This window comes from Dendropsophus ebraccatus, chromosome 10, assembly GCF_027789765.1.
Source record: "Dendropsophus ebraccatus isolate aDenEbr1 chromosome 10, aDenEbr1.pat, whole genome shotgun sequence".
In the NCBI taxonomy this organism is placed as follows: domain Eukaryota; kingdom Metazoa; phylum Chordata; class Amphibia; order Anura; family Hylidae; genus Dendropsophus; species Dendropsophus ebraccatus.
In genome coordinates this window covers 86,467,993-86,540,081 of record NC_091463.1, presented here as the reverse complement: position 1 = coordinate 86,540,081, position 72,089 = coordinate 86,467,993, and the positions used below count along the sequence as shown (strand labels likewise).

The window sequence follows — 72,089 nt, the reverse complement described above, 5'->3', positions numbered from 1 at the left end:
ATATCCGTTCCAGTATTGGTAGAAGAAAAGCCTTCTACACGTGTTCCTCACATCTCATAGTCAATACGTTGCTTTACACCACATTTGTTCTTCAGTATATTATACCAAGTGATGTCTTAGGCTCAAAGAAAATGTTTTCTTTATTTAATACCGTTGTTGTCTCCTTGCTCAACCCGATTTTGTACAGCATCAGAAATGAAGACATCAGAATAGCTTTTAGAAGGAGAATGGGGAAATGTACAGCAAACAACTTCTGTTGTATAGCAGGCAGGGTCATCAAAGTGAGGATGGAAAGCTAACTTTAAGCCAACTAAAATGAGTTGAATTTTTTTTACATATCTAATATAGTTCAATTTATAAGAAATTATTTATTATTTATAAAAAAAGAATACATACTCCACTGTTCCACTATTCAGCATAAAAGATATTAATTATTCACTGCACATTATTATGGTGATAGAGATATCAAATATGTGAATCTTATATGTGAATCATATATGTGAAGTTTATTAGGACCAAATAAACTTTATTTATTGGTAAAAAAAAAATGCATTTGTTTTTTTTTTTATATTTTTTTTAATTATGAATATTTTTTTTCAGGTTTCTTTCAAAATGTACTGTAAGTCACATGAATTTTCTTGCATTGTGTGTTTGTGTGTGTGTGTGTGTGTGTGTGTGCACCCTTAAAAATTACTGTGTGCCCTGAAATTTTTCAGCAGCTTTTTTCTCTAGAGGCTTTTTTTTTACTGATACTTTTCCTCCTGAACTCATCTTTAGAGTGTAAGAAAAATATCTATTATTATGTACCCCATGTATAACATACAAAGGAGGTCCTGTACTGCTCTCCATAGCATACACCTATGAGCAGCAGCAACATCAAAGACACTTTATGGCATTACTGGGCAGTGGTGCTATCAATACAGCATTGGAGCAATACTGAATATTTAGAAGAGGCAGATTTTCCATTTGTGTGTCTCTGTCTCTCTCTACAGCTACTTGGGAAGAAGAAAGAGGAATCTGGTAAGTGGAGAAGGAAGCATTTCTCTGTAATATTATGTATTACAATATTTTTTTTTTATCTATGCTTATTGTATAGGTTTCTTGTCTCTGTTTCTGTCTGCACCAGCACATACACACACACCACCACAGTCCTTGGGTTATTTTTCCTCTTCTTTGTGGGTGGCGGTACAGACATCCCCGATGGGTCAGTTGCCAGTCCAGGTTGCCGTGAAAAGAGCCCAAGGAACCCACAGCAAAACCAGAGGTTACCATTTGGGGACACAAATCGGCCATTTATTAAACAGGTACCAACATCACACTAGCACTGGGTCACAACAACAACATCATTGGCCGAGTACCACATATCTTCTACCGACCCAGCGTCAGGTCTCATCCACAACCATTGCTCCAAAGGCAAAAGGGTCAGCCAGTAGACTATCTTCGGCAAGGTCCAGTGTACACCCCTAAGCTGATGAAGGCCATGCTTGGCTGAAACACGTCCTTGTACCATATGTTTGCTACACTACAATAAAGAAGCATAATCTACTTAGTGAGTGCCGGGCTCTTCCTAATATCTGAAGATTTTTCTCACCTCGAGCACCACCGCCACGGAAGTGCCGCCTTCTACATATTTCTACAACATCTAAATTTAGACCTATCAGCAGGTGATGCAGTTATTGTCCTAAAAACTACTTTTAAACTGGGAGTGTCCTTGCTCCCCAAAGTATTCCATAAATGTATTCAATCGATACATTTGGAGGGCACTGAACAGGGAGGGAGAGAGGTGCCTGTGCATCTAACAACCTTTTCCCTCCCTCCCTGCTCGGTGCTGTGGGACACATATACACTGAACTACTTCTACCATCATCTGCTCATAGTATGAGCAGATGATGAAGGAGTAGTACCAGGGCTAGCCCCATCACCAGCACCCCCTGCCGCTGTCACCGCTGATGCCGCCCCTGCCGCTGCACTGCAGTTCACATCCCCTGTCGGGGACTGCAGTGCTCACTGCTGCCCCCACGTCTTGCCGACTCATTCCCTGATGTCACCCACGGCGGCTCGGGTGACATCAGGGAACGTGGTGGTGAGCTCTGTAGTCCCCGGCAGGGGATGTAAACTGCAGTGCATCAGCGGCATCAGCGGCTGCAGGGGTGGCAGGTATGTGCTGGTAATGGATATAGCCCTGGTACTTCTCTCCCATCATGTTATGAGTAGATGATGGGAGGAGTTGTACAGTGTATATGTGTCCCAGACACCGAGCAGCTATGTGCATCTAACTACCTACCCCCCCCCCCCTCCCTGCTCGGTGCCCTCCAAATGTATTGATTGAATACATACTTTAAGTCAAATAGCTGTGATTTAACAAAAAGTGCTGAGTCAGAGTCATAAAACAAAAAGCCCCAAACCACAAAAAAATCTAAGCAGCGGAAGTCAGATCCATAGCATGAGAGACATAAGGATACCAACTAATTGTGCTTTACTCAATAGGGTAGATATACTGTGTTTGTCCATTACTATTATTATTTTAGGTCTTAATTTTAGGTCTTATTTTTAGGTCTGCAGGCACATGTGGTGGTCTGTTAGGCGATTTGGGCCACAGTTAACTTTCGACACCTTGCGTCATCCAGAAGTGTCTAATGTACAGTGTGCTGGTTTAGCTGGAGGCGTTGGTGTAGAGGTGCAAAGAGGGCCACAGTGGTTAGGAGGAGGAAAAAGCCACTTTTTAGGATTACCTTAATGTTGGTAAAGGGTTGGTGTGGTACTGGATTAAATGGGGGGGGGGGGGGGGGGTCATATCTGTGTACATGGGGTAAGGTATTTGCCTACATGGGGGGAGGTATCTGTCTACATGGGTTAGGTATCTGTCTACATGGGAGAGATTTCTGTTAACATGAGAGAGGTACCTGTTTACATGGGGGAGGTATCTGGCTACATGCGGGAGTTATCTACATTGGGGGAGGTATCTGTCTACACGCGATGAGGTATATGCCTACATGGGGTAGGTATCTGCCTACATGGTGGAAGGTATGTGCCTACTTGATGAGGTATCTGCCAACATGGGGGGGGGGGTCTGGCTACATGAGGGGAGGTATCAGGCTACATTGGGGGAAGTATATGGTAAAGATGTTGGAGTTGTGTGATGCAGGGGTACAGTACATATCCGGCAGCAAGAGATATATCCAGCTGCAAGAGAGAGGTCTGGCTGGAAGAGCTATATCTGGCTGCAGGGTGAATGCCCAGTTAGGGATCTATCTGGCTACAGGGGACAAACCTGGCAAGAAGAAACATATCTGACTGCAGGGAGGATGCCCACCAGAAAGGAATATATCTAGCTACAGGTGGCATATCTGTCCACAAGAAGCATATCTAACTCAAGGTGACATATCTGGCTAGAGACATATGCAGCTTCAGAGGGAATACCTGGCTAGGGGTATATCCGGTTTAAAGAAGAATACATTTCGAAGAAAAAGAGAAAAATTTGGTCAGCTCTCCTAAAACACCATTCACACTAGGCAGGAGCACGTTGCTATGGCTGAAATTCTGAAATTACAAACACACAAAAACACAGAAAAATGCAACAGCTCACTGCAATAGCAAGATACAGACCCACTACAGACATGAAAATAGTTAAAAGCAGCCCATCCCCCAACTGCCAAAAAACCTGCAAAAATAATTGCACCACCTGGGTGGGATAGGTGAAGTGTGTGACCAAGTAGAGGTTTGCAATTTCAGCCATAGCAACGTGCTCCTGCCTAGTGTGAATGGTGTTTTAGGAGAGCTGACCAAACTTTTCTTTTTTTCTGTGTTCCAGTAGGGGGAGTGGCTGCCTCTACTTGGTCGTTCACTCCACCTATCCCACCCAGGTGGTGCAATTATTTTTGCAGGTATAAGACGGATCTTGCTTGCCCAGAGCATAGGTGTATTACACGCCATGGAGAGGCCATAGTACAGTGTAGGGTCTGCACCGATATGAGGCCACCTTATCGTGGTGGGGTAGTTTACACTGTTTGCAAATAATAACCAAGAGCCTTATTATTTTTGTGGGAATTTTTTTGCAGTTGGGAGGGCTCCTTTAACTATTTTCATGTCTGTAGTGGGTCTGTATCTTGCTATTGCTGCCTGAGGAGGAAATTGAAACTGTACCCCCCCCCCCAACCTGCATATACTATTAATATATATTATTACCAGGCTTAGGTGGCGGCATAGAGAGGCCCCTAATAGTGCAAGTCTCAGAGATCCAATAACACTGTGAGCCACAGGGACCCCCTCTTGCCCAAATACTGAAAGAGAGATAGGGAGAGAGAGCTCCTTTTTGCCCCTGTCCCATATATAATCCCCCCCCCCATATATACTTGTTTCCAACCCCCTTCCCTTTCACTATTACCTCCTTTCTCCTGTAAACACATTTCTTCTGTATGCTGCCTGCAAGGACCTAATGACATCATCAGGAGGGTCATTTCAGGTCCTTGCAGGTAGATAAATAGGGTGTACAGCCCTATAGGCTCTGAGCAACCTCAAAAGCTCTGGCACATCACTCACAGTATTGCAAGCTGATAAATTTGCGCAAATTCGTGGCAATATTACAGCAGTTTTGCTCAAATAGGTGCAAAACGCAATAATATGAGTAATGTGAATGTGTTCAGGGGCCATGGGGTTAGGAATCCATGATAATCCATGCTGGCCCTGATAGTGTCAGTTGGAAGGCTGACCCATCTCCTGTCACTCCATTCCTGTCTGTGTCACTTCCCGCCTGCGTTACATGTGTTGTGGGGGAGGGAGTAGCCAGCGGGCCCTGCAAAGTTCAGCAAGCTATATGCACAGGACACAGAGACACAATAACTTACTAAAATGACAGGGCAGGATTGTGCCGCCCCTGAGGGACCCAAGAATTTGCAGTCTGAGAGGGAATCCTCATTACGCCTCATGGCAGAAGCGGCCCTGCTGCAGTGGGCATACATGGTTGTATGGGCCATACCCGGCTGCAGGGGGCATATCTGACTACAGGAAGCATTGCATCGAGCTACAGGGTGGGAATTATTACTGACCACAGGGGGCATTATTATTAGGGAAGGGGACATTAATACTGTCCAGGGCCATGTCAGCACCAGGCTTACCTGAGCAAGTGCCGGGGCCGGGGCCCACAGCACCTCTAGGGGCCCAGAGAGGGAGAGGGGCCTGATGCTCTAATGTTCAGCCTGCTCTCTGTAGTGTAGGGTGAGCAGGCTGAACATCAGAAGACAGAGAAAGAACAGTAATGTGTGTGAGTGTGTCAATCAGTGTGTGTGTGTGTGTGTGTGTGTGTGTGTGTCTGTCAGTCAGTCAGTCAGTCAATCAATGTCTGTATCAGTAATGTGTGTTTGTGTATGTTAGTGGTGTCTTAACCCATAGCTGCACCATGCAGTTATAGTACGTCCTGGCAGGAGGTTAGTTTCCGCACCAGGACGTACTATAACTTCCCGGCTCCCGGTGCTCACTGTTTATATAAACAGTGACCGGGAGCTGAAACTAAACTGTCAGCTGATAGCTGACAGTTTAGTGAAGCCGTTCCTGGACCCCCAGCAGGGGTCCAGGAAAGGCAATCACCGGCATCAGGGGATCGGTAACGATCCTCTGATGCTGGTGCACAATCAGCAGTAACCCCCGGGTCCCGGTCTCTGCTGAGATCCGGGACCGGGGGAAGCTGGGGCAGAGATCCCTCCCTCTCCTCCTCCCCTGCCTCTGATGACCCCCCCCCCACACACACACACGATCGGAGCCCCCCCCCCCCGCACTTGATCGGCGCCCCCCCTCCCCCCGCGATTCCCGCGCCCCCCCCCCCCGCGATTCCCGCTGCCCCCCCGCGATCGGCACCCCCATCCGCGGTAGCCACGCCCCCACCCGCGATAGCTACGCCCCCTGGTCCCGGGACTCACCCTGAGCTCAGGGATCCAGGGACAGCCTCCTCCTGGGAAGCATGTGACCAGCGTTTGTCCAATGACGCTGGTCACATTGCTTCTCTGTACTGTGATTGACAGCTCTGTGATCAGAGCTGTCAATCACAGTGTCTGCGGAAAAGAAACGAGTCCAGCTCCCGGCAAGGTGGAATCAAGTGCGTTGTTTATTGTATCTCCGTCACCGTACACACGTGCGGCATGCCCCCAACTGAAGCCTACGCGTTTCGGCTGCTACACCGCAGCCTTAATCATGGCTATCCTCCACTAAGTTAGATCACAATAAATAGTTACCAGCCGGCGGGGGGGCAGGGCAGTGGACCGCCCACCTCTCTGACTGCATCTGCATCACCGCACAGCTGCTAACTAAATAAGTGTGACCAGCTCACACCAGGTCACACTTATTTAGTTAGCAGCTGTGCGGTGATGCAGATGCAGTCAGAGAGGTGGGCGGTCCACTGCCCTGCCCCCCGCCGGCTGGTAACTATTTATTGTGATCTAACTTAGTGGAGGATAGCCATGATTAAGGCTGCGGTGTAGCAGCCGAAACGCGTAGGCTTCAGTTGGGGGCATGCCACACGTGTGTACGGTGACAGAGATACAATAAACAATGCACTTGATTCCACCTTGCCGGGAGCTGGACTCGTTTCTTTTCCGCATCTACTCAGGACACCTGTTGGAGTGTGAGCCCGTGCTGTGAAGCTCGGTGGATGGTGTAAGCTGGCTTTTTTCCGTTCATGACAATCACAGTGTCTGACAGTGAGGACCAGAGGCTGGATGCAGGGTCTGATCCCCCACTAGCTGAATGCTATGTGAGGAGATCAGAGCCTGCATCCACATAGTGTATACACAAAACACACACACATAATAAATACCCCCTCCCCTGTGATCTCCCAGTGATAAGGGAGATCTTAGTCAGCGTCAGTTAGAAAGCGCCAGTCAGTGTCCGTTAGTAATCGTTAGTCAGTGTCCATTAGTAACCGTCAGTCAGTGTCTGTTAGTAAGTGTCAGTCAGTGTGCATTAGTAAGCATCAGTCAGTGTCTGTTAGTAAGCGTCAGCCAGCAATCGTTAGTCAGTGTCCGTTAGTAAGCGTCAGTCAGTGTCCGTTAGTAATCGTTAGTCAGTGTCCGTTAGTAAGCGTCAGTCAGTGTCCTTTAGTAAGCGTCAGTCAGTGTCCGTTAGTGTCAGTCAGCGTGCATTAGTAAGCACCAGTCAGTGTCTGTTAGTAAGCGTCAGTCAGTGTCCGTTAGTAATCGTTAGTCAGTGTCCGTTAGTAAGCGTCAATCAGTGTCCATTAGTAAGCATCAGTCAGCGTCCGTTAGTGTCAGTCAGCGTGCATTAGTAAGCACCAGTCAGTGTCTGTTAGTAAGCGTCAGCCAACGTCCGTTAGTAATCGTTAGTCAGTGTCCGTTAGTAAGCGTCAGTGTCCGTTAGTAATCGTTAGTCAGTGTCCGTTAGTAAGTGTCAGTCAGTGTCCGTTAGTAATCATTAGTCAGTGTCCGTTAGTAAGCGTCAGTCAGCATCCGTTAGTAAGTGTCAGTCAGCGTGCATTAGTAAGCGCCAGTCAGTGTCTGTTAGTAAGCATCAGTCAGCGTCCGTTAGTAACCGCCAGTGTCTGTTAGTAAGCATCAATGTCCATTAGTGTCAGTGTCTGTTAGTGTAATTCAGCGTCCGTTAATAAACATCAGCCTTCGTTAGTGTCAGTAAACGTCGTTGCATTTACTGCTACAGTAGGAGTGCACACACAGACAGAGGTGCTCCTTCTCTTCTGAGCCGTGTTGTGCGTCCGTACAATTTTTTACGTTCACAAATTGGGTATTTTCTTACTCAGGAGAAATTGCTTTACAAATTTTGGGGGGCTTTTGCTTCTCCAAGCTTTTTGGAATTTGGAAAATTTGGGGTTTCACTAACGTGTAAGTGTGAAAAATGTGATTTTTAATGTTCATGGGCCCCTTTTGCAAAAAACTGTGAAAAACTTGTGGGGTCAAAATGCCCACTGTACCCCTTGTTACGTTCCTTAAGGGGTGTAGTTTTCAAATTGGGGTCACTTGTGGGGGGTTCCCACTGTCTCAGCACTAGGGGGCTCTGTAACTGTAACATGGTCTCCTACATTTATTCCAGCCAAATCCACGCTCCAAAATCCAAAGGGTGCTCCCTCTCTTCTAAGCCATGTTGTGCGCTTGTGCAACACTTTATGTCCACAAATGGGGTATTAATAAAAACTGCAGATTCAGAGGAATAAATGTTTTACTACATTTTACTTTTTATAGCTGGTTTGGTATGAAAAAAATAGGATTGAATTGGGATCTCTGCAAAGAAAGTGGAAATTTTTACTTTCCACACTTTCTTTGAAGTTATTCCTGTGAAATGCGTAAAGGGTTAAAAAAACTGTATGAATGTCAATTTGAATACTTGAAAGGGTGAAGATTTCAAAATGGGGTGAATTATGGGCGTTTTCTAGTAAACAGGCCTCTAGAATATGCTTCAAAACTGATCTGGTCCCTAAAAAAATCTGAGTTTAATTTTTCACAAAAATTTTGAAAGTTGCTACTAAACAATTACGGTCTCTAAAATCCCCCAAAAAGTTAAAGCATGTTCACCAAATGCTGCCAATATAAAGTAGACTTGTTATAGATATGAATTAATCAATAATTTATGTGGTATAACTATCTTCCTTATTGGCAGAAATTTTCAAATTTAGAGAAATGCAATAATTTTTACATTTTTCACAACATTTTGGAGTTTTTCACAAAAAAACGCTAAAGGTATCGATCCAAATTTACCACTAACATAAAGTAGAATATGTCACGAAAAAACAATCTTGGAATCACAAGGATTGATAAAAGCATTCCAAAGTTACAGAGGCATAAAATGACACATGTCATATTTGAAAAATTTGGCTGTGTCATAAATGCCAAAACTGGCTGTGTCCCCTAAGGGTTAAATGATTGTCGGAATGTGGTATGGATGGATGAGGGGCCCACTGAGGCTCTATCGCCGCAAAAACCTGGAGCTGTCCTTGTTACTGACTACAGGGGGCATTATTACTGACTACACGGGGCATTATTATATGACATTACTTGAGCATTATTACTGGATCCTACATGTCAATCACGTTGTTATGGGGTGAGGGGGGGGGGATCTGATCTGGGAATCAACTGCTGACAGAGACTTTATACAAAGCCTATGGCTGCAGTGTAATTTTGTCCTAATTAAGGCAACATTTATAATCAATTGCATCCTTGGAGTACTTGGCTTGGGCATCTCATCACATGGGGGTACTTGTCTTGAAAAGTTTGAGAGACACTGCCCTAGAACATCATTTTGTTTTAAGGCCCAGACATTTCTTGGGCTGCAGTGCTTTAGCTGGGCATGGTATACAGCATTTATCTGGACAGTTTGTAGCATGCTTTATCTGGCTCCTGGAAGAGCAAATATTTGGGAGGTAAATGTATTTATCTAGTGGTGTTTTGTATCCCAAATTGCAGTTCTGGTAACATTGCACAGGCCTCTAACTGCCCCATATACTAGCTACATAGACTATAAGGAAGAGATGTAATGAGGCATCACCAGATGTTTATATAGAAGATAATGATATAATAATAACTATAAATATGACAGTCATTTCAGAGAAATGAAAACATGAAAACAAGTGTAATGAGTCCCAGTGGACCATAAAATATACTATAAAAAGCCTCGGTGCCTCCAATTGTTACCGTGATATGACATCCACGGACAGAAAATCAGCACAATTGTACGGTAAGTGACCTTTTTTTACTAATTGCAACTTTTATGATTCCGACTTAAAGCAATTTAAAAAAGTGTAAATGTATAAGAACAGATGTGAATATAAATGTATCCGACTAAAACTTACATTTTCCAGACATTACTCAGGGGGAGACTCAGATAAGTTTTAGACTTAATGGATGAAGACTGGATTTCAAGAATTCTTTAAAATATAGAAAGAAGCATTTAAAATTAAAAGAAAAAAAAAATAAACATTTCCCTAAAAGAAACCGTAAAAATATGTCTAAAGGGTTGCTTCCAACTGGTGTCAGAAAGTGCCACAGATTTGTAAATTACTTCTATTTAAAAATCCCCAGCCTCCCAGTACTTATGTTACTTATCTACTGTATATGCTTTATCTATACACTGTGGGCAGCACAATGGATCACTGGTTATCACTGCTGCCTTACAGAACTGGGATTGTGGGTTCATATACAACCAAGGAAAACATTTGTAAGTAGTTTGTATGTTTTCCCCATATTTGTGTGGCTTTCCTGCTTGTACTCCGATTCCCTCCCATATGCAAAACATACAAATAGGTGAACTTGGAATTTATTTAGTGAGACCTAATGGGAACAAAGACGGATATGAGTGAAATAAAGCACAGTTATTAAAAGTGTATGGCGACCTGGTGGAGATGTCCATAGTCTACAATGTGTTTGCTTTAAGTAATTTTATAGCACTTATTATTTTTATTTATTTTAGTTTTTATTCATACCAGTGAGAAACATGAAGCCAAATCAAACAGTGACATTTTTCATTATAAATGGGCTATCCGATGATCCTGAGCTCCAGGCTCCGATATTTGTTCTGATTTTACTCATTTATCTCATTGTCTTAGTCGGGAATATGGGTCTTCTTCTCCTGATCTGCCTGGACCCTCATCTTCACACCCCTATGTATTTCTTCCTTGCTAATTTATCTATAGTGGACATGATGTCTTGTACTATCAGCCTACATAAGACCCTTCTCATGTTCATCACTGGAGATAACACAGTGTCCTACCTGACCTGTATGGTGGAATTCTATCTGTTTGAGGTTGTACTAGCACTTGAAGTTTTAGTATTGACGACAATGAGCTATGATCGATATGTAGCTATTTGTAGGCCCCTGAATTATAAAATTATTATGAACAATAAGGTATGTCTTCTGTTGGCCTCATTTTGTGGGATATTTGGTTTTTTACAATACATTCCCCAAACCTCTGTTGCTTTCAGCATCTCTTGTTTTACCACAAATGTCATTGACCACTTCTGCTGTGACCTTGTCCCCCTCATGGAAATTATATGCCCTGACAGTTTAAAATTGTTACGATTGATAACCAATACTTATGGTACTGTGGTATATAACGCTACTCCATTTTTTCTCACTGTAATATCTTATATCTTTATAATTAGAGCCATAATAAAGATCCGTACCAGTATTGGTAGAAGAAAAGCCTTCTACACGTGTTCCTCACATCTCGTAGTCAACACGTTGCTTTACACCACTTTGACTCTTCAGTATACTATACCTAGTAGTGTGTTAGGCTCCAAAAAAATGTTTGCTTTATTTAACACGGTTGTTGTCTCCTTGCTCAACCCTTTTTTGTACAGCCTCAGGAATGAAGACATCAAAAGAGCTTTTAGAAGGAGAATTGGGAAATGTACATCCAACTCATTCTGTCACCTAACGGACAATGTCATCAGAGTGAGGAAGGAAAACTAACTTTTTATGTTAATTATTATGAGTTCTTGAAACTGTTGAACTTTGAAAACATATTCTTGTCCTCAAGAAAAAATTAATTTCTAATTAAAATTTTTTTTTACTGTATTTTCCTGTGTATAAGACTTCTTTTTAACCCAGGAAAATCTTCTCAAAAGTCAAGGGTTGTCTTATACGCAGGGTGTCGTCTTATAGGCCGGGTGCTGAAAAACTTTGGAATTGGACTAGAATATCTGGGATCACTGCAAATGGTGGGGGGGTGCTCAAAAACAGGTGCATCCTGGCCGTTTGAAGACCATATGAAGAGCAGAGCAAGCTGCAGCCACCCAAAGTATGGAAAAAGAGATATTATAGAGTGGCCAGAAAAATATACCTCTTTCACCTGTTTGGCCCGTCCTTGTATCCTACCTGTATTGCTGCACCTCCTTCTCTGCCTCTCAGATCTCACTGCTGTCTGATTTTTTAATTAGTTTGTATTTAGTGTGCATTGGAAGAGGGGTAGCCTTATACAACGAGCATATCCTAAACTCTATATTTTAACTGGAAGAGTTGACGGTCGTCTTATACAGCAGAAAATATGGTATTCTGCTTTTACAAAAGATCTTATAATCTCTTTATGATGGAAGATGGGTATCCTAGCCATTCTGCCATTAGGAGGGTACAGAGATGGCTCACAATGCGAATCCTCTCTGTAACGTGCCGATCGCAGCCAGGAACTGTGTTTAATAGCCAGTAAAAGCTTATTGTTCGTGCTTGTTCCAGCAGCACAAAATAATCAAGCGCCAATTGGATAGATCAATGCAATACTTATGTAGTGCATTGATTTCTATGAGCAATAAGTGTATTGCTCATAGAAGTCTCCTAAAGGGACTACAAACTGCTGTGTAAAAAAGAAAACTATAAAAAAAATCCCATCACACATTACACATTTCAATCACCCTTTTCTAATTTTTTTAAATTTAAAAAATTTAAATAAAAAAGAAACCTATTTGCTTTCGCTGTATGCATATCCCCCCAATTATTGTACACAGTAAACTGAGTAATTACCAAAAAGTCAAAGAGCAAAATTTCAGATTTTGGTCACATCAAATCCAGAAAAATTGGAATAAAAAGTTATCAAAAAGTTACCTTTGCCCAAGCAAGCTACCTATAGAATGCAGAGATCATGGCACAAAAATTACACCTCAAATAGCCCCATAAACCAAAAAATAAAAGTGTTATTAGAATAGTAATAGAACAATAGTGGATAGTGGACCCTGCACTGATCCCCACCCACTGTCCCTTCCTAGGCGGCTGTGGGCAACTCGTACACTAAATGCAGACAGGACAGACACAAAATATAGAAGGATCAGCAAGCCGAGGTCACAACTACAGGACAAAAGAGGTACCAAATCAGAGTCAAATAGGATAGTCAGTTAAGGGCAGGCAGAAAATCTGAAAAGTCAGGGTATAGCAAGCCAGGGTCAGATGATCCAGATAGAACACAGATGTAAAGCACGGAGCATACTAGAAACAAGTCAGCATAGTGTTTTGGAACTGAATGGGAGTCAGGGACCTGGTGCAGAATGTGATTGGACCGGTGCCCTGATCCGTAGCAAAAATGACTTGACTAAAAGGGTTAATCACTGCACATGTTATGGTGATAAGGATATCAAATATGTGAATGTTATTTATTAAGACTAAATAAACTTTAATGTAAAAAAAAATGTGCAGTTTTATACATATTTTATTTTCATTAGGTATTATTTCTTATTTTAGTTTCCTTCAAAAATGTAACAGTCACATGAATTTTCCTGCGTTGTGTGTGTAAATGAGTACTAACATTGTTCTTGGCCCTTATGTCCGACTTACTGTGTGCCCTGAAATTTTTCAGCAGTTTTTCTCTACAGGCTATTTTTCTAACTGATACTTTTTCTCCTGATTTCATCTTTAGGCTGGGTTCACACTATGTATATTTGAGGCTGTATTTGGTCCTCATGTCAGGTCCTCATAGCAACCAAAACCAGGAGTGGATTGAAAACACAGAAAGGATCTGTTCACACAATGTTGAAATTGAGTGGATGGCCGCCATATAACAGTAAATAACGGCCATTATTTCAATACCACAGCCGTTGTTTTAAAATAACAGCAAATATTTGCCATTAAATGACGGCCATCCACTCAATTACAACATTATGTGAACATAGCCTTTCTGTGTTTTCAATCCACTCCTGGTTTTGGTTGCTATACAGCCTCACAAATACAGCCTCAAATATACATAGTGTGAACCCAGCCTTAGAGTGCGAGAAGACTAGCTGTTATGGCGTCCCCTATATATAGCATACAGAGGAGGTCCTGTACTGCTCTTGGTAACATACATTCATAAGTAGCATCAGCATGGAGGACACTATACAACACTACTGAACAGTGTTGCTGTGAATACAGCACTGGAGCTATATAGAATATTTAGAAGAGGCAGATTTTCCCTTTGTGTGTCTCTGTCTCTCTCTACAGCTGCTTGGGAACAGGAATCTGGTAAATGGAGAAGGAGGCATTTTTCTGTATAATATGTACTACATTTTTCTTGCTTATTTTAAAGATTTCAAGGGGCGGCGGGGGTAATAATAGTTACTCTATAATTCTACAGGTTATTACTTCACAACCTTTTCAGCCTTGGGGCAGCCTTGATACCATGGAGGATCCCATCCATCAAAAGATAAGAACAGCTACCCACAAATACTGCATAATATCTATAAATACCTTAAAATTACTATTATCAACTGTAACTATTACTATTAACACCTGAATAAAGCTTTTAATAAAGAAAACAGGTATGAAATGCTTTAGATGCCTCCCCTTTCCCACTGGCTTCTTGCTGTCTATGTTGGGTTCTCTTTTGGCGGGCAGAATTATGCATTATGGGTGCTTCTTTCCCAGCCATCACATTCAGGACTTGCATATTATCTCCCCCCTCCCCCAAGCGGAAATCAAATTCAGGGATCAAATCTCATCCCCCAGCAGTATTGATGTTCAGTACCCCCAACTCCACCTTCAACCCCTCCCCTAGCAGTAATAGAATTGAAGGCTCACAACTAATTCTCTAAATAATATCTATCAGGAAACATGACCAAAACATTTAAATATAATAACGGGTTAAATAAGGTTTAGGAGGCAAGAGCTTAATTAGAAAGTGAGACGGACCAGTTAAATGATGTGGTATGTTTCTGCCATCAGTTTTCTGTTTCTATAATTAATATTACAACCAGTTACCCTATGAAAGTGTGTGGCCAGGGAAGTTTGTAGAAAGTTTATGAGGTCAAAATTGTGTGATGGTGGCTCTAGAGATGCCCATAAAGCTTTGACTAGTCAGCTAGACCATCCAACTTATGCAGGTTGGGCTGAAAGCACATGATGACCTCTTGACTCACCCCAAAAAGTTGACTTTGGTGACGAAAAGGATTGGCTGTGTTAGACTTTTACTGCCTAACTGGAAAAGATGCACTGATTTTAGAGTAGTCTGCTGTGGTCTACCCTACCCTTTCCCAAACACAAACAAAATGTTAGGCCACACTTAATGTTCATGTAAATAGGGAGCTTGGGAATGATACCTATTGGCCAAACAGATATCAATAGAGTATGACCACCTTATATTGCTACCAGGGAAAAACATGACAGTAAATCAAACAATGACATATCTCATCATAAAGAACATATCTGATGATCCTGAGCTCCAGGCTCCGATATTTCTTCATTTACCTCATTGTTCTTGTCAAGAATATGAGTCTTCTTTCCTGGTCTGTATTGACTCTTATCTACACACTTCCATATATTACTTCCTTGCTAATTTATCTTTTATGACATGTCATCTTCTACTGTTTCTTTGCATAAAATCCTTCTATTGTTCATCGCTAGAATAACAAGGCGACCTATCTGACCTGTTTGGTTTAATCCTATAATTTTGCATATGAAGTTTTCATATTGACAGTCAAGAGTGATGATCGATATGTAGCTTTTTGTTGGCCACTGAATTATAAAATTATTATAAACTATACATTCTCTTCTCTTGTCATCCTTTTGGGGAAAATTTGGATTTGTACAATATGTTCCCTTAATCTGGATTTTGTCCAACATCTCTTTTCTAGTGGTGAGCGAATACTGTTCGATCGAATAGATATTCAATCGAATAGTGAGATATTCGAATATTCGCTATTCGTACGAATATCCCGCGAATATTCGATAAATATTCGATAAGCGTTCAAATCCCTCAGCTTCCGGTTTTACCCTCCAAATGGTCAAATAGATGTTTTTCACTAATCGAATACTTGTTCCCATAGACTCTAATGGGATTGAATAATCGATCGAATATTCGAATATTCGCGGGATATTCGTACGAATATCGAATATTCAAATATCTCACTATTCACTCATCACTACTCTTTTCCTCAAATTACCACTTTGGCTGTGACCTTGCCCCCGTTGTAGAAATCACCTGCATTGACAATGCACTCACAATGTTGCTAACACTGGCAAATACCCAAAGGCTTATGGTCTATATCTTATGTCTATTTATTATTCAATTATTTTTTTCTCACTTTTAACATCATATATATTTAAAATTGGAAACATAATGCAGATACGTTCCAGTATTGGTAGAAGAAAAATCTTCTATATGTGTTCCTCACATCTCACAGTCATCATTTTGCATTACACCCCACTGCTTCAAAAATTATATAATTTAACATGGAGAATCCTCCAATTCTCGAACCATTTATACACAAAATCAAGTTTAACCACTTTGCGTCCCATGACGTACCTCATGCCGGGACCCTGCTCTAAATGGAGCTGCTCCAGGCTGCTATCTGCACCCGGGGAGTGCCTCTATTAGCCTACAAGGTCTGCGTTTGCTAATTAAGCACTTAAATGCAGCTGTCAAACCTCACAGCTGCATTTAAATGCACTGAAAGTCCCATGCCTGGTGTCTAGTTGGTCACCTCCTCCCCCCCCCACCGCGATGCGATCGCAGAGGGGAGATACGCTCTTCCGCCTGGGCCAGACCTCAACGTCACAATGACGCTGATTCCAGCTCTGCATTACATTGCTCTGGGCTGTAGCAGCCCAGAGCAATGTATCACTGATCTAATGTATCAGTTCTGTGTATATGGAATTTCCCCAGGGGAAAAAAGGGGGGGGGAATGTTTTTTTTTTATTAATAAAAAAATCCCCTCACCTAATAATAGTTCAAATCACCCCCTTTTCCCATTTTATAAATAAAATAAAAAAATAAACATATTTAGTATTGCTGTGTGCGTAATTGGCCAAATTACTAAATTATCACATTCCTGATTGTGCATGATAAATGACTTAAATGCCAAAAATGTCAAAGTGCAAAATTATGCATTTTAGGTATGGATGGTCCGAACCGAGTTCGGTTCGGGTTCGTACAAACCCGAACTCTCGGCAATGATTCCCACTGCCTGCCCTCTCCGTGGAGAGGGTGGATACGGCGGGAGGACCGCCTGGAAAACTGGGATACAGCCATAGCCATAGGCTGTATCCCAGTTTTCCAGGCAGTCCTCCCGCTGTATCCACCCGCTGCACAGAGCCGAGCGTTCGGTTTCATACGAGTCCGAACCTCGGCAGTTTCGGACCATCCCTAATTTTAGGCAATCTAAGCACAGATAGAAAGCACAGATCATGACGTAAAAAATGACACCTCACAGAGCTCCATAGATCAAAAAATAAAAGCATTATAAATATCAGATAAGAGCAATTTTAAGGAAAATTTAGTTTAAAAAAAATAATAATCATTTTTTTTTAAAGCTGTCAAACTAAATAAAAGTTTTCATTGTAATCATACACACGTGAGATACATAGAGAACATGTCAGTTTTGATATAGGATGAACGGCGTAAACCCAAAACTCCCTGATATGAAAACAAATTTCTTTTTTTTTCAATTTGACAATGCAAATGTTTTTTTTTTCTGCTTTCGCAGCATATTTTATGCAAATATTAAGGGTCCATTTACACATAAAGATTATCTGACAGATTATCTGCCAAAGATTTGAAGCCAAAGCCATGGATTTGAAAAGAGGAGAAATCTCAGGCTTTCCTTTCTAACCTGATCTCTGTTTATAGTCTGTTTCTGGCTTTAGCTTCAAATCTTTGGCAGATAATCTATCTTATAATCTTTCTGTGTAAATGGACCTTAAAGCGACTCTGTACCCACAATCTGTCCCCCCCAAACCACTTGTACCTTCGGATAGCTGCTTTTAATCCAAGATCTGTCCTGGGGTCCTTTCGGCAGGGGATGCAGTTATTATCATAAAAACAACTTTTAATTTTGCAGCGCTGTGTCTAACGACCGGGGCTTACATTTGTATATGCATTAGGCTGGCACATCCTCTCTGTCCTTCCTCCCCACCCTCATCATTAGGAATGATCCAGGAACATTTACTGCTGTTTGAGCTTTGCACAGGTGTATTAACGAGCCAGCCGATGTTCATTATACACACAGCTGAGGAATAGGAAGCAATCTGCCTGGAGCATTCCTAATGATAAGGAGGGTGGGGAGGAAGGACAGAGAGGGTGTGCCATCCTAATGCATATACAAGTGTAAGCCCCGGCCTTTAGACAAAGCGCTGCAAGGTTAAAAGTTGTTTTTAGGACCATAACTGCATCCCCTGCCAAACGGACCCCAGGACAGATCTTGGATTAAAAGCAGCTATCCGAAGGTACAAGTGGTTTGGGGGGTCAGATTGTGGGTACAGAGTCACTTTAAGTCTGTCTTTGCAATGTACAATTGGTCATGCAAAAAACGAGCTCATGTGGGTCTGTAGGGAAAAAAAATGCAAGCCCTATGACCTTTTAAACAAAAAGAGGAAAAAGCAAAAGTGCAAAAAATGAAAATTGGCTTTGTCCTTAATTGGTTATAGGTGTGAAAACAGCTTTTAGAAGAAAAAGTAAAGAAAATGTATGTTGCTTTACTAAAGTGTCATCAGAATATACATAAAAAAAAAAACATTTTTTTTTTTTTTTAAATTTAGCCCCTTTAACCCCTTGAAGCAAAATGAGGCCCCGGGACGTCATGAAAAGCAGTGAATTCCTGCCATGACATCCTGGCATGTCAAAATGCGCAGGAGCTCTATGAAGCAAGCTCAGGAGCTGAGCTCACTTCTTAGAGAGTAAAGATTGCTATCAGCAGATTCTCACAGTTAATGATGGGCAGCAGTGTTCCTGTTGTCTAGCCCACCATTAACCCCTTATACACCACAATTGCAACTTCAGGTGTCATTGACAGGAGCTTCTCTCCTGTCACTGTCCGATCAGGACCCCTGCAATGTTTTCCTGTCTGCCAGATTACACTGATCAATGCTACGCAAAGGCACAGCATTGCCCAGTGTTAACAATCTACTGATTGCTTGTAATAGTCCCCTAGGGGTACATAAAAAAGTAAGATTTTTTTTATGTAAAAATGATGATAAAAGTTTAAATCACTCCATTTCCTAATTTATGAATAAAACATTCAAAAATAAACTAATTATATAGTGTAGCACATAGTATGACAATACTTATTCTGTACATTGAACAGCGTAAAGAGAGAAGAGGGAGGAGAAGAGGATTTTTTTCTCACATTATCTATCAGGAAAAAAACACACAAACAAAAAAAAAAAAAATATTGTACTAATAAAAAAGTGTGGTGCAAAAAGTTGCACCCCAACTAGCCCTGTAAGTGGAAAAATAAAAGTGCTAAGAATGCAAAGGGGGGAAATTAGGCAAAATAGGCTGCAGGGGCAAGGGGTGTATTTTAGTTTTACCTCTTTGGGTAGACGTACTTTTTTATTATTTATTGGTTGATGGAGGTTTTTGGGACTTTTTTTTTTTTTACGTGAATGTTATGTTTGGTGAACTTCCAGAAATAAAGCAATTCTGTTCTACCTATCAATATTAATGGTCTTAATAATGTATAGTACTTGTTGCTATAGTAGATGGGATGCCAAGAATATGTATATTATTTATTGGACCTTAATCTAAACTAATTACATTTTTAAATTGTGTTCTTTTCAAAGTCTAACAGTTATTTCAGACGTATTTTCACAAGTAATTCTGTGTTGATAGAGTATTGTCATTAAGTAGAACTAGCTGTTATAATTTCTCCAATACATAACACACAGAGAAAAGAGGATGTCCTGCACTTTGCTGTATAGCAGACATTTATAAACTACAGAATGAGGTACATTATACAGCAGTACTGAGCAGTTGTTAATTCAGCACTGAAGCAATACAGTGCATAGTATGCAGTGTCTCACTGGTATTTCTGCAGGGCCTGCGGTTGGATTTTATGTTTGGGTGTGTTGACATGTTCTTTTGTTGCTTGAAATGAAGGAATATTTAAAATGAAGGAATACTTATAACGTGTCAGTATTACTGTGTGGTAAAACTGACAAGTTACAAGTATTCCTTAGGTGAACCTGGCAGAACCCCCTTTTTAATGTCTGACTGATCCAATGGAGGATCAGAAGATCGTCCAGTGGGTGTCGACTGCTGCAGGGTCACCCGGGACTCCAAGACAACTGTTGTGCCCGCCCCAGCAGCCAGAACTTCAGGCACAGACGTCTTGTTGGAGACGCAGCCTGTGCCTGATAGGAGCAGAGAACTGCTTGGGAAGAGACGCTGCTGTTGCAATAGGTACTTTTTTTGTTTTGTTTTGTGTCTGGTGTGCACATGGGGGAACCTCATTACTTCATGGGGGGCATTATTATAAAGGGAGAACACAGGGGAGGCATTACTATAAGGGCAGCAGCACACAGGGAGGACATTACTATAAGGGGAGCAGCACACAGGGGGACATTGCTATCAGGGGAGCAGCACACAGGAGGACATTACTATAAGGGGAGCACACAGGGGGGACATTACTATAAGGGCATCAGCACACGGGGGTATAACTATAAGGGGAGCACACAGAGGGAAATTACTATAAGGGCAGCACACAGGGGAGTCATTACTATAAAGGCAGCACACAGGGAGAAATGACTATAAGGACAACATACAGGGGGAAATGACTATAAGGGCAGCACACAGGGGCAATTTACTATAAGGGCAGCACATGGGGGGACATTACTATAACGGCAGCAAATAGAGGGGAAATTACTATAAATGGAGCACATGGGGGAAATTACTATAAGGAGAGCACACATGGGGAAATTACTATAAGAAGAGCACACAAAGCTGGGACATTACTAAAAGGGGAGCACACCCAGGGGGCATGATTATAAAGGGAGCAGGTTGGGGGGCATTACTATAAGGAGAGCACACATAGGCCAATTACTATAATGAGAGCACAAGGGGGGCATGACTTTGAGGGGAGAATACAAGGGAGCCATTACTTTGAGGGGAGCACACAGGGGGCCATTACTATGAGGGGAGTACACAAGGGGGCATTACTATAGAAGATTGAAAAAAGTAGTGGGAATCTACTATAGGAGACTAGACAAAAGGGGATATCTACTATGGGGACTGCATGGGGTTATTAAAATAAGGGATTGCACAAAGGGAGCCATTACCATAGGGGATATAGGGGATGGCACAGAAGGGATGTGCACCTACTATAGGAAGAATGCATTGAGGAGAGAAAACAGAAAAGTGGATGATTTGGATCAGAGATGATGCCCCCTGTGAGTCACTGGATGTAACTGCACTCTCTGTTATAGGGTCTGTACTGATAGTGGTCATGATGTGGTGATGTGTAATGGTATCATTTGTAATGCCTTTCTGTTTTGTTTATTAGCAGTTTGGAAGCCATTTGTAATCATTTTATGGTGGTAATAATGTTATAACAACTATGTATGTATTGAGGCTCTTTATACTGTATGGGGGCATTTTGGGGGCATTATACTGTGTGTGGAGACTTAGAGTGTGTCCTTATGTGGGCAGTAAAATTACCTAGTAGTACACTGCCTACACATTTATATGGGGGCACACCCTGTGTACATTCTGGCCTCATATCCTGTTGATTCTGAGATTCTGACTGCGCTGTGTCATACAGTGGTCTGTTTAGGAAAGGGCGGGGCGCCAAAAGCAAATTCCGCAAAGGGCACCATCTACTCTGCTTATCCTCCATGGCTCACATTTTCTTAAGCAGCCACGGCAAACAACACTTCATCTGCTGCAATCTCCACTCAGCCAATCAGTGAACGGTGTCACGGAAAACAGGTCAGGAAATTTTAAAACCCGTCCTAATTTTATCCAGAATTCCCTCAGAGATGCCCCCATAGAAGTCTAATGGAGTGTCAGGAATTCCGTATGCTTTCCTAATCTTCACCCAGAAAATGTCCAGAATTTCAGATGCTACAATGCATACCTGATGGTTAACTGAATTTAAATACTGACTATTATCAGGAAATTCTGATAATTTCCTGAAGCTTCCTGGATTTCCTGACAGTAAAAACTGACAGAAACATATGAAGGGGGCCTAAAAGTACCTTTCCTTGTTAATTCTATGCCGTGTGGGGTTGAATAAACAGCTGTTACTGCTTCCTCTACCCTCTAAACCTGATTATTCTATGTGGGGTCAAACAGACTGCTGGTGCTATTTCCCCTGGCATCTAAAATTGTCAATATTAGCCCCTAAGGAGTGTCCTTTAATAGTTGTGGGTACATTTCTTCTCTTGTGTTATATCTCTCTGTCTGGTAAATCACGGCAGCCCAAGAAATTTTTGGGCTTCAAAACAAAATTTAGCTCATGGAAAGATAGAAGAAAGAAGAAAGTGCACTCACTGGGTGAAGGTCTTTTATTGTACACTCTCAATCAGCCATACTGCGAGAATATCAAGGAGTACTGGAGCAATCCACAGAGCCTGTGTTGCTGATTGAGAGTGTACAATAAGTGGATTTTCTTCTTTCTTCTATCTTTCTGAAAGCTAAATTTTGTTTTCAGGCCCAAAAATTTCTTGGGCTGCTGTGATTTATCTGGCCATGGTTCACAGCATTCATCTGGACACTGTTTGGCATGGTATATCTGGCTCCTGGATGAACACATTTTTTAAAGGTAAATGACAATATTTATCTGATGGTGTTTTGGATCCCAAATTACAGTAGTGTTAACATTGCACAGGCCTCTATCTGCCCCATATACTGGCTACATAGACTACAATGAGGAGACATAATGAGGCATCACCAGATGTTTATAACCGGAGATATTAATTAAAGATAACTATAAGTGTTACAGTAAATGAAAACAGGTGCAGAAAATCCCAATGGACCATGGAAGAGCGAAGGGATTAATTATAGTAATAAAATATAATATATAAATCCCCACTGCTAGCATCATTTTACATAAACTGACAGAAATTCAGCCCAGTTGCATGGTAAGTGACTCATACACTAATTGTGACTTATACTGTTACGGCTTAAAAAAAAACATCAGCTGTAAATGTACAGATGTGAACATAAATATATCTAGGAATATATAGAATTTTGCAGATATTACTCAGGGAGAGACTCCGATTAGTTTCAGACCTAATGGGGAAATTAAAACTGGATTTCATGAGTATTTTAAAATATAGATAGAAAAACTTAACACCCTCCACCCCCCAAAAAAAAATCTCAATATGTTTCTATGTTTAAAAAAAAAAAACTTTAATTAATTAAGGTAATTTTGTGTTCCCGTCTAACCAACATTTATCTTGACAAGCCTTACAAGTTTAACTGTGTTATTTGAGATGGGAATTATACTTTAAGTGTAAAAATTATTAAAAAAAAAAAAAAAAAGGAAAGGCTTACATTATCGTAAATCTTTTTAGCCTGACAGAAAGAAGTAACGGGGCGAAGGAGATGACTAAAAATAATTAAATTTGATAAAGGGTTTAATAAGGTTCTGGATTTTTTTAATTTTATTTTCAAAACTGAAGTAGAACAGACTAGATGGTTTATGTGGTCTTTTTTTAACATCATTTTCTATGTATGAAAATTTGTGACACGGGGGAAGGAGTAAAGTCTATAGAAGGAGTCAAGATGATGTGACGGAGGCTCTAGAGATGCCTATACACCCTAGCCTAAAGTAAGCTAGACCAACTGTCCAACTGCGGCTTACTCCTTCTCTCCCCGTAAGATGAATGTTAGGCCACGCTGAATGTTCATGCAAGTGGAAAGGTCTGCAGTGGTAATTGTCGTCAAAACAGTTATCGATGGTGTATAGTGGAGATCTCATAGTCTACGATTTGTTTGTTTTAAGTATTTTCATAGCACTTTTTATTCATACCAGTGAGAAACATGACAGGAAACCAAACTGTGACTTATTTCATCATAAAGGGGCTTTCAGATGATCCTAACCTCCAGGCTCCGATATTTGTTCTGGTTTTACTCATTTATCTCATCTCTCTTTTTGGGAATATGACTCTTTTTATCCTGGTCTGCCTGGACTCTCATCTTCACACTCCCATGTATTTCTTCCTTGCTAATTTGTCTATAGTGGACATGACGTCTTGTACTGTCACCCTACATAAGACCCTCCTAATTTTCATCACTGGAGATAACACAGTTCCCTACCTGGCCTGTATGGTGGAATTCTATCTGTTTGCAGTTTTAATAGGACATGAAGTTTTCATATTGACGGCCATGAGCTACGATCGATATGTAGCTATTTGTAGGCCCCTGAATTATAAAGTTATTATGAACTTTAAGGTATGTGTTTTCTTGGCCTCGTTTTGTTGGATATTTGGTTTTACACATTTCACTGCCCAAACCTATGTTGCATTCAGAGTCTCTTGTTTTACCACAAATGTCATTGACCACTTTTGCTGTGACCTTGTCCCCCTCATGGAAATTATATGCACGAATGAAGTCCAACAGTTGCGATTAATAACCAATACAGAAGCGATTATGGTATTTAACATCACTCCATTTCTTCTCACTTTAACATCTTATATCTTTATAATTCGGTCCATAATGAAGATACGTACCAGTATTGGTAGAAAAAAAGCCTTCTACACGTGTTCCTCACATCTCATAGTCAATGGGTTGCTTTACACCACTTTGATTTTACAGTATAATATACCAGTTAATTTTTCAAAGAAATTATTTTCTTTGTTTAATGCGGCCATTCTCCCCTTGCTCAACCCATTTATATACAGCCTCAGAAATGAAGACATCAAAAAAGCTTTAAGAAGGAGAATTGGAAAATTTAAGCCAAAAACATTCTGTTGTATAGAAGGCAGGGTCATCGAAGTGAGGAAGCAAAGCTAACTTGATTTATATGAATTCCTATGAGTACTTGGAAATTTTAAACTTTGGAGACTCGAATACCTTCTTATTTTGCCTTTTTGCATGTGTTTACAGTTCAATTTATAATTTTTTTTTAAAGATTAATAAAAAAAAAAATTATGACAAAAAATGTATTTCTAATTAGAAAAACATATATTCTGCTGTTCCACTGATCATTATTATGAGCTTACTAATTCACTACACATATTGTTATGGTTATGGAGATATCAAATATGTGAAATTTGTTTAATGGGACTAAATAAACTTTATTTATTGTACAAAAATGTGCATTTGTGTGTTTTTTTCCATATTTTAGTTTTTTAAGTATTATTTCTTCTTACAGCCACATGAATTTTCATGTTTTGTGTGTGTATGGCTATGTTCACACAGCATTTTTTTCTTGTCCGTTTATAATTTTTAAAATGACGTCCACTATTTTGAGGATTGGCCCCCCCGTCAGTGCAATGATATTTGCTGGTACATTATTCTACTTTAGGTGGTCTAATTGGCCTTTGGGGTTGTCTTTAATTGAAAAGTCCATTGAATTTAATAGTAAAAATGAAAAAGGACAGGGATAAAAGAAAAACTGTGTAAACAACTAAAAAAATAATGTCCTCTGTTTGCAAAATACGTCTGAAAATAATTGATGTGATCATTATTTTGACATTCGCGCAGATTTAATTTGGATCTAAACCAAATTTGTCAGAAAAAAAAATTGTGGACAGACATGTGGCGATACCAAATAAATACATACATATATATATATATATATATATATATATATATATATATATATATATATTTATATTTATTTATTTTACAACTTTTTATATGGAAAATGGAAAAATGTGGGTGATTTAAATTTTTACTATGGTAATTTTCATGACTGATCATTAGATTGCTAATATTGTGCCATGCAATTCTGTAGCATTGCATAAATCGGTTCGATGCTGCTCTGCTACCAGAGTCTTTCTGAGTGAGGTTCTATTAGTATAGAAACTTCGGCAGCAAAAGTTACCAATCCGCCCCTGCAATCACATCGTTGATATATCTGACAGGTGTAGTCATTTTAATTCCGCATAGGTCAAAGCATTCCACACCAGTGAAATCATTGTCACAGGACCAAACTCCAAGAGCCCCTTAAAACCCAGCAGGCACCGGCGGCAGAGAAAGCGACAACCAAACAACACAAGTGTGAACAAGGTCTTACCAGTCACCACTGCATCGGAGGTAGAATTGGAGCAATAGGAGGTACATACCATGTGTGTACAGATGCTTTCTGCTAATTGGGGTCACATGGGTCTCACAAGGAGGAATGCTAGCCACTCAAGAAAATGGAGAAAAGTAAAACAGGGACATGGAGTGAAAGGAGATGCTGCATCTAACACCTATGGCTGACCCTAATGCCTTTCAGCTACATTTAAAAACAAACTCCAGGATGTTGGTATATAATTTGATCATACCATATTGCCTCATGTACTACATGCAGGTCCCCTGGCTCACATGAGTCCCTATACTAAATCAACACTGTGTCAGTCAAAGCGAGCGCAAGCTGGGAAGGGAGGCCACAGAATGGCCCTGCAACCCCACTGTCACAGGACCAAACCCCAAGGGCCCCCCTCCCAAACCCAGCAGGGGCCACCGGCAGAGAAAGCGGCCACCAAGCAACACAAGTGTGACCGACACAGTGTTGAGTTAGTGTAGGGACTCATGTGAACAAGGGGACCTGCACGTGGTACATGAGGTAATATAGTTTGATCAAATTGTATACCAACATCCTGGCATTGGTTTTTAAATGCAGCCGAAAGGCATTGATGTCAGCCATAGGTTTGAGGTGCAGCAGCTCCTTTTTCTTTTTGTCCATATTTTATTTCTCCCTTTACTGAGTAGCTAGCTTTCCTCCTGGTGACCTCAATTAGCAAAAAAACACCTGTGCACACATGGCAAGTACCTCCTATTTTTCCCATTCTATCTGCAGGAGCAATGGTGAGTAGTAAGACCATGTTCACACTTGTGTTGCTTAGTGGTGACTTTCTCTGCCGGCGGCACCTGCTGGGTTTGGGAGGGCTTTTGGGGTTTGGTCCTGTGACATTGGGGTTGCAGGGCCATCCTATGGCCTCCCTTCCCTGCTTGCGCTCACTTTGCAAGGTTTGCAGTTGATGACCAAAACAGTGTTGAGTTAGTGTAGGGACTCATGTGACCCAGTGGACCTGCACGTGGTACCTGAGGCAATATGGTTTGATCAAATTGTATACCAACATCCTGCCGTTGTTTTTCAAATGCAGCCAAGAGGCATTTGTGTCAGCCAAGGGTGTGAGGTGCAGCAGCTCCTTTTTTTTTTGTCCGTATATTCAGGTGTGCCCTAGCCCACGGTGTAAAGCTGTACTTTACACTGTGAGTACAGACTATGTTGTACATCCTCTGTTCAATAAATAGCGGCCGCACGAAATAGGCCTGTCAGTTATTTTGTGCAGTCGCAGAGAACCATGGCTATAGTTTATACAGTGTGTATACACTAAGGCCGTAATGTCATACAAACTAATGTAATTGATCAATGTCATTAAACAACAGCCGTTGTTGCAACCTGCAACAACAGCCATTGTTAAATGCCAAAATTACAGATGAGCGAAGTGAATCTGGTAAATCAAAATTTGATGCGAATCGGGACGTCAATTTTCTTCATTCTGCAAAGCAAATTCCAATCCATTTGTCAAGGAAATTCGCAAAGAAAAAAACAAAATGGTGGCCGCACATGCTATCCAAAATCCCTAGCACCAATCCAATCAGCTGCAGGCCCCTCTGTGATGTCAGCACTTCTCCCTCAACATCTATACAAGGTGGTTTGTTTCCGAGAGAGCAGGATCATAGCAGGCAGTTAGAGCAGAGCAGGGAGAGACTAACAGAGGGATTTAGGGACAGAGAGGATAGGATAGGATATGAGAGCTGATTGTGGGTAAATGTTGTAGCTATCAACCAAGGTCTAGTTTACCAAATAACTGGGTGCCTATAGGAATTCACTGGGACCAGAGAAGACACAGTCCATATTATTTACTCACTGGGCACTGAAAACCCCTATTGAGTTATACCAATTTACTGGGATGAGTGAATTGAGCGTGCGTCTTACATAATTAGTGGTCTCACTCCACTCCTACTGTGTTAAACAAATTTTTCATTACTGAACTGAGTGTGTGCTTTACATAATAAGTGGTTGCACTTCACTCCTATTGGGTAATACAAGTTAGGTTTCATTACTGAACTGAGTGTGCACTTTACTGAATCAGTGCTTGCACTCCACTCCTATTGTGTTATACAAGTTGGGTTTCATTACTGAACTGAGTGAGTGCTTTACTGAATCAGTGCTTGCAGTCCACTCCTACAGTGTTATATAAGTTTGGGTTCATTACTGAACTGAGTGTGCACCTTACATCAGTGGTCGCACTTCACTTCTGTCCTGAGAAAACATTGATTTAACACAGCTGATCCACTAAGGTCCACTGCTGTCCATAGTGGAAATTGGATGACTGACTGTCTGGCATTTTTTTTTTATTTTCAGATTTATGAAACTTTTACAACAGCATCCTCTAACATATTTGCCCTTCTGTATTAGTCCCAGTACACTGTGTGGCATGTTGTATCTATCTCTTGGATTAGCAAATTTTTGGGAGTTAAATGGTAATAATTATCTGATGGTGTTTTGGATCCCAAATTACAGAAGTGTTAACATTGCACAGGCCTCTATCTGCCCCATATACTAGCTACAAAGACTACAATGAGGAGACATAATTAGGCATTAACAGATGTTTATACAGATATTAATTAAAAATAACTATAAATGTTACAGTCAATTCAGAAAAATTGAAAATAGGTGCAGAAAATCCCAATAGACCATGGAAGAGCAAATGGATTAATTATAGTAATAAACTATAATATATAAATCCTCACTGCTAGCATCATTTTACATAAACCAACGGAAATTCAGCCCAGTTGTATGGTAAGTGATTTACTAATTGTGACTTTTACTGTTACGGCTTTAAAATACAACAGCTGTGGATGTCTATGTACGGCTGTGAACATAAATATATCTATCCTTGATATAGAGTTTTACAGATATTACTCATGGAGAGACTCCGATTAGTTTCAGACTAAACAAACTTAGTTTCATCTAACCAACATTTATCTTGACAAACCCTACAAGTTTAACTGTGTTAGTTGAGATGGGAATAACCCTTCAAGTGTAAAATATATATATGACCAACTTACTCCTCCTCTCCCCATATAGAATAGATGAATGTTAGGCCATGCCGAATGTTCGTGCAAGTGGGAAGGTCTGCAGTGATAATTGTCGGCAAAATAGTTATCGATGGTGTATGGTGGAGATCTCTTAGTCTACAATGTGTTTGTTTTTAGTATTTTTATAGCACCTTTTATTCATACCAGTGAGAAACATGACAGGAAATCAAACAGTGACATATTTCATCATAAAGGGGCTTTCAGATGATCCTAAGCTCCAGGCTCCGATATTTGTTCTGGTTTTACTCATTTATCTCATTGTTCTTGTCGGGAATATGAGTCTTCTTCTCCTGATCTGTCTGGAATTTCATCTCCACACTCCCATGTATTTCTTCCTTGCTAATTTGTCTATAGTGGACATGATGTCTTGCACTGTCACCCTACATAAGACCCTTCTAATTTTCATTACTGGAGATAACACGGTGCCCTACCTGGCCTGTATGGTGGAATTCTATTTGTTTTCAGTCTTAATAGGACATGAAGTTTTCATATTAACGGCCATGAGCTATGATCGATATGTAGCTATTTGTAGGCCCCTGAATTATAAAGTTATTATGAACTTTAAGGTATGTCTTCTGTTGGCCTTGTTTTGTTGGATATTTGGTTTTACACATTTCACTGCCCACACTTATGCTGCATTCAGGGTCTCTTGTTTTACCACAAATGTCATTGACCACTTCTGCTGTGACCTTGTCCCCCTCATGGAAATAATATGCACCAATGACGTCAAACTGTTGCGATTAATAACCAATACAGAAGGGCTTATCGTATTTTTCTTCGCTCCATTTCTTCTCACTTTAACATCTTATATCTTTATAATTTGGGCAATAATAAAGATACGTACCAGTATTGGTAGAAAAAAAGCCTTCTACACATGTTCCTCACATCTCATAGTCATTGGGTTGCTTTACACCACTTTGGTTTTTCAGTATAATATACCAGTTAATTTGTCAAAGAAAATAGTTTCTTTGTTTAATACTGCCATTCTCCCCTTGCTCAATCCATGTATATACAGCCTCAGGAATGAAGACATCAAAAAAGCTTTAAGAAGGAGAATTGGGAAACTTACATCCAAAACATCCTATTGTATAGAAGGCAGGGTCATCAAAGTGAGGAATGAAAGCTAACTTGATTTTTATGAATCCCTGTGAGTACTTGGAAATTTTAAACCTTGAAGACTTGAATACCTTCTTATTTTGCCTTTTTGCATCTTAGGATTTTTTTTTATTTATGTATTTATTTTTTGCAAAATTAGTTTCCCCCTTATATAAATGTGTTTACAGTTCAATTTATAATAGTAATAATACTAAATAATAATAATAATAATAATAATAATAATAATAAAAAATTATAACAACAAAAAATGTATTTCTGATTGTAAAAACATATATTCTGCTGTTCCACTGATCATTATAAATGAGCTTACTAATTCACTACACATATTATTATGGTTATTGAGATATCAAATATGTGAAAATTGTTTATTGGGACTAAATAAACTTTATGTATTGTACAATAATGTGCATTTGTGGCTTTTTAAACATATTTTAATTTTTTAAGTATTATTTCTCCTATGTATTTCTTCTTTCTTTATTATATTAAAAACACGCCACTGCTGTGATTGCTACTGCTATCTTTTATAAAGGATAATCATTGGCTAATCTCTACCTCACCTCACCAACACCAAGGGTGTCCCAATGATTGCCTCAAACAACAGTATTAGGAAGTTGTTCCATAGGGAAACTACAAGATCCATCAATATTGTAATCACCTAGGAGCAGCCCCCCTTCATCCTCTGTGGCCAATCTCCTCAGGAGCAAGTTATATAAACTGGCCTGTGACTAGACTTTAGTATTGGTTTTTATATACTCTCTCTGATTCAATATACTCTCTTATTAACAGGGTTAACCTTACCCAGGATGGCTGTGGATGTTGGAGGATCATAGACGTATAATCATTGTCATTGTGCGTCATTGACCCAGGCTGTCCATGGCTCTCCTCTGTGAAGTTAACCCAGTGAGTCACATTTCAGGTTATGTCAGGTAGTCTGTTCTAACACAATGTCTGGCAGCAGCATAAGTTTAATTGACAATGACAATTATTCTGCTGCCAGACACAATTTTAGGACAGGCAATCTGAAGTAATCTGACAGGTGCTTCACAGGATTAATTTCACCAGGGAGAGCTGTGGACAACATGTACTGAGAAACAAAGTGACAGGACAGATGCCATTTAGCAGCTGCACAGCTGAAACTACAACCCTCACACTATCCTCTATCTGTCCCAAAACCTACCATACTTCTATAGCCATCTCTAATTCTGTCATTCAGTGCCTCTACTTATCTCTGTAGCTAGTGTAAATGTATGTGTTCAGTTCACTCTAGAGGAGCTGACTTGCTCCAATATATATAGATGACTGCAGGAGCATTACATTGCTCGAATGATGAATTTAAACTTGACAATTTAATCCTTAATTGATTTCCACTTTATATATCATCCTTTTGGGATATTTAACCCCAAGATCTAGTAAGCAGTCATAAGCCTGATGCAGTGGGAGGGCTTCAGAATAGGTCTTGGAAAACACATCCTAATATATTTACCATTGCCATTAAGTTATCATTTAACAAGACATGAGAACATCTTTTAAAAGCTTTGTTCGACAGGTGTGCAAAATATTTTACACACCAAACCAATTTTGGGCCACGGAATGGACCTTCAACCAGGCTGTCACAGGACCAAACCCCAAGGACACCCCCCCCCCAAAAGGCAATATGGTTTGATCAAATTATATACCAACTTCCTGGCATTGGTTTTTAAATGTAGCCAAGAGGCATTAGTGTCAGCCATAGGTGTGAAGTGCAGCACTCCTTTCTCTCCATGTCCGTAATTGAAAAATTAACCTGACAGTTGCTTCACATGGTTAGATTGAACTGAGATAGTTGGATTATTGCTGTATAATCATATTTTTTATCCTGCCAGACACAGTTTTAAGAGAACAGTAAAGATGTCACCAGACAGGTAATTTACAAGGTTAAATTGAACCTGAAGAGTTAATGACTGCTGTATAATCACATTTTCTACCCTGCCAGACACGGTTTTAAGAAAGCACTGAAGATGTCACCTGACAGGTAATTCACACAGTTAAATTGAACAAGGAGAGTGGTCGCCCCGTTATACGTCAGTCATCCAACTCTCCTGGTTCAATTTATCAGAGGCTTCTCTTTATGAACCAGTATTCGAAGGGCGAAATGTTATTTTAGATGCAACTTAAAAAAAAAAATGCCTGTTCAAACAAAAAGTTTGCATAATCCGGGATTAGTGCCCAATTTATCATTTGCGACTTTTTAAATTTATATACACAGTATATACACACAGTACCACAATAATGTGTGTGCTCAGTGTAGAGGTAGGCACAATGTTTCTATATCTGTCATCTGTGTATTCCCACAATATGGGGGATTTATCTATACCCACAAAAAAGATGACCCACTATTCAGATAAACTGTGCAGTCAGGGCCAAAAGTTTTGAGAATGACACAAATATTATATTTTTACATGATCTGCTGCCCTCTAGTTTTTATGTGTGTGTTGTCAGATGTTTTTGTCACATACAGAAATATAATTGCAATCATATTATGAGTAACAAAAGCTTATATTGGCAGTTAGAATGAGTTAATGCAGCAAGTCAATATTTGCAATGTTCCTTCTTCTTCAGGACCTCTGTAATTCTCCCTGGCATGCTCTCAATCAACTTCTGGACCAAATCCTGACTGATAGCAGTCCATTCTTGCACAATCAATGCTTGCACTTTTTCAGAATTTGTTGGTTTTTGTTTGTCCACCCGTCTCTTGATGATTGACCACAAATTCTGGGATTAAGATCTGGGTAGTTTCAAGGCCATGGACCCAAAATCTCTATGTTTTGTTCCCTGAGCCATTAAGTTATCACCTTTGCTTTACGGCAAGGAGCTCCATCATGCTGGAAAAGGCATTGTTGATCGCCAAACTGCTCTTGAACGGTTGGGAGAAGTTGCTCTTGGAGGACATTCTGGTACCATTCTTTATTCATGGCTGTGTTTTCAGGCAAGACTGTGAGAGAGCCGATTCCCTTGGCTGAGAAGCAACCCCACACATGAAGGGTTTCAGGATGCTTTACAGTTGGCATGAGACAAGACTGGTGGTAGCGCTCACCTCGTCTTCTCCGAATAAGCTGTTTTCTAGATGTCCCAAATAATCGGAAAGGGGATTCATCAAATGACTTTACCCCAGTCCTCAGCAGTCCAGTCCCTGTGCCTTTTGCAGAATATCAGTCTGTCCCTGATGTTTTTTTCTGGAGAGAAGTGGCTTCTTTGCTGCCCTCCTTGAGACCAGGCCTTGCTCCAAGAGTCTCCGCCTCACAGTGCGTGCAGCTGCACTGACACCTGCCTGCTGCCATTCCTGAGCAAGCCCTGCACTGCTGGTAGCCCGATCCCGCTGCTAAAAAAACTTTTAAGAAACGGTCCTGGCACTTGCTGGTCTTTCTTGGGCGCCCTGGAGCCTTTTTGGCAACAATGGAACCTCTCTCCTTGAAGTTCTTGATGATGCGATAGATTGTTGACTGAGGTGCAATCTTTCTAGCTGCGATCCTCTTACCTGTTAGGCCACTTTAGTGCAGTGCAATGATGACTGCAAGTATTTCTTTAGAGTTAACCATGGTTAACAGAAGAGAAACAATTATGCCAAGCACCAGCCTCCTTTTAAAGTGTCCAGTGGTGTCATTCTTACTTAATCATGACAGATTGATCTCCAGCCCTGTCCTCATCAACACCCACACCTGTGTTAATGGAGCAATCACTGAAACGATGTTAGCTGGTCCTTTTAAGGCAGGGCAACAATGATGTTGAGGTGTGTTTTGGGGGATAAAGTTCATTTTCTAGGCAAATATTGACTTTGCAAGTAATTGCTGTTAAGCTGATCACATTCTGGTCTATATACAAATTGCCATTTTAAAAACTGAAGCAGTAGACTTTGTAAAAATTTGTATCATTCTCAAAACTTTTGGCCATGACTGTATGTGCATGCATCAGACGCAAGACGTGTCCAAGAGCAATTATAAGCATATTTCAGACCAGGATATGATGAATATGAGAACATAAAATATAGCAAATAAACACTTCACGGCGCAATTATATGTAGCAGGTTACACAGAATTCTTTATGTAGCATCTTAATGGTCCCCAATCTATTAATGTGCTAAATAAGGGACCCAATTTTTTTTAGTAGGACACAGTACGTTTAATTTTTTCATGATGGGACCATGTATGACGCTTTTGGTGGTGTCTTTTTGTAAGTATAATCTAGCTATACATTTTTAGGGTAGCTTCACACGTACTCGATTTGCAGCAGATTTCACGCTGCAAGTTTGCAGCAAAATCCGCTGCGAATCCTAGTACTGTAATTTTCAATGGGGTTTTCAATGGGGTTACATACCCCATGCTGCGAGCATGTAATGCCGACCCCTTTAAATCCCCGCCGCCCGCAGCATACGTTACCTGCTCGGTACTAAAGCTGCATTTGAGGCTCCCGGCTCCCATTGGTCCCGCTCAGCCAATGAGTCCACGGCCCCGCCGCAGTCATTAAATGGGGTTACATACCTACAGTCCTTCCTCTGCAGTCACTGAATGGGGTTACATAAACGAATCCACCTTTATTATTCCATTAGACAGTACAAAAGTCGGTACATCAGAGAGGACCTCACTCCTTGCCCACGCACGTTTCTCGCTTGTTAGCGCTTTCTCAAGGCATTCTGGGTAGTAGGGCGTACTCTCTACTACATATACACGTAATCACATAATTTTACATAATTAAAAACATATAGTTAGAACACAACCTAGAGAAAAACACTATAGTCGTTTCTATCATTCAAACCGAGACTGCCTAGCGCTCCTGTCTCGATTATAATACGAGCCTCCATTTGTAACAGTTTTCTATGGAGATTCGTATTATCATCCGGTTTTACCTTTTTTAAACCCGCAAATTGTAAAGAGTTTTTTTCAGAATTATGACATTCTTTCATGTGGTTAATTAATCGTGGGCAGCCTTTTCCAGTAGTGAGTGACCACATATGTTCCTTCACTCTCACTTGCATTTTTCTGATAGTTTTCCCAATATAGTAGAATTTACAAGGACAAAATAACACATAAACAACATTTTTTGTCTGACATGTTATGAAATCTTTTACAAAAAATTCTTTACCCCCAATACAAAAATAAGAATTATCCAACATTTGGTTACATATATTACAATTTCTACACTTATGGTTCCCCTGCTGTACCGCTCCGTCTAGCCATGTACCTACATGATTACGTTCCTTTATCACACCTTCCACTAATTCATCTCTAAAGGTTTCTGCTCCTTCGGAAAGATATTAATGGGGGGAGTTGTGTCTTTTCCTTCAGTGCCTCATCTTCTTTCAGTATGTGCCAATTTTGTAGAATAGTATTTCTAATATTTTCCGACATGGGGTTAAATTCTAAAGAAAAAACACATCTATTCTGTGTCTTTCTATATTTCTTTTTAAAAATTAAATCATCTCTGTCTATTTTCACTGCTTTTTCAAATGCTTTAGCTATTACTTCTTCTGGGTATCTTCTTTCTCGTAACCTGCCTATTAGTTCTTGAGACTGTAACAAAAATTCATCGTAATCACTATTTATTCTACGGAGACGGATGAACTTTCCATAGGGGACCGAGTTTCTTACATAATGGGGGTGGTAACTCTCATAATGAAGTAATGAATTAGTGGCAGTTTTTTTCCTGCATCCCTTAGTATGTAGCTCACCATTCGCGATGTATGCTGTCACATATACTCTACATGTAGACTTTACATGTGACTTTCATGGACTACTGTTTTGAACAGAGCACCACCGATACACCAAAAGGTGAGAGTATCCTACACCTTATACCAAAGGCGTGATCTGCGACCTGCAGTGCCGGTGCACTTTTTCTACTTGCTACTGAATGAGGTTACATACCTGCAGTCATTCCGCTGTGGTCAGTGGATGGGGTTACATACCTGCAGTCATTCCGCTGCGGTCACTGGATTGAGTTACATACCCGCAGTCACTCCACTGTCGGTATGTAACCCCATTGAAAATCACAGTACCAGGATTCGCAAGGGAGTTCGCTGCAAACCAACAGCGTGAAATCCGCTGTGAATCCAGTACTTGTGACGATACCTTTACACTGATTCTGCTTGGATGGGCATTCTTTGTATAACACACCACTTTGCTCCTGCTTGAGTGTACACATACCGTAAATGATACATCCATCATACACACAACACATATACACATGTACTATGCATCCATCATATACACGCAACACACATACAATATACATTACATACAGTCACACTCTTCTCGTCACAGCAGCTGTGGGCCACTCCCCCTCTTCTTTCCCGACATCAGAGAAAGCAGGAAGCCCCAGAGAAAGTAATGAGAGGGGAGGGGCCCGAGAGTAGTGAGGAGGGGGCTCGCTTGTGTCTGGTGCAGTGTGTGTGTGTGTGTGTGTGTGTGATATAGCAGTTAGGTGAAGTTAGGGCGGAGGACAGGTCTGTCGGGCCCCCCTGATTTTAGTATAGGACCGGGCCCCTGATAACTGTACCGCTAGTACTGCCCTAATGGCAGCCCTGCTTCCATCTACTCCTCCTCCTTCTTCCCCATCTGGACGCCCCTGTCCTCCTTTAATATTATTTATTTATTCAGATAATTTAATTTAATGTCTTTCTTCTTTTATTTATTTTATATTTCTTTTATGATATTATTTTAAATACTTTCTTGACTCTTGACTTTATTGTCAGGGAAATTGCCTTTATACACATTTTGGTTGCATTTGAAGCCTTCTACCCCATTTTACAGACATTTTTATGGCGCAAAGTTTGAGTCCTCTTTGTCTTCAATATAGTTCGGGTCCATGTGTAAGTTCGAGTAAAAGTCCTGATCCATAAACTTTTTTTTTAATTCGAGTTAGGCTATGTTTTCACAAAGCCAAAAAAAGAGAAAAGGTGTCCGCTTTAACTAACGTCTAGTGCTCACAATGTATAAAATGACGGACGTTATCTGCGCAGACGTCAAGATAATGATCATGACAATTATTGACGATATCTTTTGCAAACAGCAGACGTTATTTTTTGTTGTTCCCACATAGTTTATATTTTTTCGCCGTTCATTTTAACTATTAAATTCAATGGACTTTTCAATTAAAGACACACCCAAACCCATTAGTCCACCTAAACTAGAATAATGCAGCTTATATTGCAATGACGGGCCAGTCCTCAAAATAACGGACGTAATTTTGGACTCAAAATGACGGACGTCATTTTAAAAATTATAAACGGACAAGAAAAAATGTGTAAACATAGCCTTAGATTGAACCAAGTGTACCCGAATATCCACACGTCAGCTCATCACTAATAATGCTTTTATTTGTATAGCGCACATAGATTCCGCAGCACTTTGCATAGTTTTTACCATTTATTCCTGTCCCCAAGGAGTACCCAGAGGAAACCCATTCAAACATGGAGAGAACATACAAACTCTTTGCAGATGTTGCCCTCGGTGGGATTTGAACCCAGGACTCCAGTGCTGCAAGGCTACAGTGCTAACCACTATCAGAAGGGCCAGCTCTGTCCTAAGCCCCCTGGAACCGATGCAGGTGGTGGGGGAGTGAAGGATTTTATCAGTGGTCAGCCCCATGCTGGAGAACGACTCCCATCCTATGCACGAGACAGTGATAGCACTGGGCAGTACTATCAGTGACCGTTTAATTCACCCAAAGTGCGAGAAGGAGCGATATGGGAAGTCCTTCCTTCCTGCAGCAGTTAGGCTGTACAACCAATACCTACCTATGCAGAGATCACTCCATAAAAAGAACTAAAATAGTCAAATGTTTTTATTGTATCTTTTTTACCTTTTCTTCTCTTTCTCTACATTAATCGTAATGCCTTTACTTTACCTTTAGCATTTTGTATGTGTAATATCTATACTGCTGTAACACACTGAATTTACACGTGGTGGGACTATTAAAGGATTATTTTATTTTATAAGATGTTAAGTGCAAGTGCAAACTGCTAAAATGTCTCCCATAAATATCACATAGAGCAAGGAGTAAGTCCTGCACTCTTTTTTGTAGTGCTCATATATAGGCAGCAGAAACCTTGAGTACATTATACAGCAATATTGAGAAGTGTTTTTGTTAATTCAGCACTAGAGAAATACAGGACATACAGAGTCCCACTATGATCTCTGCATGCACAGTGCAAAAAACAGGCTCATTTACATATATTCTTTGGAGCAAAATACTCAAAGATGGCACAGATAGGAATATTAGCACCGGCAGCCAGGAAATCTCGTAGCCACAATGCAGCCTGTCAGTGTTACGCTTCTCAGTGAAGGACAGGATTTTTCCCCAGACGTGCAGTCCAAGTTGCCCAGATCTTCTATTCGTGGTCTATAGAGTCTTCTGGCATGCTCTGCAGTTTGGATGGGGGCAAATTCCTCGATCGCGGTTCTTTGATGGATTTGGAAGGTGAGGGAGACTTCCTGGGACAGAGTACAGAGCTGTAGACCCCGCTATGCAGACCATGCCCCTCCCCCACTCCCCCTCCCACCCACTACAGGGAGCTCTTACACCAAAGCAATGCTCTTTCACCAAGTCACAATTTTGAAATACTGTGAGCTCTTCTTGCAAAACGCTTTCAATTCAAGTTACTCTTAAACCAAGGTACCACTGTATGTGGAAATACAGGGGGGTGAGTGCTGGGAGCAAAAGCATTTAAAATCCTTTTATTTACTGTAATATAACTGACCTCCAGTCTTGTGACCAATAAAACTTTTAGTACCCTATAACATCAGGGAAATCACCTTCGTCCTCTTAGTCTACAAAAATCTAGGTAAGATGAATTTAGAGGTACAGGAATATATAAGACTGCAGAGATTTTTTGAGGCATGTATTCAGCATTTATCCGGACACTGTATTTGGGAGGTAAATTACAATATTTATTAGCTGTGCTTTGGATCCCAAATTACTGTAGTGGTAACATTGCACAGGCCTCTATCTGCCCCATATACTAGCTACATAGACTACAAGATAGAGACGTAATGAGGCATCACCAGATGTTTACGCCGAATATATTAATAAACTAATAACTCTAAATGTTACATTTAAATTAGAAAAAAAGAAAACAAGCGTAATGAATCCCAATGGACCATGTAAGAGCAAAGGGATTAATTATAGTCATATATCATACTATATAAAGCCTCAGTGCTTCCGATTGTTGCTGTGATGTTATATCTACAGACAGACATTCAACACAGTTTTCCGGTAAGTGATTCTTTCACGGTGACTCTTTAAAAAATTTACTAAATTTACAAAAACACACACCCCCCCAAAAAAAAAAAAAAAAAAAAGGTATTTTCATTATAAGAGATATTAAAGAGGTATTTTCATCTCAACCAATCTAGTTATACTTGTAGGGCTTTTCAAATTAAATATTTAAAAAAAAAATACTGTACATTCATTTAACAAACTTTTCTCCCTCTACTACTATGCCTGCTCTTCTGACATCTCATCGTCTACTTAGCCCGACTTAATCTTTGCTCTAAAATAGTGCCCTGGTTGGGGTATATATGCATCACATGTCTTTATATCTATGCACTGTGGGCAGCACTGGGGTCCTGGGTTCACATATCACTAAGGAAACATTTGTTAACAATTTGCATCTTTTCCCCATGTTTGTGTGGCTTTCCTATTGGTACTCCAGTTCCCTCCCACATACAGATAGGTGAACCTAAAATTTACATTGTGAGGGTTAATGTGGATAGGGACTGATTAGAAGGTAGGACAGACCAGATGGGTTATGTGGTCTGTTTCTGCCACCAGTTTTCTATGTTCCTAAAAGTTTAGATGGTGTATGGCCAACTTTACATGGTGGAGATCTCATAGTCTATAATTTGTTTTTGGTAACTTCACAGCACTTTTTATTCATAGCAGTAAGAAACATGAAGCCAAACCAAACAGTGACATATTTCATCATAAAAGGGCTATCTGATACTCCTGAGTTTCAGGCTCCAATATTTGTTTTGGTTTTACTTATATATCTCATTGTACTTTTCGGGAATATGACTCTTCTTCTTCTGGTCTGCCTGGACTCTTATTTGAAGACTCCCATGTATTTTTTCCTTGCTAATTTGTCCATTGTTGACATGATGTCTTGCACAGTCACCCAACATAAGATCCTTCTAACATTCATCACTGGAGATAACACAGTGCTCTACCTGGCCTGTATAATACAATTCTATTTGTTTTCAGTCTTAATAGGACATGAAGTTTTTATATTGACGGCCATGAGCTATGATCGATATGTAGCTATCTGTAGGCCCTTAAATTATAATATTATTATGAACTATAAGATATGTCTTCTCTTGGCCTCATTTTGTTGGATATTTGGTTTTTTACATTTCTTTCCCCAAGTCTGGATTGTATCCAAGATCTCTTGTTTTCTGACCAATGTCATTGACCACTTCTGCTGTGACCTTGTCCCTTTCATGGAAATTTCTTGCAGTGATCTCACAACGTTGACATTACTGTCCAATACAGAAGGCCTTATGGTATATATCATTATTCCATTTCTTCTCACTTTAACATCTTATATCTTTATAATTAGGGCCATAATGAAGATACGTACCAGTATTGGTAGAAGAAAAGCCTTCTACACGTGTTCCTCACATCTTACAGTCATCGTGTTGCTATATACCACACTGGGCTTTCAGTATCTTACACCAGGTAAGGCCTCAGGCTCAAAGAAATGGTTTTCTTTGCTAAACACAGCGATTGTCCCTGTACTCAACCCCCTTATATACAGCCTCAGGAATAAAGACATCAAAGCGGCTTTTAGAAGGAGAATCGGGAAATGTAAAGCGAACACGTTCTGCTGTATAGCTGGCGAAGTGTCATCGAAGTGAAAAAGCAAATCTAACCTGATTTATGTTATTCCCTTCAAGTATTTGTCAATCAATGAGTTGCTGATTTAGTACTACCTCATCAATATTCCATCATGGTGAAGGAAATCACCGATATCCACTTTTTCTCGGTTCCCAACATCTACAGTACATCTCCTGACATCCAAGCTTCCACGTTATTATCATACAGATGAGTACAAAAATTGAAGCTCACTTTTTGTCGTCTTCATTTCCGGAGGCATGGCTCCCTTACTCGTGTGGAAGGAACACTAGCCACCTCCAGTATCTGTTACACACAGACAAATAATTGCATGATTGCAGATAAATAAAAGTCCATATGGACTTCAGTTGTTATACTCACCTGTACAATAATAACGTGGAAGCTCGAGTCCCTTTAAATAGCCATGAAGACATAATTATCCTTTGATTTCTGCCTTTTTGGATTCTGGCATTTATTTTAGTTTTTTTGGTCGACATACATGTAGATTTTACATATTCATTGCAGTTCAATTTATAATATAATAAGTTTCTGGCTATGTTCACACAGAGTAAAAGTATGGCCATTGTTGCAATCAGCAACAATGGCCGTACTTGTACGAAAAGACACGCTGCATGTTCTTTTATGGGATCCCGGCCGAAGCATATACTGTACACATAGTATGCGCTCCGGCCGGGATCCCAAGCGGCGCCGCAAAATACTGACATGTCAGTTTTCTGCGGCCGCTATTCAGTGAGTAGAAAACCATGTCAGTGCACACTATGAAGCAAACGGGTCCAGACGCTTGCTTCATAATGTGCTATGGGGAGTTCTGATGCGGGCGCGCGCTGATGCGCCCGCATCACAACTCTACGGCCATAAAGATTATCTGCAGTACTGGCCGGGATGATCTTTGCAGAGCCCGGCCGCTCTGTGATCCGGTCAGGTCACGGAACAGCCGGTACAATACGCCGTGTGACCATGGCCTCTAACTTAAAAGAAATTCTGCTTTTCCACTGATCATTGTAAATGTTCATATTAATTCACTGTACAGGTTGTTATAGTGACTGAGATATCAAATATGTGAATATTTGTTTGTTTGTTATGACTAAATAAACTTAATTTATTTTAAAAATGTGCAATAGTATTTTTTACATATTTTCTTTTTATTAGATATTATTTCTTATTAGTTTTCTTCCAAAGTGTAACAGAAATGAACACTATTAAGCAGCCGGCTGCCCGTTCCTGCCGCTGATACCTCTCTATTGGCTGCAGGAACGTACTTTTTTCAAAATTGATTTAGAGGCACCGTTGGGTGTAGCCACAAATCAATTAGCCTCAATTAGCCCCTGCACATTGGGTTGTGTGAACAGCTGATGTTTCCGGACGCTGTTCAGTGAACAGTGTCCGGAAATAATTTTTTTTTTTTTTTTTTTTTTTTTTAATGCTTTATGTCTTTATTTGTGGTGTATTTACTGAGTGTCTGTGTTTTTTTCAAACTCAGTCTATCTTTTTTTTTTTTTTTTTAATTTAAAATCTTTTTATTTTATGAAAGACAAAAATATACAAAAATCAACACAACCCAATTAAGGGAATAAGCCAATATACAGAACACATTATGCATTATACTACCCCTACCCCGCCCACCATCCCCACCCACCCTCCCAACCCTACCCCCCCCCACCCCCCCCACCCCCCAGCGAAGGAATGGAAACGAAACGGAAAGAGGGAAAAAAAAAAAAAAAAAAAAAAAAAAAATTTGAAAAAAAAAACCCATTAACACAGCACCACTACCCAGGAACCTCAATTGCCGATAATCATTCAGTCAACCCCCCTATTCTCCCATTTCTCCCAAGTCCTACAGAATCGCATTAATCTTCTACTGGACTGCCTTCTAGCCATAGACTTTTCATACTTATATACTCTCTCTACTAGCACTTTCCATTCATGAAAGGAGGGTGCCCCCGTCCCCATCCAATACCGGGAGATGAGAACCTTCGCAAGAGCTGTCATCTTATTTATAACCTTTCCATCTGCTGAATCATTGGAATGGGCCCCCATCAATATAGGGAATACTTCATCTATTAATTCCAACCCTAAGGAATTATCCATAAATCCTATAACCTCCCTCCAAAAAGTCTGGACAGATGGGCATTCCCAGATCAAGTGATAGAAGTCGGCCTGCTCCTGCTGACATTTTGGGCAGGCCGAGTCCTCTCTATGATGTATCATAGCCAGTCTCCAAGGAGTCAAATATACCCTATATAAAATTTTTAATAGAATCAATTGATGGGAAGAACTGAGAGAAATAGATTTTAAATTTCTTCCCATAACTTCCCACTGCCTATCAGTAATGATTCCTATCCTAAGGGCCCATTTTTCCTTTATTTTTGATAGAAAGGGGTTGCTCCTCTCCCGCACCAAATAACGATAAATACCAGATAGCACCTTCTTCCCCTTTGGAAGACTCTGAAAATAATCAAAAAAAGGGTGCGAGCCGACCACCCAGTTAGTCCCATCCCCTGAACTATTATAAGCATCAACTAATTGCAAATACCAAAAAAATTGTGAATCCAACAAATTATATTGTCTCTTACAATCCTCAAACCCAATTATTCCACTGTCTGTCACCAATTGGCTAACACATTTCAATCCACGGCCAATCCAAAATTGTGATTCTGACATTTTTACAAATTCTTTAAACTCCACATTACCCCAAAGTGAAGAGAACCAAAAAGGCCCTTTAAAATTACACATCTTTTTCAAGTGCCTCCATACATTGCAATATTTAATAATCTGTGTTAGAAATCTACATCCTCCAAAACCTGCATCCACCCCCACCATAACATTGTCATATTTCAAATGGCACTGCTCAAAAATATAATTCAACACCGGAGAGTCTCTACCTCTGTGCAAATCTTGTGCTCCTATCGCTAAATAATATATAAAAAAATCAGGCAGCCCGCAACCTCCATCTTCCAAAGGGGGAGTCCAGTTCCTGTATTTCAATCTAGGCTTACTTCCACCCCAAATAAACTTATTTAACATAACCGTCATTCTATCAAACCATGTCTTGGAAACCCAAATAGGAGCCGAGTACAAAAAAAAAAGTACCTGAGGAAGCAGTACCATCTTCACTAAAGCCACCCTGTCTGCCATGGATATAACCAACTGTGACCAAAAATTTATCCTATCCTGAATCTTCTTACACAAGGGAGCAAGATTCAACTTCATATAGTCATTTACATTGCTTGAGATCCGAACCCCAAGATACTCCAAGACCCCACCTGGTTGAACAACCGAGATTCTCAGTTCTCCTATTGGAAAATCTATTCCCAAAGGCAACAAGGCTGACTTATTCCAGTTAACCTCCAGTCCCGAGTGAACCCCAAACCGATCCACCAAAGCCATAACTTTACGAACTTCTCCCACTCCCCCCCCTAACAAATAACAAAATATCGTCCGCATACAGTAAAATTTTTTCTTCCTTACCCCTCAGCCCAAAACCCTGCACCTGAGAGGAAGATTTAATGAGAATCGCCAGTGGCTCAATATAAAAAACAAAAAGCAGGGGGGAGAGAGGGCATCCCTGTCTCGTACCTCTCGTGGGGGAGAACCATTCAGAGGGTTCATTATTGACCATAACCCTAACCATAGGAGAGGAATAGAGCAACCTAACCCAAGAAATAAAGCTACCTCCCAATTCCATCTTTTCCAAGACCCTCCAAAGGAAACCCCACTCCACCCTGTCGAACGCCTTTGTGGCGTCAAGCGACAGGATGGAGCGGGGAACATCAGAATCTAACTGCAAGTTAGCAAAGGCCCTGGATATATTATCCTGTATAAACCTTCCAGGCACAAAACCCGACTGCTCCACTCCTATTCTATTCGGTGCAACCTCAGCCAGTCTTTGCGCCAGGGCCTTGGCAATTATCTTGCAGTCGGTATTAATCAGGGAGATGGGGCGGAAATAATTGACAGGCACAAATGACAATATGTGAACACAGCAGACGGCATTGCATTAACTTCAATGCAATGCCGCCCCTGCAGTAAAGAACGGACACTGAGGCCATTGCAATCAGCGTCCGTTCTTTACTTAAAAAAAACGTGTGAACCTAGCCTCATGTGGATTTTCATGCATTGTGTACTAATATTGTTCTTGGCCTTTATGTCCTACTTATGTTCTTATTAGAGATGAGCAAACCAGGTTCGGGTTCGAGTCGATCCGAACCCGAACGTTCGGCATTTGATTAGCGGGGGCTACTGAACTTGGATAAAGCTCTAAGGTTGTCTGGAAAACATGGATACAGCCAATTACTATATCCATGATTTCCAGATAGCCTTAGGGCTTTATCCAACTTCAGCAACCACCGCTAATCAAATGCCGAAAGCTCGGTTCGGATGGACTCGAGCATGCTCCAGGTTCACTCATCTTTAGTTCTTATATTTTTTAGCAGTTTGTCTCCAAATGCTTTGTTTTCTAATAGTTTTTCCCCTGAAATCATCTTCAGCGTGAAAGATGACCTGTTATGATGTCATATATAGCATTCATAGTAAGTCCTGTACTGCACTCTGTAGCACACACTCATAAGTAGCAGTGTAGTGTCCCAGCACAGGTGTACCACGAAGTTTCCTATGCACTGGAGCAAAGTAACCATCAGGCTCTCACAAGGGGATGAAGGAGAAGTGTATTATGTGTTTTCCCCTCTAAGAATTGCTGCTGTATTTCCTATGTACTGTACTGAGCACAGCTGAAGGATGCATCGGGTTTACTGTTTTGTCACGTTATGTTTTTCTCCTATCATAGGTAAAAGCCTTTTTTCCCTTGACTTTTCTGCCTTTCACCTCTCTTCTCTCTTGCACTCACATAGCATCACCAACCCCTCACTAGCTAAGATGCCCCCCCACCCAAAAAAAAAAAAAAAAGTAGCTAGTTCCTGGTGAGTGAACCTTTTTTAGTCAATAGAGGTGGAGAGACACACACATAGAGTTGTTCCTGCTGCATTGAAGCCAGGGCCTTGCTCAGGCCAGGACGCTTGTCAGGGAACAAGAGACTTATTCTTTTTTTTTTTTTTTTTTGCTGTTAGCTACATTTAGAATGCAGTGCTAGCCCCTTAGGAGGGGGGACATCCTCTGAGGAAAACCTTGTCCACACCAGGGATACCTTCTACAATACATAGGGCAGTAGAACTGGAGTTAGGTACACCAGTAGGACAAAGCAGTAGTTAAGCCTAAGTATCCTATTGTAACACACAGCTATTCTGGGAAATCTTGAAAAGTCTGCTCACCCCAGAGCAGGGATTTAAGACCTCATACTACCCTAGCAGGACGGGTATCCCGACACTATAGGGCATAAGGCGGTCAGATCAAAAGTATCTATATGTGAGTATGAGTGTCTTCTTCTTCTGTTACTTGTTTCTTCAGCTACGCTATGCCGGCAGAGTACAATACTGCATTGGACAGGGCCCTCACGGCGTTCTTATACTCAATTCTTTCTATTACTATCTCCTGCCTGCACCTGTAGTTACCACAACTGTGTTTATTCTGTCTATGGAGTGAGAGGTGGACGGCACCACCCAACTAATCTCCAACACCTGGAACTTGGACTGGGAACAGGTAGCTCAAACCGCCGGGACGACAGTTCAGAGTGGTGCTCCGCTTAAACAGAGAACGTAATGTGAATAGGGTGAGAAAAGAGAAGGGGGCACTCACCAATACAATGCATCTTCTGGCTGGTTTATTGGAGGTTTACTTTATTACATGCAGGGAGGCGGCTGTGGAGCAGACACGCCTTCACATGTAGACTACAATTGTTTCTTGCGGTACCGCGCTTCTTCCGGTCTGCGGATTACATAGTTATCCTGTTTAAGCTATTGGACTCTGGTCTATCATTCTGCACCTACACACCAGTTCAAAAAAGAGGGTCAGTGGAGCCTCAGTTGCGAGTCTTAAAACACGGCAATAGCTACATATCCCTCCAGGGAAGGAAAGTATGTTGCCAAGGGGAGCCTCCCATATGTAGCCCTTTATGTCCCACTCGGTTGTGAGTATTGAAACATAAATAGGGAAATATCAGGATGGCCCCTTCTGCATTAAATTCTAACTCTGTTGCGAGTATTGCGACATGACAAGGATTTACCAAAGCCAGACATCCATCCACAGACAGCTGTTTCAGGGACATCCGCTGCTGATCCAGTGCTTATTAATCTCAATGAGAATACATACTCGCGGCGGGATTGACATCCCGCTGTGTGTATGTAAGTTAACCCCCCGCCGGCCGGAGCATACATTACCTGCTCCGCAATCCGGCTTGCTTCGGGGGGTTCCCGGCGTCTGCTCGTCCTACTCAGCAAATCAGTGCGCTGCCCCACCGCAGCCCGGCTGAGCAGGACGTCCTGCCGAGAACCCCCAAGGCAAGCCAGAGCGCAGAGCAGGTAATGTATGCTCCAGCCGGCGGGGGGTTAACTTACATACACAGCGCTGGATGTCAATCCCACTGTGAGTATGTGTTCATGAATGGGCACTGGTTCCACAGTGGATTTTGCTGAAAATTTGCAGCTTTAAATCTGCTGCAGATCCGGCGTGTGTGAAGGCTTCCTTAATAATAATTATTTGCAGAAAAAAAATAAAAGTTTTATTATTAAAAAAAGAAATAGTAAAAAATTTAAAAAGCTATGCAAACTGGATTGTGAAGATAACTGAGACTAGGCCCTAAGTCTAGGTCCCAGCTCTGATGAGCTGCTCCCATGCTGTCGGTTTGGATACTCTGAGAGACCTTAAAGTCGAAAACATAAGACGGAGTAGCTGAAGATAAGTTAAATACTTGGAAGAAGGTAGTTCAGACCTCTCTGTGATTTTTTAAATTAAAAGCATAGAATGATTAATGGGGGCTACCACATCAGCAAACCGGAAGACCCTCTTTCAGACAATCTTTTGGTTAATGTAGAATGTGAATGAGAGGTGAAGGAGAAATGAATTTAGGGGAAACACCTCAAGAAGAAAAGCTTAAATTTAGACATGCAAATGGTACAAATATGTTAAGTAAAGTTAATAGAACCCAATAACATAGAGCAAGCACAGGCAGAAGGCATCCCATGGGGAGTGGGGGACAACTACAATTTTTTAACCTCTGCCCATTTATTGCATGCAAAATATGTAGATCAAAACAAAATATGGCGTAAATATGCTGCCCAATAATAATGGCCAACATTAAAAGTAGCCAGGCCACCCTGAGTGTTGCTGTTTATCATTACTGAATTTGGAATTCTATGCCATTTGGCTTTAATTAGCTGCATATAAAGATGGAGACAGCTCTAGTAATGGATGTTCTCTGTAGACACCAGAATTGAAAGTTGGTGCCTAAATGTTAAAGATCTTCCTGTGGAATGTTTAGTGGCATAACCTCTTTCTAAGACTGTATTTCCCGACAATACACCAACGGTGTAATCAAGTAATACATTTTTGTAAAATAGGAAATGTAGTACTTGGATTGGTCAAACTAAGGAGGAAACAACATAATTGTAAAAATTTAGCAATATAGATATAAGAGAACAGGCGCTCACCAATCTTGTGCGTTGCAGGTCTGTTTTTTTCCATGTAAAACTTCACACGTGCCTGTTCTTCACTTCCCCCTCCTTGCCAGGAGCAGAACCTTTACTAGCCTAGACCATTAAGGAACTTTCAAACCAAAGGCACAAAAGTTTCTTGGGCTTCCGTGATAACTGGGCATGGTATGCGGCATTTATCTGGACAGTGTGTGGCCTGGTCTATCTGGCTCCTGGTTGAGCAAATATTTGGGAGGTAAATGATAATTCCTATTTGATGTGTGTGTTGGATCGCAAATTTCTGTAGTGGAAACATTGCATAGACCTTTGATTGACCCATATACTAGCTACAAAGAATACAAAGCAGAGACGTAATCATCATCAGATGTTTATACAGAAGATATTAATAAAATAATAACTATAAATGTTGCAGTCAATTCACAAAATTGAAGCAAGTGTAATGAATCCTAATAGATCATGAAAGAGCAAAGGGAATAATTATAGTAATTAAATATACTATAAAACCTCAATGCCTCCAATAGTTACTGTGATATTACATCTACAGAAAGAAATTCATCCCAGTTGTATGGTGAGTGACTGTTTCAGTGTTTGGGATTTTTATACTGTATACGGCTTTAAAAAAAAATTTTTGGATGAGCTTACAATTTTTTTTTTACATTTGCAGATATTACTTAGGGGGAGACTAGGCACAGGTTTAGACTTAGTGAAGGAAATGAAGACTGTATTTCAGGATAGATAGATAGATAGATAGATAGAAAAAAAGTCTATTAGTGCAGCACTCCTTTTTATAAACGTAGTTGGGTGCCTTCCAGCATGCACCCTTGCGACCACAGGTGCTGGAGTATACAAATAGAAAAAGCTGTGGCGCTCGAAATTCAGTGAAAAAATAAGTGTTTTTTATTTGCCCAAAAACTGCGGTTTTGGGCGAATAAAAAACACTTATTTTTTCACTGAATTTCGAGTGCCACGGCTTTTTCTATTTAGATAGATAGATAGATAGATAGATAGAATTGAGTGCACACGCAGGAAAAGTGATTAGAGTGCCAGCAATGGACATTGAAGCCACGTCACCTCTTTAAACAAGTCCAAGACAAGTCCAAGACATTGGGGTTGCAGGGCCATTCTATGGCCTCCCTGCCCTGCTTGTGCAGCTTTGCGGGGTTGGCAGTCATTGACCGACACAGTATGGAGTTAGTGTAGGGACTCATGTGAACCAAGAGACCTGCACGCGGTACATGGGGCAATATGGTTTGATCAAATTATATACCAACATCCTGGCGTTGGTTTTTAAATGTAGCTGAGAGGCATTAGTGTCAGCCATATGTGTGATGTGCAACAGCTCCTTTCTCTCCATGTCATATTTTACTTTCCTCCCTTTTCTGAGCAGTTAGCACTCCTCTTTGTAAGACCTATGTGACCCTAATCAGCAGGAAGCACCTGTGCACACATTTCAAGTACCTCCTATCTTTCCCATTCTACCTGCAGGAGTTATGGTGAGTAGCAAGTTCATATTCACACTTGTATTGTTTGGCATCAGCTTTCTCCGCCGGTGGTGCCTGCTGGGTTTGGGAGGGCTCTTTGGGTTTGGTCCTGTGACATTGAGGTTGCAGGGCCATTCTATGCCCTCCCTGCCCTGCTTGTGTACGCTTTGCGGGGTTAGCGGTCGCTGACCGACACAGAAGTGAGTTAGTGTTGGGACTCATGTGAACCAGGAGACCTGCACGCGGTACATGGGGGAATATGGTTTGATCAAATTGTATACCAATATCCTGGCGTTGGTTTTTAAATGTAGCAGAGAGGCATTAGTATCAGCCATAGGTGTGAGGTGCAACAGCTTCTTTCTCTCCATGTCGTATTTTATATTTAATACCACAAGTTTTTTCATTATATGGAAGAGCTGCGAATTCTTGGACTTAGATAGATAGTAAAATAAAAAATTGGAAAAAAAAACATCACCCAAAAATAATGATGATATATTACCTTTAAGCATACAAGTTAAGGCTATGTTCACACATAGTATGAGAATAGAATGGCTGTTCCGTGACCCAGCTGGGTTTCCCTCGGTCTGCAGCACAACGCAGGTTCCGTACCAATCATGGCCGTGATTAGTATGGAACTTAAGTTGTGTTAATATAGCCAAAATGAAATACTAAATGTACTAAATCTATATAGAGAAAGAAAAGAATGGGCAGAGGGCATAACGGAAACATTTAAATATTATAAAAGGTTAAATAAGGAAAAGGGGTGAAGTGATTTTAATAAGAAAAAGATTATGTGGTCTTTTAAAGGGGTACACAATTTTTTTTTTTTATTGTTTTCAAATCAACTGTTGTCAGAAAATTGTTACAAAAAATTGAATTAGTTCTGTTTACAAATCTAAAGTCTTCCAGTATATATTCAGGGCAAGAATATACATGGTATCTTTCATATATCCATTTATGCTTCCAGAACATACCAAAAATATGCTTCAATTCTTCAGTAAAAAGTCTCAGAAAGGCTTTCCAAGCTCCTGATCTTCCGAAGGTTGCACCATATCACCTCCCATCCTTGTATCTGCTTGGAGCTCAGCTTTTATCTCACTGTCAATCATGTAGGGTCAGCAATGTGTGTGTGTGTGGGGGGGGGGGTATTCCAATTGCAGCAGATCAGAAGCTTGGGAAAGCGACTCTTAAACGGATAATGAATAAATGAAAGGTGCCATGTGTCTCCATGTCTTATATACGTGTCAGCAGTTTGGAATTTGAATTGCAGCTGACAAATTCCATTTAATGCCATTAATGTTCTATGATTCTGTAAGTAAATATTACAGTCATTTACAATATAGAGGTTTGTGATAAGATAGAAGGCTTAACGTTCGTAGAAGGTAGAATGATTATTGGCCGCATTTGGCCAATATCGGCCATTACGGCCGATAATCATCCCGTGGAATAGAGGGCAACGATCAGCCAACATCGTTCATGTCGGCTGATCCTTGCATCGCTTGTTTTTCAAACATGTTGAAAAACAAGCGACTGATATAGCTGATACTGCCGTGGAATAGGAGTGGCAGCAGCAGACCGCCGCTATCCTCTATGGGCTGCCCGGACAATCAAGCGATGACCTGGGCAGCCCCCGCACCTTCCCACGGCCCTCCCGGATTGACATCACTCGTTTGCTCCTCTGCATTGCCCCGTGGAATAGGGGCTTTAGAGTAAAGTTAGTAAGGCCAATCAAATTCAGCGAGTTGTGATGACATGTGACATGGTGGCTTCCTTACTCTCCCCAACAGATGACAATGATGGAGAGAAGGATTGGCTGTTGTAGATGTTTACACTCTATATAATTTGTTTGTTTTAAGTAACCTTAGAACACTTTTTATTCATATCAGTGAGAAACATGGAGCCAAACCAAACAGTGACATATTTTATCATAAAGGGGATATCTGATGTTCCTGAGCTCCAGGCTCCGATATTTGTTCTGGTTTTACCCATTTATCTCATTGTTCTTGTCGGGAATATGAGTCTTCTTTTCCTGGTCTGTCTGGAATCTCATCTTCACACTCCCATGTATTTCTTCCTTGCTAATTTGTCTATAGTGGACATGATGTCTTCTACTGTCACCCTTCATAAGATCCTTCTAACATTTATCACTGGAGATAACACAATGCACTTCCTGTCCTGTATGGTGCAATTTTATATGTTTTCCGTCTTACAAGCACATGAACTTTTCATATTGACAGCCATGGGGTATGATCGATATGTAGCTATTTGTAAGCCCCTGAATTACAAGATTATTATGAACTATAAGAAATGTCTTCTCTTGGCCTCATTTTGTTGGATATTTGGTTTCATACAATGCATTCCCCAAGTCTGGCTTGTATCCAATATCTCTTGTTTTTTTACAAATGTCATTGACCACTTCTGCTGTGACCTTGTGCCCTTTATGGAAATCGCCTGCAGTGACATCACAGTTTTGAAAGTAGTAGCTAATACAGATGGGCTTATGGTATATATCATTTTTCCATTTCTTCTCATTTTAACATCTTATATCTTTATAATTCAGTCCATAATAAAAATACGTTCTAGCATTGGCAGAAGAAAAGCCTTCTACACGTGTTCCTCACATATCACAGTCATTGTGTTGCTTTACACCACGTTGACCTTTCAGTATCTTACACCAGGTAAGGCCTCAGGCTCGAAGAAATGGTTTTCTTTATTTAACACGGCAATCATCCCTCTGCTCAACCCACTTATATACAGCCTCAGGAATAAAGACGTCAAAAAGGCTTTTAGAAGGAGAATCGGGAAATGTGAAACAAAAACACATTCCGCTGTATAGCAGGCAATGTCATCAGAATGAAGAAGCAAATCTAACTTGATTTATGTTAATCTCTTTGAATACTTGGATTACTTGAGTATTTTAAGCCTCGAGGACATGTGAAGGTTTTTTTTTTTTTCCCCAAATATTTTTATTGGATTTTCAGAAATGATGATCAAAAACAACAATAAGGTGTCATGCAAGACACAAAGATTACAACATATATAAAGCAAAAGTAGAGAAAACATATCCCGATAATGGAATCATAACAAAGAAGATCCGGACATAGGAACATATGAAGAGACCCTTAGAAGTACAGAGTGGCCAACATACCATACAAAGAAAGGTTCTCGCATTACAACATTGCAAATGGGTTTAGTAAGATGTAAACAGAGTAACAAAGAAAGAGAGTCAATGTGGCAGCTGTAAGGCCCCCAATGTACCTTTCAGCGACTCTGTACAGTACCATTTTGTGAACTAGAAGGGCTTCACTATGTCATGAATGGCCTGCGTATCATAATGCTGTAAAATAAAGGGTCTCCATTTCTGGAAAAACTTCTTTGAACCAGAATCTTTATGCCTCTCCGTATCAATCTTATCGATTCCAAAAAAGAGCTTTTTCTGTGCCACTATCAAATCAAGGTCAGGTACATTAGGCAATAACCAATTGGTAAACAAGCACCGTAAAGCAATCAGTAAAGTGATGTGCACCAATTGCGGTATTGCTCTGCTATCCGATGTCGATTCGGGGGGTCTCAATTGGTGAAATAAGAGCACCTTCAGAGCTAAATCAAGTTTAATCTTGTAAGAGGTGTGAATGTAAGTGATTATCATGGTCCAATAAGAGACTGTGGAGGGGCAAGTCCACACTCCATGCCACAGGTTGGTCAGGGGGGAGTGACATTTAGGACATTCAGTGATTCTATCAGGGAAGGATGGCGACGGAAGGATATTGAATCCATATAATGCTGAATGTGAGAGTTTAAAGTACGTCTCCCGCCATCGCTCATTTATAACACATTTCCTGATAACCGCCCATCCTGACAAAATTACTTCGGTAATGTTCTCGTCCCCGGTCAGTAGTGCCCATTTGTGGAAAAGCTTTGTGGGATCAACCTTAAGGAAGTCGTTCCTTAGGGCATTATATAAGATAGATATGAATGCCTTATTAGTACTGTCACCAATAATCCCATCTAGTCCATGCTGTTGGGATTCCTTCCTGACGTTCCTAAGTCTGGCGGTACAAAATGTATGAACCTGGTTAATATATAAATTATGTGCGAGTGGCAACTGGAATTTCGTCTGTATTTCCTGAGGTGTAAGCCAACGTTGCTGATTAGGATCTATGAGGTCACCAACGCAGCTAAAGCCTTTTTCATGCCAAACTTTCAGCCAGTCTACATTTTGGCCCCTCAAAAATTCTGGATGTCTATCTAACGGCATGTGCTTGGACAGCAGAAAAGGAAGTCCAAGCATCTTTCTGAGTACTTTCCATGATACTATCGAGTCACGGAGATTGCTTTATTTCAGAGGGTAATTTGGTATAGTTGGTATGCAAAAGGCTTATAAGGTTCCAAGGAAAAGCGAGATCCTTTTCTAAAAGAAGATTAGAGAAGTGGGAGGAGTTATGCAACCAGTCCATAATATGGCGGAAAAGACTCACCAAATTGTATCCACGTACGTTTGGAAAGTTAACACCCCCTTCCGCCTTGCATAACATAAGTTTTGCTAGAGATATCCGCGACCGCTTGCCATTCCATATGAACTTGGAAAAGGCAGTCTGGAGTGCGTTAATATCCGCATGCTTTATCAGGAGTTGCAAGGTTTGTAAGGGATATAACAAGCGAGCAAAACTTATCATTTTAATCAAATGGCAGCGCCCCATGAAAGAAAGTGGAAGGGAGCGCCAAGACTGCAATTCGGTGACTACCCTCCGTATAACCGGGGTATAATTCAATGAGTATAACTGGCCGATCGACTTCCCTATTTTGATTCCCAGATACGTTATAAAGGAGGAGGCTATCACCAGACCTAGCGAACTTGCTACTGAATGTAACTGAGCACAGGCTTTCCCCAATGGCAAGAGCTCGCTCTTTGTTATATTAATCTTGTAGCCCGTGAATGAGCCATACCAGGAGAAAAACTGAAATAAGCGAGGCAAATCAGACACGGGATTACTTAAAAAAAGGAGCACATCGTCGGCAAACATTGCTAACTTTACGGTGTGGTGACGGAGATGTATGCCCTCAAAATCGTCAGGTAATAATAAGTGTCTTGCTAAGGGTTCTATGGCTAGGTCAAATAAAAGGGGAGATAGGGGACACCCCTGGCGGGTACCTTTTTCCATTGGAAAGGGTGGGGAGAGTATGCCCGGCGTGTAAATACGTGCTGTGAGACCCTGATATAACCCTGATAAAAAGATCCTAAAGTTGCCTCGGATCCCGAATTCATCAAGCAAAGATCCCAGCCAGTCCCATCTCACATTATGGAAAAACTCTGGTGTAAGAACTCTACCTCTAGTGCAGTTATGGAATGGGTGTATAGCGTGTGCACTACTTGGCTGGCACCAAATGACCTAATTAGTATGTATAATTAGTAGGCTCTCTAGCAATACCCCTAAAATATTATCTCGAAGTATAATTAATATAAAATTAAAATTCATAAAAACATATAAACAAATGAACATGTAACTACACGCTTACAAAAAAATCTCTGTATATAAATCTCATGCGGTTGCAAATGGTATAATACAGGATATAGACTTGATTATTTGTAGGTTAAAATACATATAATGCAATTAAAATTAATATAGTACGGTTAAGTCCGCATGTAGTTGTTGCATCTGGTGCGGTTAAAACCGCATGCGACTAGTGCAGGGCCCTTGCAAGTCGCAGTGGTTTATTACTACTATATTTGATCAAGTCAGTTGTCACTGTTCTGTTTCAGTTCAATATAAATTGCAACAGTTAGTGGCGCTTATTAGCGTTTTCACAGAAATATGTTAAAATAGATTCGGTGGGAATCCACCTCTCACTGGTCTGAAGACTCTGATTCTATGAGGTGTGCGGCCGCAGACTGGTGGGAGCAGACAGAGGGTTATTTACTTGAAGATGTCGTCAGGAGCTCTCCTCATGTTCAGTGTCCCTCGTGTCGTGTGCACGGGGTCTTGTTTAGAGTACTGTCCGGTTTGGAGCTGAATGCTCAGTGCTCGGTTGTCTCTCCTGACATCAGATGGGTGTTTACCCTTAAGAGCTGCTCCCGTGTTCTCTGTCAGCATAGGAGTATTGTATGCATTCACTATGCTGTGAGCTAATAAATGGTGGGACCGGTGGTAGGTGGTTATGGCAGTATATTTCTGCAATATATTCAATAGTAGTAGCAAACTCTTTATACGCGTTTCAGAGCACTGCTCAGCTCTTTCCTCAGTAATGAGTTGCAAATGAGTTGCACTGAACATGAGGAGAGCTCCTGACGACATCTTCAAGTAAATAACCCTCTGTCTGCTCCCACCAGTCTGCGGCCGCACACCTCATAGAATCAGAGTCTTCAGACCAGTGAGAGGTGGATTCCCACCGAATCTATTTTAACATATTTCTGTGAAAACGCTAATAAGCGCCACTAACTGTTGCAATTTATATTGAACTGAAACAGAACAGTGACAACTGACTTGATTAAATATAGTAGTAATAAACCACGGCGACTTGCAAGGGCCCTGCACTAGTCGCATGCGGTTTTAACCGCACCAGATGCAACAACTACATGCGGACTTAACCGTACTATATTAATTTTAATCGCATTATATGTATTTTAACCTACAAATAATCAAGTCTATATCCTGTATTATACCATTTGCAACCACATGAGATTTATATACAGAGATTTTTTTTGTAAGCGTGTAGTTACATGTTCATTTGTTTATATGTTTTTATGAATTTTAATTTTGATTTAGATAAAGTGTTATATATACATATTTACTTGTTATTTAATTATACTTCGAGATAATATTTTAGGGGTATTGCTAGAGAGCCTACTAATTATACATACTAACCATCTCACATTATCAAACGCTTTTTCTGCGTCTAGTGTCAGTAAAACCGGTTGGGAATCTGTCTGAGATCTGCGACCCACGAAGTCCATCACTGTCAGGACCTTGCGAATATTTACGACAGATGACCTGTTCCTCGCAAAACCCACCTGATGGTTCCCCACCAAACCAGGAAGAAAAGCAGCCAACCTATCTGCAAGGACCTTAGTAATCAACTTTATATCCTGATTTATCAGGGAGATGGGCCGGTATGATCCTGGGTCTGTTAAGTCTTTACCTGGCTTGGGGAGCACTTTAATGTGCGCTTGCTTTGCCAAAGGGGAAAGGGTGCCTGTACTCAGAACAAAATTAAAGTAATCAGTAAGCACTGGGGTGATTTGCGCTGACAAAATCTTATAGAACTCTCCCGGGTAACCATCGGGCCCGGGAGCCTTTCCATTACTTAGAGATTTTATGGTGGCAACAACCTCCTCCTTAGTGACCGCAGCGCTAAGGGAAGCACAGTCGTCATCGGACAGCGACGGCACGTGCAGACTTTTTAGAAAATCTGCACTATCAGTCGAACTCGTCGTGGGGGATTTATAAAGCTTCGTATAAAAATTTACTAAAACGTTGTTAATCTTACAAGGTTGCCTATGAACATAACCGTTGGTGTCTTTGAGGGCTAGAATATGGGATCGACAGTGACTACCCTTGGCTAATCTAGCCAAAAGACGTCCTGCTTTGTTGCCTTGACGGAAGAAGTCTGTCTCCATGTAAGATCTGTACATCCGCTCTCGTCTATCTAACCAGAGTTCATATGACTGTCTCGCTTCCTGCCATCCTTTTTTAGTCAGGTCAGTAGGGGAGAGCAAGAAGCGAGAGTAAGCTAATTGTAATTGTGTACTGGCTTTCTGATAATGTGACATAGTTTTACGTTTCATAGTAGAGTGGTAAGCTATAATTTTACTTTGTATGACCGCTTTCGCGGTCTCCCAGTAAATAGTTTCGTCTTGTCTATGTTCAGCATTATAGGATTCAAACTCCAACCACCAGCCTCTCAGCAACTCGTGAAAAGCTTCATCTTTGGCTAGGTATGAGGGGAAGCGCCAAATATAGTCAGTAGCTTTGGGGCAAGAAGTATAAAGTTCCAACGTCACTGGAGCATGATCAGAGATAACCATGTCCCTAATCATCACAGCCGCAGTCCTAGACGACAACAAAGGACTCACCAGAAAATAGTCTAAACGTGACCACGATTGGTGGACATGTGAAAAATGGGTGAAGTCACAAGTATCAGGATGGCGCTGTCGCCAAATATCGCACAGGTCTGCGGCAGTGAGGAGCATAGGGAGTAGTCTATCACTGGGCCGTATGGGCATACGCTGTCTAGACGGATGTTTCCTATCCAACGCTGGATCAACCACTGAATTAAGGTCTCCCCCCACCAATTTCCAAGGCTCAGTATCACCTTGCAGCTTGCCCAGAACAGTATTAAAGAATTGTTTGTTGTCAGCATTAGGCCCATACAGGTTGTATAAACTTAGGGTCTGACCCCTATGGTCTAGCATTATATGAGAAAAGCGACCCTCAGTATAAGACTCATGGGACAAAAGTTGGAACGGGAAGTTTTTATGGATCAAGGTCAGTACTTTCCCACCTACTGCTGGAGACCCAAAAACATGCCCCACCCACAGCTTTCGCATCCTCACAAAATCCACAGCTTCCAAATGCGTTTCCTGAAGGAGCACTATGTCAGGATGAAAGCGTTTTAAATGTCGCAACAATTTAATGCGTTTGTGGGGTGAATTGAGGCCTTTGACGTTCCACGTTATTACATTAATTGTCTCAGCCATAGGGAGACCATCTCAAAGGGACAATTAACCGGTAAATGTAAAGGAGGAGTATCGTTGAGGATGAGAAAGCAGCAGGCAGAATACACACAAGGCAGAGGAGAAATATCGTTAAGTATGAAAAAGCATCAGGCAGGGCACATACGGAGTAAAGAGGCCATACAGGAACTGGATGAGCAAGTAAGAAACGAAGTCTGTCACATCTGGCACAAACTGCGAATTCAACATTAACCCAAAAATAACTAACATAAAACACAAAACCTAAAAAAATAACCCAATAGAGAGCTTGGTGTTTCATAGCTCTCTATTACGGCAGTAATGGACTACCTTTTTTCAGGCATGAACGCTGGAGACTCCCGCCCCCTGCGATATAAACTGGCTCCCGTGAGAGTAGTAAGATATTTGTGGACGTTTACCCACCAGGACTCGCCCACAAGAATGAAAGTGATAGAGTCCAAAGGATAAACCCTCACAAAGGCACATAGAAAAGAATCGCCATCAAATGTACCGTAGATGTGACCCCCATAAAAGAGCAAAGCAAGAAATAGGTGTTAGTGAATACAAACTGTCTCAATTTGGTGATCTAGATCGGTTGCCTTCAGGGCGTCTGCCAGAATATCTGCGCCTCCTTTTGCGCTTCAGCTGGTGTTTGCAGAGCATCCTGGTGCACCGGTCTGGCTTCCATCGGCGACGGTGAGCGTTGCTTGCCAGAACCCCGGGGACCCCTGGAAGGTGTAATAATATCAATCAGGGCCTTTTCAGCTTCCTCAGGTGATGTGAAAGAGCGAGATGTACCGTCTGATTTGTACACTCTCAGGGTGGCAGGGTATTGCAATTGGAATCTACGATCTGCTTTGTAAAGACTGGAACAAATGTGGCTGAAAGCTCTCCGTCTTTTTGCGACCTCGGCCGAGAAGTCTTCAAAAATCAGAAGTTTGGTGCGGTGTAGCTCCAGGGGTTTTGTGCGCTTGCGGAAAGCACGTAAAATGTCTATTTTATCGTTGTAGTCGAGTAACTTGAAGATAACTTGCCTTGGTCGGATATTGTCAGAGTCCTTACTGCGTGGAGAAGATTGAGGGGGTGAGCCCTTTCCACACGGCATGTATGTTGGAGACCTAAGGCTTTTGGTAGATCATGTTCGCAGAAACGCCGTAGCTCAGACGGCAATATAGATTCACTCACTCCCACTATTCGGAGATTATTTCGTCGAGAGCGATTTTCCAAGTCTTCCAATTTGTCAGCCATTTTAACGTTCCTCTCCTCCGTTTTGCTGATCCTCGTGTATAAGTCCTTGTTCTCCTCCTCCAAATAAGTGAGTCTTTGTTCTAGCGTGTCAAGGCGGGTCGCCTGGGCAGTAACCTTGGCTTTAAGTTGATGTAAAGTAGAGCGAATGGTTTCCTCGACAGTCTTTTGTATCTCAGGAGCCAATAGTTTTGCTACCTCAGCAGCTAGTTGTAGATGATTGATGCCAGAGGAGACAGCAGCAATGTCCGCATCGCACAGCGTGGTACCTTGCGGCAAAATGGGGGCCGTGTCCCCCAATGAGGCAGGAAACATATCTGCCTGGCTAGGAGTCACGTCCAGGTCTGCGGCATGAGGTACCGCCGTTGTTTGCGTGGCTGGCGGGTTGCCTGCGTTCGGCTGTACAAAACGATCCATGATGCCACTGTATAAACTTAGAAAAAGAAAACAGTATCTGGAGTAGTGTCGTCAGCAGGTATGTTTGTAGACAGAGAATGATTAAGCAACAGGTCCAGCAATATTGTAACAGGTCAACAGATGATCAAGAGGATCAAGAGGATCCAGAATGAGAGGATCAAGAATGAGAGTAGGCTCCCAGACATGTGTATTAGCAGAGCGAACTGTTGCAAGCATCCACTAGGTGGCTCCAGATATCATGTAATGCAGGTAGTAATAGCAGGGAGAATCTGTCCAGGATAATAATGAAATTTCAGAAGATAGGGGAAATGTGCAGATTATATGAGTGGCAAGCAGTTCAATAATCCTCATACACAGGATTATAGGATGTGTGTACAGTTATTGGAAGGCACATACAGTGCACCATATATTATGGACCACAGAACAGAAGGATAGTTATCATATATGAATCCAGGTCAATAAGGGATGATGGAGGAGAAGCACAAGCTGACAAGAGATGATCATAAGACGAGAGATGATATGCACAATGATATGCCCAGGATGACAGGAACCATATATAGGGTAGCAGGAGGTTCACTTCGTGTGTAAGGGCTTGGGTACAGAGGGGGGAGAGGAGAGTTCAGAGTGCTGAGTGTTATGCTCCAGAAGATGGGAGCTATATTTAGAAAGTCACTTTCTTAGGCACTGTCACTTTAATAAGGCTGATGCAGGTTTAGCTGGGGCAGCAGTGGAGTGTTCAGCTGAGTTTATGGCCTGGAGCCTCTGCCGTGCAGGCCGCCCACGTGGGAAAGATGGCTCCCCCCCCAGCACCAGGAGAGGGGTATGTGTGAGCACTGTTATCCTCAGTGCTGTGCCGATTGTCCGTGAGCTCGCGGGGCTGCTCAGGTGAGCCAGTGTGAGCTGACCCTGCAGCTAATAGTCTCCTCACCCTCCGTGCTGGCGGCTGCGTAATGGCGGCCGCTCCACTACTCCGTTCCCGCGGCGATTCGCTGCAGCGGCTCCGAGCGGCGGCTCGGTGTCCCGGCGGGCGTGCAGCGTCCGGTGCTTGCCAGGGAGAGAAGGGGGGTCCCCAGGAGCGGATCGGTCGCCCGGGCAGGCGGTTTTTTGGCAGGTTAGTGGCAGGGTCGGCGGGAGCTCCTGCGCCTCCGTCTTTACATGCCTGCGCCGGAACCGGAAGTCCTCATGTGAAGGTTTTCATTGGCCTTTTTACTATTTGGCGATGATTATTTATTGACATTTGGTAGACATAGACTAAACTTTTTTTGTTTTTTCAAAATAAGTAAGTATTAACATTATTTTTAAAGGCTACGTCTCTAATTGTCAGTTTTCCCCTGAAATCAAGACTAGAAGGATATGCTGTACTGAACTCTGTAGCACACACTCATAGGCAGCAGCATGGAGGACACTATATGGCATCATTAGACAGCTTAGCTATACAGCACTGGTTCAATACAGAATACTTATTAAAAGTAGGTTTTCCCTTTGTCTCTCTTTCTCTCTCTCTCCAGCTGCAAGGAAGGAAGAGGAATCTGGTAAGTGGAGAAGGATGCATTTTTCTGTAATATTAAATATTACAAATATTTTAATACTATGTTTATGCTAGTTTTTTGGGGGGAAATAAAATGACAGTTACTGTTTAATTCTATAGGTCAGTATTAAAACTGCTACCTACAAATAATTCACAATACCTATAAATACTGATAATTACTACTAGCTACTGTATTTAGCATCTGAATAAAGTTTTCAAATAAAGAAAACAGGTATGAACTGCTTTATAATGCCCCCCTCCCCCACTAGTATTAAGGTTGTCTCCATTGGGTTCCCCTTTGTCAGGCAGTACTGTGCATTATAAGTGCTTCTTTCCCAGCAGTCATCACATACAGGGCTCACTTCTTGCCCTCTAGCAGTAAATACTTTCAGGGGTCACATCTTATCTCCCCCCGCTCCAGTAATCAAATTCAGTGCTAATGTTAATTGTTCCCTCTAAGCAGCATTACTACAAAACTTTTACTCTTGCCCCGCTCAGTAATATTCTCTGTCTACACACTGACACATTGGGATGTTTCTTTATATTCTCAATTTTGCACTGCACACATGCACAGTACATGGATTGGACGCAATAAACACCTTTACAGGCAGAAGGACTGAGAGGCAAAGTGGGAACATAACGTAACAGGTATGACCTGAGAGCAGTGACGTTTTGTTTGTGAGCATAGTGTGTGGCAATGTAATACCTAGGAGACTCAGTAGATGAAAGTATTGAATTCAGAATATACAGTGTGTGGCCTTATAAGAGTTTATCTTAACCCCTTAAAGACTGGGCTAATTTTTGTTTTTGAGTTTTCGTTTTTTCCTCCTTGTGTATATAAGGCCATAGCAGTTGCATTTTTACACCTACGGACCCACATGAGCCCTTATTTTTTTGCGTCACTAATTGTACTTTGCAATGCCAGGCTGAATTTTTGCATAAAATATGCTGCAAAACCAGAAAAAAAATATATGCATGGTGAAATTGAAGAAAAAACACATTTTTTTTTTATTTTATTTTTTTTGGGGGGGGGCTTCGTTTTTACACCGTGTGTCCTATGGAAAAGCTGACTTTTTATATATGTTCCTCAAGTCGGTACGATTAAAACGATATGTAAAAAAATAAAACCTTTTACAGAAAATAAACGTTCCTTAAAATCGCTCTATTCCCATGCTTATAGCGCTTTTATCCTTTGGTCTATGGGGCTATGTGCAGTGTCCTTTTTTTACGCCATGATCTGTACTTTCTATTGGTACCTTGATTGCGCATATACGACTTTTTGATCCCTTTTTATTACAATTTTTCTGGATTTGATGCGACCAAAAATGCGCAATTTTGCACTTTCGAATTGTTTTGCGCTTACGCCGTTTACCGTCAGGGATCATGAATTAAATAAATTAATATTTTGTGCGATTACACATGCGGCGATACCAAACATGTTTGTTTGTTTATTTATTTATTTTTATAAAATGGGAAAAGGAGGGGGGGGATTTGGACTTTTATTAGGGGAGGGGGTTTTCTATTAATAAAAATCCTTAATTCTTTTTTTACATACAGTAATTAGAAGCCCTCAGGGGTCTTCTATATACACAGCAACGATCTCTGCAAGATGTGATTGTAAGACATCATCAAGGTGTTCGGGTAAAGATAGAGAAGAAAATGATGGACAATAATTTGTTTAGAGAAGACAACACATGTAAGTCACTGGCTATAAAAATTCTGCCTTTGCATAGCATCAGTATTATCTTGCATGGTCTGTAGAATGGCAAGTGGCACCTTGCTTATTTGTAAAACAACAACTGCAAGCAGTGGTGTAGCTACCATGGAGGCACACCACGCAGCTGCTATGGGGCCCATGCAGCAGGGTGGCCTGGGCCCCTGCTTGTAAATTGTGGCCTGCCTCCATGATGCTACAACATTGAAAGTCTCTGAGCCCTCTGCACAACAAAATGACATCTGTGCCACATCATAAATTGGATTGAGATGAAAGATGAAACATTTTAATAAAACCATACAGTTGACAGTCTCTCTTGGAAAACAGGCAAATCAATATTTAATCTCATAAAGATGTGGATCCAGGGGCATTTGGGCGTAGATCGAGGGTAAAGCTTTCCGGCAGAATGGCTTCTAGGGGTTTTAGCCGAAGCATTGTAACGGGTAGAGTTGACACAAATAGCAGGTGGATCACCAAAGAGTGCTGATGTACCTTCTCCATGTAGCGTAGTCTAAGGAGCCCGTAATTTTCACCAGAGGCCATCGCAAGACAGGATTGGCTTCTCAGCGGGAGACTCACAGGTCGCTACCCTCAGAGAAGGTCCCCAGTGACTGCCAACTGAAGTGATTGAAGGAGTAATAGAGCCTGGGATTAAATGAACCAAAACTGCCAACAGATTTTAATGTACAGTGAGATAACATCGACCAAAACGAATCATAGCTGAGAACCAGGGTGAAATGAAATCTATACAGGTAGAATGTAACCAGGAAGCAAGGAAAGTGGCAAAAATCCAGGACACACAGAAGTGGTTGCTTAAAGGAACAACACCAACAACTGAGCACAGAGGTCTAGAAGTAATGGAAATAAATACTTTAGGTTATGAGCCTAGAATTTACTAGAACTTGTGTGCTGAGCCTTTACATACAGATGAACAGGCATGCATCTGCCCCTAGAGGGAGCCCAGTTCTCCAGGAAGCCAGCTCAGCACAGTTGAGAAGCTGTCGAAAGACAAGCATGCATAGAGAGAGCAGAATGAACAAATGATCGAAGTGCAGTGCGACCCGCAGCAGGTAATGGATATTGGACAGGACCGTGTGCCATTACACACATCCTGAATCAAAAAAGGCCACCAGTAGTTCCAAGCCACTAATCTCTCTATGCCAGGCACTCCAGACTGTCCACATAATGCTGAATCAGCATCCTCTTTAATAGGTGTAAAAAATAAACTGTCTAGGGACAAATATCTTGGAAAGTGGCATAGTCCTAGATACCATATCCTTATTGGCCTTAATTTTGGTCAGGCATAATGGTAGGGATGATTTCAGAACCATAACATGGTTCTGGGCACCTTTCAGGATGTGGCACCATTCCTTGAAGGTCCATTTGATAGTCAACCAAAATTGACGGTTTCCTACGTCATAAACGTAAAATTTAAGACAAAAATAAATATTTTACAAATGCGAGGAAGTACTGCAGGGCTTCCAACAAAGTGGGGTGGACCCAATAAAGTATGGCTTGGATCTTTGCAGGATCCATATGTAAAGGTCTTGGAGTCAGAGTGTACCCAAGAAAAGGTTCTTTCTGCCTACCAAACACACACACACACACACACACACATTTCCAGTTATACATACAAATGGTTATCATGTAATAGTAAATAGTTCTGGTAGGCTGAGAATAGAAAGTCCCCTGAACCATTTTCCGGAACTATACCTTCTAAGATGGGAAAAGGCAAGTGTAGTTCTCAATCATCTGAAACTCACTACCCCGACACATCCACCTTCAAGACCTTCAAAAACCTGAAAACCCATCTCTTTAAAATTAGGCTACAACCTATAATAACAATGCACCACGCTTTGACCTTCTGTCTCCCTCCCCTTACCTTGTAGATTATAAGCCCTTGCGGGCAAACGCCCATTTACCTCATTCATGTAACGTTTTAATTTCGTATTGTTCTGTTTGTCACCCCCTATCACGTGTATAGCGCTCTGAAATCAAGGGCGCTTTAAAAATAAATAATAATAATAATAATAATTGTGTGCAGGTATGATTTCGTCATATAGCTATCCAGTCTTGTCATCATTAATACCTTTTTGATTATTGACCATCTCCCTCTTATTCTACAGTAATAAGATAACATAAATGTTTGCTTTAAGGCATCAACATTTCTTTGGCTGCTGTGATTTATCTGGGCATGGTATACAGAATTTATCTGGACACTGCGTGGCATGGTATATCTCATTCCTGGAAGAGCAAATATATGGTAAATGACAATATTTTAAGTTGTTTTGAATCATACATTTCTGTAGTGGGAACATTGCACAGGCCTCTGTCTGCCCCATATAGTAGTTACATTGACTACAAGGAAAAGACGTAATGAGGCATCATCAGATGTTTTTGCAGAAGATATTAATAAATTAATAACTATAAATGTTACAGTCAATAAAAAAAATGAAAACAAATGTAATGAATGATAATGGACCATGGAAGAGCAAAGGGAATAATTATAGTCATAAAATATAATATATAAGGCATCAGTGCTCCAAATTATTACTGCAGAATCTACTGACACAAATGCAGCACTGTTTTATGTTTTAGTGTTTAGGACATATCATTTATTCTGTATAGGGCTTAACTGATAAATGGAAACAAATAAATTTGGATTTTATTTTGGAACTTTATTAAATATGAAAAAAAAAAAATCACTCAATTAAAAAAAAAAAAATACATTTAACATACAAATTTGCTAAAACAATGTCATTTTTTTGATGTTACCTATTTTTAGAATTTGCATATCAATAAAGAAATGATTTTATCCAGTGAGTGCAGACCTACACAATTTTCTCCCACTCAGGATGCCATTGCCAACATGATATAGTGGACCAGCACCATGCCTGTGTTTACAAGGAAATGCCGCAATCAGGACTGTCGAGCTTCATACAGTTCTTGGGTGAGTTGACTTTACAGATTTTTTTTGTTTGTATTGCACATTCCCTATAAGCATACATTTTATGAAAAAAGGGCTTATTTTGAAATAAACCTATATAGTCTGGTAGAAAGAAGAGAACAGGGAGGAGAACATGAGTGAAACATTTAAAGTGTCACTGTCGTAACTTTCACAGTCTAAATCAACAATAAATGATATAAAGGGTAATTTTTTACTTACCGTAAATTATCTTTCCCTTACATCCTAAGCAGCAGCACGGATGGGGAATAGGGAGATAGAATGTTTCCCATTCATGCTGCTTCTTAGGATGTAAGGGAAAGGGTAATTTTTACTTACCATAAATTATTTTTCCTGTAGTCCTAAGCAGCACCACGAATGGGGAAGATTCTATCTCCCTGTTCCCCATTCTTGCTGCTGCTTAAGACGTAAGGGAAAGCAAGTTTGCAATATACATTCATTATTTTATTTTTTGTTATCATGCTGTAAAACAAAGCTGAACTTACCAGAAATCCAGGTCCAGTCTCCTGAAGGCAGATTTTCTGACTTGTGCTGGTTAAAAAAAAAAAAAAACAGACTAAACACATGAATTCCGGCCTGTACAGAGTCACGGCATGTGTCTGTCAATCACATGACTGTCTTCTTTCTGTTTTCTGACTGTTTCCTGTTTTTTTTTAAGAAAAAAAAAAAGAGTCAGAAAACAGGAAGTGCCGTGTTTTCCATGATAACTACAAAAAGAAATTATGAATGTAAATTGCAAACTTGCTTTATATCACATCTACTGGTGATTTAGATTGTGAAACTTATAACAACAGTGAAACTTTAAATGCAAAAAAAGTGTTTAATAAGGTTTAGGAGAAAAGTATTTTTATTGAGAAAGAATTGACTACCTGTGACTACAGATTGCTAAACAGAAAAGAGATTGCACACATTTTTGTCACAGAGTGTTTGTCGCTACGGATACCCCAACTTCCACTAGCAGAGTCGAATTCACCACTGTTCCATAGTGGCCGTTGTGATGGGTACTCTTTAAAGAGAGTCTGTCAGTTGCAATATACTTTCTAAACCGCTGACACTGTTAGATGTTAGGACAAGGAGACACATTGTGCCTTTCATATATCAGTCTGGGCTTCCAGAATATAGCAAATCCTTTTATTCTTCATTGAAGTGTCAGAGAGGCTTTGATTAAGTTTGTTGCAAGCAATAACACCCGTTATACCCTTATCCCTAATAATGCTTGGTGGTAAGAGAAGAGGTGTTACAGTCCCCAGTAGATTAGGGATTTGAAAAGGCCTCTCTCACACTTTTCACTGTAGAATTAAAGCATTTTTCTCTGTTTCGGAAGCACAGATAGATATATAAAAGGTATCATGTATCTTTTTGTCCTAACAGTTAACAGTTTCCTATGTTCCCATAAATAATTTTATATGTCCATACACTTTAAATTAAAGCCGGCTAACCAACCGACTTTGGCAGGTTGTGCTGACTATCTAAAGAATTATGTGGCCTCCTTTATCTCACCAACACGTCACAATGATGGAGAGAAGGCTTGATCTCACAGTCTATAATTTGTTTGCTTTAAGTAACCTCATAGTAATTTTTATTCAAATCAGTGAGAAGCACAATGGCAAATCAAACAGTGACATATTTTATCATAAAGGGGATATCTGATGTTCATGAGCTCCAGGCTCCAATATTTGTTCTGGTTTTACTCATTTATCTTATTGTTCTTGGCGGAAATATGAGTCTTCTTCTCCTGGTCTGCCTGGACTCTCATCTTCACACTCCCATGTATTTCTTCCTTGCTAATTTGTCTATAGTGGACATGACGTCTTCCACCGTCACCCTACATAAGATCCTTCTAATGTTCATTACTGGAAATAACACAGTTCTCTACCTGGCCTGTATGGTGCAGTTCTATATGTTTTCCGTCTTACAAGGACATGAACTTTTCATATTGACAGCCATGGGCTATGATCGATATGTAGCTATTTGTAGGCCCTTGAATTATAACATTATCATGAACTATAAGATATGTCTTCTCTTGGCCTCATTTTGTTGGATATTTGGTTTTATACAATTTATTCCTCAAGTCTGGTTTGTATCCAAGATCTCTTGTTTTTTCACAAACGTCATTGACCACTTCTGCTGTGACCTTGTCCCCATAATGGCAATTGCCTGCAGTGACATCACAATGTTGGAAATAATAACCGATACAGAAGCGCTTATTGTATATTTCATTATCCCATTTCTTTTCATTATAACATCTTATATCTTTATAATTCGGTCCATAATGCAGATCCGTTCCAGTATTGGTAGAAGAAAAGCCTTCTACACGTGTTCCTCACATCTTACAGTCATCGTGTTGCTTTACTCCACATTACTCTTTCTGTATCTTATACCAAGTAACATCTCAGACTCAAAGAAATGGTTTTCTTTATTTAACATGGGGATTGTCCCTATGCTCAACCCCCTTATATACAGCCTCAGGAATAGGGATATCAAGTCAGCTTTTAGAAAGAGAATTGGAAATGTAAAGTGACCACATTTTGTTGAAGAGTGGGCAATGCAGAGTGATGTAGACAATCTAACTTGATTTATGTCAATCCCTTTGAGGACCTTTTTATTTTTATTTCTTTTTAACATAAATGTAGTAATTTTTGTTTTATTTTTCTGCAAAATGAGAAGAGCTTTATGTAAATATTTTGTTATATATGTGTAAACAGTTCGTTTTATAATAAAAGAAAAATATTCTGCTCTTTCACTGATTATTGTAACATATATATTATATTTTTCACTGTAAACTTTGCTATGGTAATGGAGATACCAAATACGTGAGTTTTGGTCATAAGGACTAAATAAAATGTATTTGTTGTAAAAATGCTCATTTTTGTTTGTTTACAGATGTTATTAAGTGTGCAACAGTCACAATTTTCATGTACTGTGTGTGGGGATGAGCGAAGTGAATCAAGTGAAGCTGGATTGGCCATGAAACCTGCAAAAATTTGCTTATTTAGGGAAGCAAACTTTTGCAAACTTTGTTTTTAAATTAATTCAAAATGGCAGTTGCACAAAAAACTATTGGCTGATTGTGGCTTCACATCTAAAATAAAAAATAAAAAAAATTGATGTCTTCCCCTGTCTGTGCTCCCCTGGTGACCTGCTATGTGTCTCTGGTGTCTTCAGCCACCTGAAGCCAATTACAGACTGCGATGGGACATCAATGCAGCCTGTGATGGCTGAGCGGGCTGTCACTCTTATCTCTGGTGTGACACCCTGCTGAGCCAACTGACTGAGCCAGTCACTGACTGACCGCTTAGCAAATCACTGGCCGCAGCGTTGTCGTAGATTTCATGGCGGTAGGGGGGAGTTTGCCCAATCTCCCCTCCGAGACATGAGTAACCCTCTTGCTTCAATGATATCAAGGATAATTGTTGTTTATGAGAGAATTGAGCGATCCCCATTTTTTTGTTTTTTATGACTTTCCATGTTGGACCGGTGACTTGGATCCTCCGGAGGTTGTAGCTACAGATGAGCGAACCGGGTTCGAGTTCGAGTCCATCCGAACCCGAACGTTCGGTATTTGATTAGCTGGGGCTGCTGAAGTTGGATAAAGCTCTAAGGTTGTCTGGAAAACATGAATACAGCCAATGACTATATCCATGTTTTCCACATAGCCTTAGGGCTTTATCCAACTTCAGCAGCCACCGCTAATCAAATGCCGAAAGTTCGGGTTCAGATGGACTCGAGCATGCTCGAGGTTCGCTCATCTCTAGTTGTAGACATTCAAACAGAATTGTGTTGTTAATCTCTTGGGCGTTGGTCTACAGTCAGTGGTGCAGCTTAACCACTCACCAATTGTGAGTGATTTATTTCATAGAGCCCTGTTCTCACCATAGGAACGTGACCCCTCCCAAAGTGCATTTTTTTCTGTTTTTACACTGGATGTAGTGTTAATGCCTCGTTTTTTGTGCAGGTGGGATTGGCAGTGCCGGCTTTGATCCTCCATTCCATTTAGCATTATTTCATTGCGCGCATTACTGCATCCATTCATTGCAGTACTGCATCATTATTTTGAAGAAGCTCTAGTATTGGAATGAAACGTGTGTGGACATAGCCCTAATTAAACTGGAGACTATGGCACAATCAGTGAAGTTGCAACAGCTGCTTCTTTCACTATTGCCTGCTCAGGTGTAGGCCGGAGGGACCGGGCCGGGCCGAGATGTTCAGTCACTCGGGGTGGGAGATCCATCCAAGCCTCCTGTGACATCAGAGATGGTACGTTATCATGGGGAAGAGAGAGAAGCTGGGGTCAATGCAAATTTTGTAGTCCCCCTATTTTCCATTTCTTGTCGGTGTTGAATCATATTAAAGTTATATATTTTTAAGTTTAACTTAAATACAATTTTCTGATACTAGAGTACCCCTCCTGAAGGTAAGACAGACTAGTTGAATTATGTTGTCCTCTTCTGCCATCAATTTTCTGTATTATATTGTTCTGTGTTAAGTAATATTAAAGCCAATTACATTATGAAAGTTTGAGACAAGACAAGGAGGAAGTTTGTAGACTGTTTCACAAGGTCAAACTGATGTGGAGGCTCTAGAGATACCCATACACCTTAGACTAAAGTTAGCGAGACCAACTGACTTTAGTAGGTTGTGCTCACTTTCCAAAGGGTATGGCGGCCTCCTGATGTCAATGGAGAGAAGGTTTGGCCATGTTAGATTTTTTACCACCTTACCCTATTTTTCTGGGAAAGATAAGCCGGTGTCAGGGAAGTCTGCTGTGATTTACCTCCCCCTATACAGGAAACAAGAATGCTGAATGTTCTTGTAACTATATAGGTAAGGAGTGATAACTGTTGGCCAAACAGTTATTGACAGTGTATGAGTGTATGGCCAACTAGTCTATAATTTGTTTGTTTTAGGGTTATAGCACTTCATAGCACTTTTTATTCATACCAGTGAGAAACATTATGGTAAATCAAACAGTGACATATTTTAAGGGGTTATCCAGCGCTACAAAACATGGCTACTTTATTCCAGAGACAGCATCACTCCAGTATGGGTGTAGGTTTTGTAAAAAGATCATCCGGGGAGCCTATACTACATAGCAGGAGTCTGCTGCCGTTCCTCCTATTGCAAAAAGGGACGTATAGCAGACCGTCACTAGTTTTTTTACATGTTGAAAGACAAGGATTTCACTGTTGAAATTGAATGGATGGCTGCCATTTAATGGCAAAATTACAGCCAATATTAGCCATGAAATGGCAGCCATCCACTCAACTCGTGAACATAGCCTTTCTGTGTTTCCAATTTTGGTTGCAAAATACTGAGCAAAAATACTTTGTTGGAACATAGCATTAAGAATGAAGACGATGAATGAAAAACACATTTGACATTTAACTGGGGATGAGCGAACTTTTGAAAAGTTCGGTTCGGTTCGATCCGGCGAACTTTCGTGAAGTTTGGATTCGTACGAACCGAACCTAAAACAAACCTTGCAATAACGGCTGAATAATTGCAGCTACAATAGTGGGAGTCTGATAGGGTATAGTTTTGTTTAGTTGCAGTTGCTATTACAA

The 72,089-nt window shown here is 40.8% G+C and overlaps 2 protein-coding genes across 2 annotated transcripts; both read left to right on the top strand.

The window, feature by feature from the left end:
- Positions 1 to 23,668: 23,668 nt before the first annotated feature.
- Positions 23,669 to 52,803, top strand: LOC138766496 (olfactory receptor 5B12-like). Its single transcript, XM_069944086.1, has 3 exons — positions 23,669 to 24,079; positions 25,742 to 25,888; positions 52,528 to 52,803. The coding sequence occupies exons 1-3, from the start codon at positions 23,669 to 23,671 to the stop codon at positions 52,801 to 52,803; spliced, it is 834 nt and encodes a 277-aa protein (XP_069800187.1).
- Positions 52,804 to 68,128: 15,325 nt separating this feature from the next.
- Positions 68,129 to 69,046, top strand: LOC138766495 (olfactory receptor 5B12-like). Its single transcript, XM_069944085.1, has one exon. It carries the CDS (start codon positions 68,129 to 68,131, stop codon positions 69,044 to 69,046), a length of 918 nt encoding a protein of 305 aa, XP_069800186.1.
- Positions 69,047 to 72,089: the final 3,043 nt, after the last annotated feature.

Coding starts and splice junctions, on each gene's coding strand:
- LOC138766496 (XM_069944086.1), top strand. CDS start 23,669: ATGACAGGAAACCAAACTGTGACTTATTTCATCATAAAGGGGCTTTCA. Junction 24,080..25,741: donor AAGTTATTATGAACTTTAAG/GTATGTGTTTTC, acceptor AATTCCGCATAG/GTCAAAGCATTCCACACCAG. Junction 25,889..52,527: donor CAGTCACCACTGCATCGGAG/GTAGAATTGGAG, acceptor TTTATAATTCAG/TCCATAATAAAAATACGTTC.
- LOC138766495 (XM_069944085.1), top strand. CDS start 68,129: ATGGCAAATCAAACAGTGACATATTTTATCATAAAGGGGATATCTGAT.